The sequence below is a fragment of the Oncorhynchus nerka genome, linkage group LG13 (assembly GCF_034236695.1).
Source record: "Oncorhynchus nerka isolate Pitt River linkage group LG13, Oner_Uvic_2.0, whole genome shotgun sequence".
Classification (NCBI taxonomy): domain Eukaryota; kingdom Metazoa; phylum Chordata; class Actinopteri; order Salmoniformes; family Salmonidae; genus Oncorhynchus; species Oncorhynchus nerka.
Genome location: NC_088408.1, coordinates 64,370,777 through 64,425,050, shown reverse-complemented (window position 1 = coordinate 64,425,050; position 54,274 = coordinate 64,370,777). Strand labels below are relative to the sequence as shown.

Genomic DNA, 54,274 nt, shown 5'->3' with positions numbered 1-54,274 from the left:
CAGAGTGTTAATTCAACCTCATAGTGTGGAATTACATATTTTTTTAAAGAACTAGCATCACATTTTTGACTGCACTGCCCCTTTAAAACGAGGGACAGGGGTTTTTGGACCTTAAATTGATTACTAATCTCATCAAATAAATAATGATCTTCAGAAATTACCTTGTCAAAGCAACTAAATAATACAGTACCAATCAAAAGTTTGGACACACCTACTCATTCCTGGATTTTTCTTTATTTTTACTATTGTCCACAATGTAGAATAATAGTGAACACATCACAACTATGAAATAACACATTGAATCTTAAAAGTGTTAAACAAATTAAAATATATCTAATATTTGAGATTCTTCAAAGTAGCCACCCGTTGCCTTGATAACAGCTTTGCTTTTCCAACAGTCTTGAAGGAGTTCCCACATATGCTTGAATGCTTGTTGGCTCCTTTTCCTTCACTCTGCGGTTGAACTCATCCCAAACCATCTCAATTGGGCTGAGGTTGGGTGATTGTCGAGGCCAGGGGCCTCATTTATAAAAATGTTCTTAGATTTATACTTGAACTTAGTTGTGAGATCATTTCCGACGGTGTGCTTACATTCGATTTATAAATGATACTGAGCATAAAAAACCTTGCTTGCGCAGGTTCTAAGAAGCCCATTTGTAGCTTACGCACCTGTGATCTATACATCTCAAATTAACTTAAAAGTGACGGCACCTGAATGTGCCTTACAGTCAGCGATTTCCCCTTACAGAATGCTAGCACAAATGAGGATTTAGTCAGGAATAGCCATGGACCAAAAGAGAACAGCAAACGTTTTGGAAGACGAGACCACGGCGATGGTAGAGGAGATTGAAGACAGGCAACATGTATTATTCAGTGAACTAAATAGTGGGTTGACAAAGAAAGCCAAAACAGGTAGCTTGGGAGTGTGTCGCCGCGGCAGTGAACCAGGTGGGGCAGCAAGACAGAACTGTAGCTGATGTGAAAAAGAAATGGTCTGACCTTAAACTGCAAGGGAAAAAAAGAATAGCCATACATAAACAGCAGGAAAATCACTCACGTCAGGTCGAGACTTGGTATAGAGATAAGATCATTTCCACGTATTTGGGCTGCAATCTGAGGTGCAGTTAACTCTAATGAACTTATCCTCTGCAGCAGAGGTAACTCTGGGGCTTCCTTTCCTGTGGCGGTCCTCATGAGAGCCAGTTTCCTCATAGCGCTTGATGGTTTTTGCAACTGCGCTTTCAAAGTTCTTGAAATGTTCCAGATTGACTGACCTTCATGTCTTACTCTAATGATGGACTGTCATTTCTCTTTGCTTATTTGAGCTGTTCTCGCCATAATATGGACTTGGTCTATGGACCATAATATGGACTCAGAAGTACAAGATGGGGAGGGGGGCGGGGGTAGGTTGACCTCAGGTCTCCCCACTGGAAGCCCGAGGTAGGGCGAGCGGGGGAATCTATCAAATAGCACACCTCTAAATTTGTACAGTACTAATGCAATTAGTAAAATCAGTCACACTACGAAATACTACCAAATAAACCACAATTCATTCATAATACTGTGAATACAGTTGAAATCGGAAGTTTACATACACCTTAGCCAAATACATTTAAACTCAGTTTTGACACTTAATGCTAGTAAAAAATCCCCTGTCTTAGGTCAGTTAGGATCACCACGTTATTTTAAGAAGGGTGAAATGTCAGAATAATAGTAGAGAGAATGATTTATTTCAGCTTTACATAGACTCAATTAGTATTTGGTAGCATTACCTTTAAATTGTTTAACTTGGGTCAAACGTTTCGGGTAGCCTTCCACAAGCTACCCACAATAAGTTGGGTGAATTTTGGCCCATTCCTCCTGACAGAGCTGCTGTAACTGAGTCAGGTTTGTAGGCCTCCTTGCTCACAGACACTTTTTCAGTTCTGTCCACAACTTTTCTATAGGATTGAGGTCAGGGCTTTGTGATGGCCACTTCAATACCTTGACTTTGTTGTCCTTAAGCCATTTTGCCACAACTTTGGAAGTATGCTTGGGGTCATTGTCCATTTGGAAGACCCATTTGCGACCAAGCTATAACTTCCTGACTGATGTCTTGAGATGTTGCTTCAATATATCCACAGAATTTTCCTCCTCATGATGCCATCTATTTTGTGAAGTGCACCAGTCCCTCCTGCAGCAAAGCACCCCCACAACATGATGCTGCCACCCCCATGCTTCACAGTTGGGATGGTGTTCTTCGGCTTGCAAGCCTCCCCCTTTTTCCTCCAAACATAACGATGGTCATTATGGCCAAACAGTTCTATTGTTGTTTAATCAGACCAGAGGACATTTCTCCAAAAAGTATGATCTTTGTCCCCATATGCAGTTGCAAACCATAGTCTGCCTTTTTATGGTGGTTTTAAAGCAGTGGCTTCTTCCTTGCTGAGCAGCCTTTCAGGTTATGTCGATATAGGACTCGTTTTATTGTAGATATAGATACTTTTGTACCTGTTTCCTCCAGCATCTTCACAAGGTCCATTGCTGTTGTTCTGGGATTGATTTGCACTTTCCGCACCCAAGTACGTTGCGTGGTCCCATGGTGTTTATACTTGCGTACTATTGTTTGTACAGATGAATGTGGTACCGTCAGGCATTTGGAAATTGCTCCCAAGTATGAACCAGACTTGTGGAGGTCTACAATTGTTTTTCTGAGGTCTTGGCTGATGTCTTTTGATTTTCCCATGATGTCAAGCAAAGAAGCACTGAGTTTGAAGGTAGGCCTTGAAATACATCTACAGGTGCACCTCCATTTGGCTTAAATAATGTAAATTAGCCCACCAGAAGGTTCTAAAGCCATGATATCATTTTCTGGAATTTTTCAAGCTGTTTAAAGGCACAGTCAACTTAGTGTATGTAAACTTCTGACCCACTGGAATTGTGATACAGTGAATATTAAGTGAAATAATCTGTCTGTAAACAATTGTTGGAAAACTACTTGTGTCATGCACAAAGTAGATATCCTAACCGACTTGCCAAAACTATAGTTTGTTAACAAGAAATGTATGGAGTGGTTGAAAAACGTGTTTTAATGACTCCAACGTAAGTGTCACAGACATATAGTTGCATTTTATTCTGGTTTGTGCAAAAATGTTATGAATAATATAAAACCAGTCTGCACACCACCAAGGTGAATCGGTTTAGTCTTGACTCTTGGTTGACAGTGTTGGGGGATGGGTAATGTAGTCTTGACTCTTGGTTGACAGTGTTGGGGATGGGTAATGTCGTCTTGACTCTTGGTTGACAGTGTTTGGGGATGGGTAATGTAGTCTTGACTCTTGGTTGACAGTGTTCGGGGATGGGTAATATAGTCTTGACTCTTGGTTGACAGTGTTCGGGGATGGGTAATGTAGTCTTGACTCTTGGTTGACAGTGTTCGGGGATGGGTAATGTAGTCTTGACTCTTGGTTGACAGTGTTGGGGGATGGGTAATATAGTCTTGACTCTTGGTTGACAGTTTTGGGGGATGGGTAATATAGTCTTGACTCTTGGTTGACATTGTTGGGGGATGGGTAATATAGTCTTGACTCTTGGTTGACAGTGTTGGGGGATGGGTAATATAGTCTTGACTCTTGGTTGACAGTGTTGGGGGATGGTAATATAGTCTTGACTCTTGGTTGACAGTGTTGGGGATGGGTAATATAGTCTTGACTCTTGGTTGACAGTGTTGGGGGATGGTAATATAGTCTTGACTCTTGGTTGACAGTGTTGGGGGATGGGTAATATAGTCTTGACTCTTGGTTGACAGTGTTGGGGGATGGGTAATATAGTCTTGACTCTTGGTTGACAGTGTTCGGGGATGGGTAATATAGTCTTGACTCTTGGTTGACAGTGTTCGGGGATGGGATATAGTCTTGACTCTTGGTTGACAGTGTTCGGGGATGGGTAATGTAGTCTTGACTCTTGGTTGACAGTGTTGGGGGATGGGTAATGTAGTCTTGACTCTTGGTTGACAGTGTTTGGGGATGGGTAATGTAGTCTTGACTCTTGGTTGACAGTGTTGGGGATGGGTAATATAGTCTTGACTCTTGGTTGACAGTGTTCGGGGATGGGTAATGTAGTCTTGACTCTTGGTTGACAGTTTTGGGGGATGGGTAATATAGTCTTGACTCTTGGTTGACATTGTTGGGGGATGGGTAATATAGTCTTGACTCTTGGTTGACAGTGTTGGGGGATGGGTAATATAGTCTTGACTCTTGGTTGACAGTGTTGGGGGATGGTAATATAGTCTTGACTCTTGGTTGACAGTGTTGGGGGATGGGTAATATAGTCTTGACTCTTGGTTGACAGTGTTGGGGGATGGTAATATAGTCTTGACTCTTGGTTGACAGTGTTGGGGGATGGGTAATATAGTCTTGACTCTTGGTTGACAGTGTTCGGGGATGGGTAATATAGTCTTGACTCTTGGTTGACAGTGTTCGGGGATGGGTAATATAGTCTTGACTCTTGGTTGACAGTGTTCGGGGATGGGTAATATAGTCTTGACTCTTGGTTGACAGTGTTCGGGGATGGGTAATGTAGTCTTGACTCTTGGTTGACAGTGTTCGGGGATGGGTAATGTAGTCTTGACTCTTGGTTGACAGTGTTCGGGGATGGGTAATGTAGTCTTGACTCTTGGTTGACAGTGTTCGGGGATGGGTAATGTAGTCTTGACTCTTGGTTGACAGTGTTCGGGGATGGGTAATGTATTGATGCTCGAGTGCCAAATCAACATTAATTTGTTTCTATTTGTTTTTGTCTTATTTTTGTATATATTTTTTATATTTATATAGTTTATTTATTTTCGTGGTTCCAAATGTCTGAATAAAAATTATAGTTAGTGCAGAATGGTCCCAAATGTCTCCCTCGTTGCCAGTGTAGAGGAAGATGTGTCCATAGCTTCTCTTCCGGTACTCATCTAGAAGGACATAGAGCATGACAATAGTCAAAAGTGGGCATGCAGGTTGGACAGAATAAGATAGGCCAGTACAAAGTGTGCGAAATGTCAGTATTTGGGGAAAGTATTTATCTTTAAATTGGGGTTTTGGGTCAGTGCTGTGCTCAGGATTCTTGACCTAATAAGCATGAGATGTTCGGGGGAACAAACCCGATGTCTTACCTGAAAACGCCTGTACCTGAAAATGCCTGTACCTGAAAACGCCCCTTGCGTCTTGGAGTAGAGGGAGAGCAAAACTATAATGCTAATTAAACAGAGTTGGCATCTTGAAAGGCCTGTTGGTGAAAACCTCAGCAAATAACTGTTTTTATGAAATGTTCATTGTCTGAATCATACAACATAGAGGTCAATTAACAAACCTGAACCCAGGCAACATCTTGGACCCTATGCATAGAGGGAGTTGTAGTCCTTTCAATCGACTCAGGTGTGAAGTCCTAAAAGGCACTATCACAAGAGAGACACTACTAAATATTGCCCCACTAAGGTATCCCATTATGGCAGCTACAGCATCCGCCTCATGCGGGAATAAATTACTTTTCAATACCTGACTAATTTGTCCAGACACTGTCAATAGATATCAATGAGATGTGAATGTTGGTGGGAAAAAAAGTATAGTTTCTGAAGACAATGTGAAAATCTCTGTCAATGAATAAAAACCGCAATTCATTAAGAGATTACTGTTGAGTGTGAAAACTCTACTAATAACATTAAGTATCAATTTGGAGAGGCACACGCACTCTCGCTCACTGTCACTGTCACTTTCTCTGTATCAGTATTATCAATCGAGTTTGATTGTGCTTGCATGGTTGCCGAGTCCATATCGGTAAACTACAGCAGGCTGGGTTTAGTAGACCAACGTTTCTATATTGAGATGAACTGAAAGACTTGGTATACTTTACAAGGAGGATTTATTACCTCCAGTCAATTGATTTTCCGAACGCAAAGATCAAAGACGCAATGATGTCTTTTATCATACGATTTTTTTGTATTTATTTTATTTTTTAAAGTCAGTCAGAGGAAGAAAAATACTTTTTATGCAAATTACAACTTTGCAGGAAAGTAACATTTTATTGCAGATACTACAGCCTAGGATTTGAATGAATAAAATTGAGAACGTATACCATTCAGTGTCTCACAAATTATCAGGGAAGGACACACAATAGAAACAGGACACCTCAGTCTTCCTTTTTACATAGAGTAAAAATTCATCCAACATTCGTCCAAATAGTCATCTGTGAATTATTTTGTATCACAGAAACAATCAATAAATAACAATTTCATAAGTCCTCAATATTTCTGTTATTCTTTATCTGTAAGGGCTTAGAATATCTATATTTATGTTGTTTGCATACATCTTTCAGACCTCTTTTCCAAGGTGATACTGAGTAAAATATATGCTCTGTATGTATATATATATTTTAATTACTGTGGATCATTGTGAAACCTCTTATCCGAATGGCATGCTTAAGATTTTTGAAACAAAATCCTGCTTATAAGGGAAATGCATATTCATATTTACATTGAAACACCCGGCCACAGGCTCAAACAGTTGGAAGGCGATAAGGTAAGTTAATTTGCAAATGATCCCTCAGAATAACATCTGAAACATTTTGACAACCCGGCCATTTGTTGAACAACTTAAAGTAACAAGGGACATAGACTTACAGAGACTCGAGCCCAGTCTATTAACTGCCCATCTCAAAGCTTGGGTTGTGCTGTACATTACCCCACCCTACTCCCTAACCCCCAACACATACACGCTCCACACACCATACAAACAATCAAATCAAGAGGCTTAGCACCTAATTTAGCTGATTCTTGGTTTTGGTCAGATGACCTGTTTGAAATGTTAACATGGAAACCAGCTAATGTAGTATATATAATATTCATACATACAGCATCCCTGACCACAGATGGGAAAAATAAGCCTGACTTTTATGAATGTTGACAAATAAATGCAGTTCTTGAATTCGCTAGAGTATTTAACAAAACTCAAACACATTGAAATAACACTGGATTTAAGAATGTGCTCTATAGAATGACTTAAATCACGGTTTGTTTTTACAAGATTATACCATATTTTTTTTTAAATTCAACTATAAACAAGATTTTGACGAAAGACAATATGAAAATTAAAAAGGCAAAATTTCTACAAAAATAAATACCCAGTGTACGTCGGAATAACTTGGTATACTGCAGACATAAGCACTACATAAAGAAAATAAGCAAAGCTACAGTATGCCTATAAGTTTCACTTTCCCCTGACTATGGCCTGACACCTTGGATCCAACATTTCTGTAAGCACATGAAAACAAACGTATAAATAAGACAATAAATAAAAACAGAATGAATAAAACATAGGCAATTCTTACTGTTAGTATAAAAGCATTTAAAAAGATCCTTCGGTCAAATCAGTTCATAGCTCTGTCTTTTTGTTCTGTTTTCTCAAGAGTGCCTTTTCATACAAAAATATCAAAATCAGTCCATCTTGTCATAACTCTCTACTTGAACTGGTCAGGGATATGTCCGATCTGAGACTGCATGCTGCTGGTTGGTGGACTCGAGATGCCCTCTGACCAGTCGGACATGTTAGAATGCGGGGAGGAGCTAGACCATTGGTCGGGAGACCCGGGGGAGGGGGTTAGAAAGGGGTGGTCCGGGACCTGTAGCTGGTGGTTCGGGGTGTTGTCCATGGGGCCGGAGTAGCTGTGCTGGGAGGGAGGGGTGAGGTACTGGGTGCTGGGCAGGTTCTGGCTCATGATCTGGGTCTCCTGGGGTAGGATGGTGTGGATAGGCATGGAGCCCTGGTTCCCTGTGCCCTGCTGGAGCTCTGAGCCACTCAGCTCGCTGCTGATGAAGTTGTGGCTGATGGAATGGCCACTAGTGCCAGTGTTAGAGTTCTGGTGCTGCAGCTGGATGCTCTGTTGCTGCTGCTGCTGCTGGAGCTGCTGCTGCAGGTTCTGTTGGTGCTGCATCTGCTGCTGCATCTGCTGCTGGGCCTGCTGCAGAAGGTGGGGCTGCGAGGCCAGCCGGGTGTTCTGCAGGCCCTGGTAGCTCATCATCTGGGACAGGCTGGTGGTGGGGAGCCCGTTGTGGAGAGAGGTCATCATGCCTTGCTGCCCGCCCCCCTGGTGCAGACCGCCCTGCCCACCGACAGGACCAACCCTCATGGGATTGAACTGGCTGGGCTGGCCCATGCTGGCGTGCATCCTGGAGAGCCAATCACACTGGCCATTCATGCCCCCCGAGCCGTTGGAGCCTGACACAGGAAGGTGGGTGAGACGGGGCGGGAGTGGGTCGAACTGCATGTGTGCCAGCTCCTGCTTGTTGGGCATGCCCATGTGGTTGACCCCCATGTGGGGGTCGGACATCCCCTGGAGGTGGTTGAGCGACATGGACGGGGACTGCTGGAAGGGGGACGTCATCATGGGAGGAGACGCCACGTCAGAGATATAACCGTGTGGAGACTCCAGGGAGTCCACCGGGGACAGAACAGCTGAGCTATCCAGCACACTCCCTCCCTTCCCATCCTGGGAGGCTTTCTTCTTGTTCTTCATGTCCTTGCCGTCCTTGCAGCCGATGCCCTTGGCGCTGGGCTTGCGGGCCTTCTTGCCCTGGACCTTCATGCTGCCCAGGTAGCCATTGGGGGAGCAGAGGGGGGGGGACAAGGTCGTGCCCATGGAGCCTCCATGGCCATGGCTGTGCACGGGTGCACTGCGGACCAGGTTGTACTCATCCATGAGACGGACAATGTCGTGGTGCATCCTCTCTTGCGCAATGTCTCGGGGCAGCCGGTCCATGTGATCAGTTATCTCGCGGTTAGCAAAGTGCTCCAGCAGAACCTTGGCCGTCTCGTAGCTTCCTTCCCTGGCAGCAAGGAACAGCGGGGTCTCCTCCTGAGGAAGACACACAGTGAGAAACGTGTTTACAGTGGGCCACAGACAGACAGCTCTCGCTTGCAAAATTGATTGTATCTCAGTAACCATGTTTATAGCCTTAGTTTTTATGCGAGTAAAGTCACCATATTTTTAAGAAATCACGACAGCTGTGATGGAAGTTTCGGTACAATTTGATAAACGCTGACAGATCATTTATTTGTTCGACATGGTGGGATGTTTTTGTGTCGTTAAAAGTAATTATGCGATTAATATCCATCATATAGAAGTAAACACGGAGTCACGGGATGATATGGTTTATGGTCCTCCCACTACGACCCGGGAAAGCCTGCAGTTTATTAGGCTACAGATGAAATAAGTTCTGATGAACTTCACAGGGTGGTGAACGTGCACGGTGATGAGCTTGATGCTCCTTTCCAATAAATATCGAGGATCTTATTTTAGTGACATGATTATTGATGCTTGACTGCCGTTTGACAAATACAAATATTCTCGCTCTAATCCATAATAATGTCGTCATGTAGACTAGCCTACCCACACTGTATCTGTGAGCTGTTGGCTAAGAGCGCATGTGTCAAAACCAGATGAGGCACACTTGCTATTTAACGCAACAGTTTTTGTGACAGAACTATCGGTAGAGTTGAAAATGCGATGGAAACACACTGAACTTCCGATTTTTATTCGGTCGATGAAAAAGTACTGTACATTTGTGTGCACTACGTCATCACGCAATTGGATGGGAACCTAGCTACTGAGATGAACCTGCATGAATAAAGGTTCAATAAAAAAAGCTACGTAGCTTATGGAGGCAGCTTCTTCTATGGTGTCTTATCAGGCGGAAGAGATGCCTTACCTTGTTGTTCTGCATGTCCTTGTTGGCGCCGTTCTTCAGTAGTACGATAGCTGCTTCCACGTTGTTCACTGCTGCTGCCCAGTGCAGAGCAGATTTGCCTTTGTGAAAGAGAGCGGGAGAGACAAACGTTCAGTTCACATCAAGCCATGCCTGTCTAAACTGACCTAAAGAAACCTGACTATAATTTCTTTCTAAACCCCACATTATTTCAACATTTTGTAAAATAACATTATTTTATTTTATTCTGCCCATTTCTAATGACAAATGTAACGTTTGATGGATCGAAAGTGCTCCACTATAGCTCTGGTTGAAAGAGTACGATGAGGCCAAGGAGCCGATATGGACACAACAGTGACATAAGAGCCCTACCGAAGTCATCGATAGCGTTGACGTCAGCGTGGCAGTTAATGAGCTCCTCCACCATGCCCTCCACTGCCAGGCGGGCTGCCAGGATCAGAGGGGTGGTGCCATCGTGCATGCGGGCATCCAGGTCTGTGGCACGATTCCTGATCAAAATCTACAGGAAGACACGAGCTGGTTAACCTTGCATGAGATTATCTATAGAGATACTAAGGAAGAAAGGTCACATTGCCAATCCAATACAGTAGATCTCTTTGCTACTCAAAACCACAAATGAGTCTGCATTTGACCCTAACCTGGAAGACGCCCTGAGCGTCGGCAGCCACGGCAGCATGTAGCGGGGTCTTGCCCATGTTGTCCTGGATGTTGGCATCTGCACTGGCCTCCAGCAGACGCTTGGCAGCGTCGGAGCGGGCGTAGCGGGCAGCGAGATGGAGGGCGGTCTCCCCCGTGCGGTCTGTCTGACTGTGGAGTTTGGCACCCTGGTAGATGAAATCATTGATCACGTTGGCAGAGGCGTCTTCCTCCTCCTCGCTGTTGCCGGTTTCCAGACCTCCACCACTGCAGGAGGCGATCATCAGGGGGGTGAAGCCATCTGGGCAGAGGGAGGGAGAGACCATACTTTAGGACCAGGGGAGTTGACTATACCACAGCATTGGCAGTCAGTGCACTAGTGCAGGGTCAGCATGAGACGGAGCCAAGTTCCTGGTACAAACGGTAAGAGTCAGTACTTCAAAGCACAAGGAAGATCAAAACAAAGCAACAAACAAATCGAATGTGGATTTGATGCGTTTGCCTGTGTGTATCATCACCGCTCTTTTCGATAACGGATTCTGATCGAGCCCGACGTTGGGGAGCTTGGGGAAACGGGCCAGGCTATGTGAAACCCAGGCAGCTGGAAAACTGAGCATTATCATCTCTGAGGGGAGGCTCAGCCAGTCGACCTGGATGGGTTTCTCCTCTTCAAAAGAATAGCGAGCCCCAGATCTCACAGATTCAATTCGGGCTCATTGATCGGTTAGGGAGAGAAAACGTGTGTGTGGGGCTGTGCTTTAGTTCGAGGAGCATGTTACTGTTGATTTTCTTAAAATACTCTTCAGGGGGCTTGACACTTAATAAAAGGGTGTTCTTGTATTTTGGCCCGTTATTGGTTTTATTAATAAAGCATATGAAGAAATAGGCCTATTAGTGGTCCGATGATGAATGTAAGCAGGAAGGGAGTTTTCCCCTGGGCTCAGGGCTTCTAGCCGCATGCTTTGATCTGGATCCCCTTACCCCTGAGGACACAGGGATTTAGCTACTCCTACACACACACACACCTACACACACACACACACACACATACACAATCTTGCCATTGCTCACTCAGTCAGAGGTGTAAATCAATCAACTAATAACCGAGGCAGAAAAATACCTTAAAACATGACCATAAGTTTAGTTTGACGTCTATACAAAGCAAGATTTTAAGGTAATATAATTCAATTGAATAGGAATACATATTTTGTGTGTAATACAAATTATTAGAATGATCATATTTAAATACTTTAAACTTTTTTTTTCAATATTTGTATCCACATTTTTCCTGACACTTCTGATGACATAATTATGAAGACCTCTCATCTCTCCTTTTCTAACTCTACACCAGTACTGACAACTGAAATGTGACCCCCCAAAACATACTTGATATATGACCTCTGCACCGTAAATATAAAAGTAGCTGGGGCAAAATACAACAATTCCATACAACAGTATTACTGAAGTCCTACACACCGAATTAAATACATACATTCTATATTCCCCAAAAATACAATTTCATCAAATGTAATAATCAACTCAATCCTTGTCAGTAGACATTGAGGTTAAAAAATACAAATAATAATCTCCCCAAAATCAGTCAAATTCACAGCTAAAATCTGTCTTAATTTCCCTAACGATGAAACGAGTGGCTGTAAACACACCTGGTCCCCGTACGTTGACGTCCATGCAGTCGTTCTCGATCTCCCCCTGAGGTGGTGTGGGGGCGATGGAGGGGATTCGGAGATCAGCCGCGTCCAGGTGCTGCTGGGTCCACTGGCGGTGGTCCGTCTGGTCGTCCAGGTCCAGCATCGCCTGCTCCTCAAACTGCTGGAACCAGACCGAGGGGTGGACGGACAATCAATTAGCTCACACCGCATCCAAAGCCTTTCATCTCAAACCTAGTTGAAAACTAAGGTTTAATTAACCGACTTTTATATATTCAAATGCTGACATTCTGGACAATAAAACCAAAAACCAACACAAAGGAGACTCTACATTTTCAATATCTTAATATTAAATTAAAGCAAATTCAATTCAATAGCCTATGTAAATGTATACATCTTGAAACTAAACTGGAATCAAGTGATATTTGAAGGCTATTATCAGTGATGAAGAAGAGAAAATCCCTGACTGAAGATATTTTCTTCATATATTTCTTTAGGTATTTCTTATGAAGTCCATGTTCTACTCTTATTCCTGTCTTTCCCTCCAACAGTAGGTCCCAATGCCAGTATGTGGTGTCCTTCGACTCCTTACCCTAAAGCGCTTGGCGTCTGAAGGCTCCTCTTCTCCCCATTCATTCTGGTTGTTGTCCATCAGTGATATGTCCAAGGAATTTTTCAGTGGCCTGTGGTCAGACAGAAATCCCATTGAAAATCCGGATGCAGCACGTGAGCTAGCCAACTATCCCAGCTGAGCCCTCTTCCTCAGTGGCAGTGCACCAACACCGAAACAAAAGCATTGATTGAGCCCCCCCATCCTGTCTCGTCCCACCACTATCGCCCAGACAAGTCAATTAATGCACCCGTTACCTAAACCTGCTGCAACATTATCATTAATGATCCGAACCGTTCCCCCCTCTTTCTAATCGCCAACTACACCCCTCAGCCCCAAAAACTCTCGTTACCGCTCCACACCCTGCTACGACCAAATCCACGAAAAAACAAACTGTGACCCATGGTAGGAAAACAATGTGGTGCCGCATGGAAACCCGGGAAACTTACTTCAATCCCACCGAATCCTCCCCGACGGGCTCCCTCCTCTTCTTCTTGTTGGGCTCACTGGTCTTGAAGCCCTCCGGCAACCACAATTGGCCGTGCTCGCGACGACGCTTCCGTGAGGCGACCATCCCCACGCCTGCGAAGGCCAGGAGAGCCAGTCCGGCTAGGACCACGTAGATGGGATAGAGCTCCGACGGAAGCTGGGGGTCAACCTCACCTGGAGGGGAAAGGGACAACATGGTAAGGCGGACAGCAGCGGAGCCTGAGAACCCAGATAGGCAGGCAGGCAGGCAGGCAGGCGTTGGGTTGGTCGCAGGACTGCTAGTCCAGCTCCTCTAGTCTAGTGAAACCCCCTCCTGGAGCCTGGTCCTAGTTGTCCATGGCCAGAGCTATAACTGGAAGGAGGAGCGCCGTTTGTAAAACAAGGCTTGTCCTATTCTGTAATCATCAGAATTGCTAACCACTTCTCATCAAATAGAGCTAGAGATAAAATAAAATATACAAAAAAAAAACACCTCCTCTCCCCTCTCAGCCCAGGGTGCCAGGAGACAACTCTACCATTTCTTCTTTAAGGGGAAGAAAAGGGAGGGATTAATGAACTTCAAATTACTGCACGCGCTTTAAGCTGTAAAGACGAAGGATTTATTAGGATTTTCAAGATAACAAAGACTCCCAACTTCTAGCACACTCCCGATCAATTTTTCCCCTTCGCTTTTTTCCACTAACGATTTTGAAATGATAAACTCTCCCAACCCAAACCCTTAGAGATGCATTAAGTCCTGGTATTACATTCAGCGAGGTGAAGGTTGCAGCAGCCTCACACTGTGGGATGAAGTGTGTGTGTGTGTGTGTGTGTGTGTGTGTGTGTGTGTGTGTGCGCTAGAATGGTATGTGGATGGGGTAGGGGGGTGGATGAGTTGATTTACGGCAATTAACCATTTTGGAGCCTGAAGCCATTGGATTTAAACACAGACTGCTGCATTGATTGTTTAGTACATGTGATTCAAAAGTACATTTGTTTCATTGTTGAATATCAAATACACAATCAAAGAACACACCATCATCACAGTGTGGTGTTGGAGGGTTAAGACCTAGGGGAGAAAACCTTCACAGTGTGTGTGTGGTGTCTGTCTGTCTGTGTGTGTGTGTGTGTGTGTGTGTGTGTGGGGGGTGTATGAGTAAGGTGGCGTTAGGGGTACAGTCCCCGGCTGTTTCAGCAGTACTCTTGGCCTGGTGACTGTTAGAATGGAAGGAGATAGAAACTCACTGTGAACCGCCTCTATGATGTAGGGAACGTTGAGGTTCCCACTGGAGGCCAGGGCCCCTAGGAAGGCTGCTACGTCAGTGGCACTCTGGAAGCACTCCGTGGACTGCTGGACGCACTGGCGGTTGTCAATCTCCAGGTACACTATGGAGCTGTGGAGGACAGAGTCATGTGACACACGTTAGACCTGATCTAAAAACCTCAGAGAGACGAAAGGACAGCTCAGTGGTTCCTGTTCAGGGAACTAGCAGCAGTTCTTCAAAAGACAGACACCAGTTTTCCAATGGATGATTATACAACACATCGCTACCAAATACGTGGAAGGGCAGTTCACACAGAAACTAGCTCGACTTCCACGTAAATGGGAGGTTCGCATGAAAATTCCATTGAAATCCAGGTTCCAAATGACGATTGTTCCCGAACATTTGTCTCACCCTTTGATCTGCATGGGGTCCAGCTCCCTGCGTCTGCGTCTGCTTCCATTGGCTATAGTATACATGCTGTTCTTCATGGAGCTGAGAACGGTGTCGGGGATCTCTGTCCAGCCCACCGAGCGCTTCGTGTTGTGTTTCTTCAGCTCCTGCTCACTGCCGTAGTACGGGTAGATCATCGTCTGTCCCTTAGCGTCCTGCTGGAACACCACATTGGTGTGGATCACGCGGCTCAGCTCGCGCAGGAAGCCAAGTGAGTTGTTCCGGAGCTGGTCGGGCATGATGTGGACCACGATGACCAGGCGGCCCACCGCCAGCTTCTCTGGCATGTTGTTGGCACAGTCCAGACCGTCCCACTCACACTCTGCATTGTTGCAGCCCTGGTCACAGTGGCCGTCCGCATAGTGGTCTTTACAGTACTGGTCGTACAGAGGACTGGAGGGACAAGAGGAAATAATATTATTCAGTATGGCTTTTAATGGGATGCGTATTATTTCAAAAGAAAGCTCAGACTGTTGTTCAGGCCTTGAACTGCTACTCAGACTTGATGCATTATCTACAGCATTAGCTGAATCAGGTGAGTTATAGTAGGTCTGGAGCGGAACCCTGCATAGCCAGCAGGTCTCAAGGTGGATTGGCCTCCCCTTATCGAGTATTGTATTCAGCCCCGGGTGGCAAGCGTCTCACTCACTTGCACTGGCCCTCCAGGTTCTGACAGTCAAAGCCGTCGTAGAGACACCCGGCGTTGTTGCACTGCTCGTCACACTTCCCGTCGTTGAAGTAGCGCCAGCACTGCAGGGACGACGTGCAGTTCTTCCACGGGTCGTCGAAGTTGAGCGAGCAGTCGCCCCCGTCCCAGCCACACGCGTGGTTGTTACACAACATATCACAGAACTTGTTCCCCTTCGTTTCCTCACACTGGGGGATCTCACAGCTCACCTCCACCTCCGGCGGGGGGGTGATGTCACGGCCAAACCCGCCCAGGAAGCTGTAGTCCAGGATGTGACATAGCAGGCCGTTGAAGTTGGTGGGGCAGATGCAGTGGTAGTACGGAGCCTCTGGGCTGTACTCACAGGTTCCCCCGTTGTAGCAAAGGTTGGTGTTACAAGGGTTGTCTGTGGGGTATTCACACTCTGGCCCCGTGAACGAGGAGGTACAGAGACACTTTGGGTTCTTGTGTCCGGAGACGCAGGTGCCACCATTACGACAGTGAAGATTGCCACAGGAGTGGGCATCGTACTCACAGGTGGAGCCAGTGTAGCCCTGTAGAGGGGAAGGAGAGGAAACGTATCAATGTAGTAATACTATTTATTAAATGCGTTACAGCATGTTGAATTAATGAAAACGGTGCAACACATCTGCATGGATGTCTCTTATACGGTGTCTTTGGCAGAACTATGGCAGCAGCCGTGGTTGTGCGGAAACTTACAGGTGGACACTTGCAGATGAAGCCGTGAGGAGTGTTGCTGGCTACGGCACATGTCCCTCCGTTACGACAGGGTTTGCCCTTACAGCCGTCAAACACCGTGTCACAATGCTCTCCTGTAGGGTCACAGAGAGAGATGGTTACATCAAGGACATGAAACGTTCCTTTATCAATAAGCCAATCACAGGTTAACGTTTAATGCCATGGAGCAGGAGTCTCCAACCCTGTTCCTGGAGAGTTACCCTCCTGTAGGTTTTCACTCCAACCCTGTTCCTGGAGAGTTACCCTCCTGTAGGTTTTCACTCCAACCCCAGGTGTAACTAAGGCAATTCAGCTTATCAACCAGTTAATTATTGGAATCAGGTCTGCTAGAGTAGAGTTGGAGTGAAAACCGACAGGAAGGTAGCTCTCCAGGAACAGGGTTGGAGCGAAAACCTACAGGAAGGTAGCTCTCCAGGAACAGCGTTAGAGAGTCCTGCCATATGGGGTAAATACTTATCATTTGGGACTATATACCACAGAAAAAATGTCCAAGGTGATTCGTCTCGAAAAAGACTAGTCTTTGCTTTCCCATACTCAACCCCATGCAATAACTGTAATTAACATGAAACTAAACCCAACCCTGCGCTGCAGTCACTCTCCAGCCTGGTCCATCACATCACCCTCCTGCACGTTAAATGTTACCTGTGTATCCAGTACGGCAATCGCAGCGGTAGTTGTTGGTGAGCTGGACGCAGTTGTGTGTCCCGCGGGGGTCACATGGGTTGGACAGGCACTCGTTGACGTCCCCCTCACAGCGCTCCCCTACGTAGCCGGCGGGACAGATACAGTGGTAACCTCCCACCCTGTCAACACACTTCCCCTTGTTGAAGCACTTGGGCTCGTTGGTGACTTGGTCTGTGAAGGGGTTGCAGTCGTCTATGTTGATCTCACAGTGAACGCCTGAGAGGTAGAGGTCAGGAGGGAGGAAGAGGGGAGGAACAGTCAGCCTAAACACAACCTAAATCCTACGACCTGCAATGGTGTAATACACATTTCAATGTACAGTTTTGTGGTGTTTTCTCTTGTTTGCTCCCTATGTAACCACACTTTTTGGGGGGCAACATTCATTTCAACAGTACTTCAACCGACCAACAAGAAACACACCCTTTATGTCCAGGAGATAAATCAATCCTGCATTTGACAGGGAGGAGAGTTTCAGACATGTGCTGGACACTGTTAAGCCCTAATTAATGAAGTGTGGTGGATTTGAGAGAGGTAGGTAGAGAGAGAGAGAGAGACAAAGAGTGGGAGTACGGAGAGAAACAGAGGAGTGAGGGATAGAGAGTAAGAGAGAGTGGGAGGGTGGAGAAAAGCAGAGGAGAGGAGAGGGATAGAGAAAGAGGGAGAAGAGACCAGAGGAGAGGATGGAGGGAAGGAGGGAGATGGTGTGTGTGGAGGTGGGTGGCGGGGCTCTGACCTTGGGTTCCCCTGGGACAGGAGCATTTGTAGGTATTGATCAGGTCAATGCAGGTGCCCCCGTTCTGGCACGGCTGGGAGAAACACTCATTGATCTCGTTGGAGCAATTCGTCCCGACGTATCCTGCCACGCACTGAGAGAGGAGAGAAAAAGCCGAACGACTGACATGAAACAAGGCCGCTTCTGTTTACCTGGCTGTTTTTTGCCACACAGGTCAGCAAATTCTCCTTCCTCAGAGATCTCCACAAATGAGCAGTGTGTTGGTCTGTTAATAAACAGCCTTCACCCGTCTAGGTTTAATAGGGAGAATCACTTAGAAAGGACACCAACACACTTATTTACACGACCCAAAAACGTGACGATCATTTCAAAAAGTGAGAATGTCTGACAATGTTTCAGACCGGGAAACACTTTAAAATAAACATTTCTGGAGGCGTAGAATCCCTGTTCAGCCTAGGTATGGGTTCACCATTAGGTCACATTTGTTATGCGTTTCACCCAGGGCCTGAGAAATAAGTGGAGAGTGCTGTGTTCCTCGTGAGCAGCCTACCTTGCAGGAGTACCCTCCTAGGAAGTCAGTGCAGGTGGCTCCGTTCTGACAGGGGTTGGGGGTGCACTCATCCACCTGCTCCTCACAGTAGCTGCCTGTGTAACCCGCCTGGCAGTGGCAGTAGTGGGTGTTCCCCGCGTCCAGACACTGGCCTGAGTTACGACACAGAGCAACTACCTCCACACCTGGAGGCGGGCGGGCAAGAGAGAGGGAGAACATGTAGCCAAGTGTTTATGTTACAGGTGTGAGATTGATACTATCACAACAACAACAAAAACACATCCAACCTCATACATGCAGGCGTTCACACACACACACACACACACACACACACACACACACACACACACACACACACACACCCTCCTTCACACTCCCAGTGTTACCTCTTTGTTTGGCAGCCACCTCGCAGGAGACGCTTGGCACATCACAGTAGAGCCCTGTCCAGCCGGTCTGGCACTCACAGCTGTAAGTGGTGCCAGTCTGCCAACAGGTGCCCCCGTTCTTACAGGGAGACGAGTCACACCAGCGTACCAGATTCTGCGGAGAAACAGACACACCATAGACACAGTTAGTCACTAGGTGAGTAGACAGGTGGAAGTGACTGGAAATGTACACGGTTGTTTCACAGCTACAAACATCATTATAGCTGACGTTTGTAGTGCGCGTTAACTTAAACGTATTCATACCACCTTTGTTCAGCCAAGTATTTGATTCCTAAAAGCACATTTTATTTAACAATAGCAAAATGGTATATTGCCTACAGCCAGTATAAAGTCAAATTTTTACTGGGCCTACACTGTACCTGGCAGTTGAGTCCAATGTAGCCCTGGGGACATGTACACTTGTAGGTGCCATAGCTGTCCTGGCAGGTGCCTCCGTTCAGGCAGGGTCTGGAGTCACACTCGTTGATGTCGTGTTGGCAGTAGCTGCCAGTGAAGCCAGGTGGGCACAGGCAGGTGTAGGTGTTGATGCCGTCCACACACGTCCCACCGTTGAAACAAGAGCTGGGGATAAAAGACCGGCAAAACATCAATCGAGCAATACCAGGCGTATCATGTGAAAGCAATTCGTAAAGTGACTTAGTAAAGTGTGAACTTCTTGGGCTATAACAGGATAGTCATTTAGTGTTATTAAACTTTTCGCCACAGGGGGCAGAAGTGGACAGGAGAAAAAAAAAGAGGTAGGTCAAAGCCATCTTCATCGTTTGTGACAGAGACGCAACAGGCCATGTGACGAAGATAAGACAGAAAGAAATAGGAGTCCGAGCTCTCTTCACCTCTCAGTGCAGTCAGGTGTGTTGTTCTCACAGTGTATCCCACTGAAGCCAGAGGGACAGGTGCAGGTGTAGCTGTTGACACAGTCTGTACAGTTGGCTCCATTCTTACATGGGTTACTGTCGCACTCATTGATGTCCTCCTCACACTTAGTGCCACGGAAACCAGGCAGGCAGGTGCACACAAAGTTGTCCACTTCGTCCCGGCAGAAACCTCCATTGCTGCAGGGGTCTAAGGACGAGAGCAAGGAGGGAGAAAAGTTAGCTGATAGCTTAGCACACTGGCTGCGGCTCAATAGTCTCCATTAGCTTCCTTTCTTGTATTTTTTATTCTCCCCCCCACTGATCACAAGGCAGATGTTATAGAGATATTTTAGAGGCCTATCTAGTTTTTTAACTTATCAGTCATAAATAAAAGAGCCAAGGAGAGGGAACAACTTTTCGAGTATTGAGACATGGCCACTGTCTCATATCCACCTGTTTTCATGAGGAAGTCATGAAGATGAGAGGAAAGGAGACTTACTGGGCTTGCAGTCGTCAATGTTGGTCTCGCAGTTGCGGCCAGCGTAGCCGGCCTTGCAGCCACAGCGGTAGTTGCCTTTGGTGTTCTCGCAGGTGGCCCCATTGAGACAGGGGTTCTTCACACACTCGTTAATGTCCACCTCACAGGTCTGGCCTATAGAGGGTAGGGAAGAGGAGGGAGGGGCGAGGCTTACTACACATACATCACTGAGATCGTTTGTCCATTTAAAAAATATATATTTTGTCTATTTTCATATGTGTATATAAATGCATAAGAATGACACCATCTACTATCAAGATATTGCTCCCACACCTTGCCAGCCCTCTGGACACACACAGGAGAAGTTCTCGTAGTCCTCAGACTCCTGACACACACCTGCGTTCTTGCAGGGTTTGGTGCTGCAGGGTGCCAGCAGGGTCTCACAGTTCTCACCTATCACACACACACACACACACACACACACACACACACACACACACACACACACACACACACACACACACACACACACACACACACACACACACACACACACACACACACACACACACACACACACACACACAAACTTTTAGATAATGGACATTAACTATGCTCAATATTAAAATTCTCATATTATTATAATGTCTAATACTATTGTTTGTCGGAACCAGAGTATCATGACAAGAAGTAGTGGGTGTCTGGATAGACCGCCCTACGTAGATAATGCTTTCATTGGACATTTAAACACTTCATTCAGGAGGATATCAGGAGGCTTCTTGCCCACAGTGTAAAGCTCTGTGAGTGTTCGAGAGCAGAGCTGTTTGGGCCTGCGGAGACAATTCCCTTTCTGTTTTCACGGTACCCGGCGCGGACAGGAAGCAGGCTGACGTTTCCTGCTATTGTCAAGGCATTTGCTGTTCTGTGAGACAGGAAGTCTGCAAACAGGAAATGTGTCAAGCAGTTGGGTCGTTCGTTCCCAACCCCTATTATTTCAGGTCCCAACGCTGTGTGAATTTTTCCAAAAAGACGGGGAATAAATAACAAATGTGCCCAAAGGCAGTCCATCATTATCTGTTTTTTCAAATAATAGAACAAGGGAGGAAAGGAAAGGACTGCTGAAAAATATTGTGTTGTTATCAGGGACACTTGCAAAGTTGTCATGGCGGGCCAACGTCAACACACCAGACGCTGGAGTCTTTTAGCCAAGAGGAAGGATTGCTGCTGAACTCATCGACAGCTTGGTCTTCCAGAGCATGTTTTTCCTGTATGTCCAATGCCGTAGAGAAGCAACAACGTAGCGCCCCACAGCAAGGGAATAGAAAACAGCACACTTAGACAGACAGACACTCAGACAAATATTTCACAATAGATAAATATGTTCATACCGGTATATGGGAGTAGGCAGTTGCACTTGTAGCCAGCGACATCATCGATGCAGGTCCCTTGGTTCAGACAGGGATTGGAGGCACATTCGTTGATGTTCGTCTGACAACTTGGACCTGGAATCAAAAGGTATGTAGCACATGAGTTGGAGTTTGAGTCAGGGTCAAATAGATAAAAACAGTACAATGTATTGATGGTGGGAGTGTGATCTAGACGACCACACACACAAAGACACACACACACACACACTAACTCACCAGTGAAGCCCACTCTACATGAGCAGACGTATCCGCTGGTCATATCCTTGCAGGTGCCTCCGTTCATGCAGGGGTTGGACTCGCACTCGTTGTTGTTGATGTCACAGTTCTTGCCACTCCAGCCATTGTCACACAGACAGTTGTAACTAAGGATAAGATGGAAACGCTCAGTATTAGAGAAACATACATTATTTCACTTTGATACCGTATATTCATTCCATACCTTACATGTAGGGAAGATTTCTAGATGTAAATTAAACACAACTATGTAATTTCCTTCGGAGGAGGAGCCATGGAGACAGATGAAAGAGGCAGACTCACCCGTTGACCTTGTCTTGACAGTGGCCATGGATACAGGGGTTGCTAAGGCACTCGTTGACCTGGTAGAAGCAGGTGGTGTCATGGTAACCCTCCGGGCACAAACAGGTGAAGCTGTTGATGCCATCGATGCAGGTGCCACCATTGTGACACGGGTTGAGGTCACACTCATCAATGTTGATGTTGCACATGGTCCCTGTGAAGCAGAACCCATGAACATGTTTACTTCTCCGACCCCTCGTATGGTAGCGTCTCAACTTTATACCACTAGGAACGTTTATGGTTTACAAGCGCATGAAATTGGTTTAACAAAAATGATACAAATGAATAATGCTTTATGGTTAGACCTAACATAATATTATTTTGTAGTCTTTGGAGTTTGGTTAGATTTTTATGAAGATATCATTTTGAAGTAAAACACAAGGCACAACCCATACTACACCAGACAATGGACCACACAATGGGCTCTATGTCCCCAAAGTAAATGCATCCATCTCGAGAAACATGGGGTTTTTAAGTCTGCTTTTGTCGGCCAATTGAAGCACCGCAGCCATTCAGCATAGACCAACTTCTCCCCCTTTTAAAAGATCAACTTTCAGGAATCTTTCAGGGGATCTTTTCTCCTGTGAAATCCCCGGTGGGTGTTGGTCCTTTCGGGCCTGGCGAGAGAGGCCAGCTTGTGTGTCTAGGCAGCAGGTTGGGGACAGGGAGGGGCTGGAAAGTGACACCGCCACGGAAGGCCTCAAAAGGAGTGCGTTCGCTCACCATCTGTTACCCCTCCCTCTCTTCCATCCCTTCATGCTGCCCCCAACGCCCTTGTTGTCCTCCCCTCGCCTGAGGTCTGAATAGGAGACGAAAACACGCACGGCGGTAGGAGTACCCCCTTCAAGTCTCCACCTGGGTTGCCACAGTCGGACAAACTGGTCCCCTACAGTATCTACTCACCACTGTAGCCGGGCTCACAGGCACACTCGTAGCCGTTGATCTTGTCGAGGCATGTCCCGTAGTCACATGGCTTGCTCTTGCAGTCGTCCAGGTTGACTTCACAGTTTATACCTAAGGGGCAAAGAAATTAGCATCAAAGTTTCTATAATTACATTTTCACAGATGAAAGTACATTTGGATGATTTTATTGTGATGGCCAATTTTGAGTTAAGAGGAGAAGTATTTTAGTGTGTGTGTGTGTGTGTGTCTGACCTGTGGTGCCCTTGGGGCAGGTGCAGATATAGGAGTTCTCGCGGTCCTGGCAGATGCCTCCGTTCCGACAGGGCTGACTCAGACACTCATTAATGTTGGTCTCGCACAACCGGCCCATGTAACCAGGGCGACAGTAACAGGTGAAGGAGGCCAGGCCGTCTTTACAGGTACCATAGTGACAGGGGGCTGAGAAACACTCATTGATGTCAGTCTCACAGTGTTGCCCCGTGTAACCTGGTGGAAAGAGAAGAAGTTGGTCACTGTCTCATTTCTCCCCATTTTATTCAGGATGCATAAAATATTCAATCAGTGTTGGTAGATTTAAAAAAAAATCTTTATTGTTGCTTTGTTGCTGCTTTGTATACCTTCAGTGCAATCACAGGTGTACTTGTTGGGGCCGTCCGTGCACTTGGCGCCATTCTTGCAAGGCGTGCTGGCGCACTCGTCAATATCTATCTGGCAGAGATTCCCAGCAAAGCCTAGAAAAACAAGAAGGGGTGGGGGTGAGTTTGTGTGCACGTATGTGTGTGTGTGGGGGGGGTTGGAGTGATCTCACCAAGCCCAAACTATTCCCACTCTTGCCCTATGAGAGCCCGCAACAACAGAGGTGGCTGCATATTAATCAACATCTCCACCGTACTACAAGCTTTCTGTTTTCTTTTATTTCTACTCCTTTTCACCACTTCTCCCCCCAAAAAACTGCATCTGAGAAAGGGGGGGTATAAAAAGAAGGGGCGAAAAACTTCCAAGGCCTCATGACCAGGGGTGAGAGACAAAGGGGGGACTGTCTGCTCAATGCAACGCGAAGCCGAGCCGGTTGCCTCTTTTGTCCCCCAAAACTTTTCCATCACAATGTGCATTCTCCCGTCTTGCCCCGCTCCCCGCCCGCCGCGCCCAAAAGGGCCAGCTTGACCTCTGAACTCAGCTATTCAAATCCATCGTCATTCAAAAAAATCAACCAGCAGGCTCCCATTTTTCTCTAGTTATTCTAATCTGTTTTGGTTTGTTTCTTCTTACAACTTCTGTTGCTGGAGCACATTTACATTCTAAGCGGAAAGAAGATGGATTCTGTTTGATAAAGAGATTAATAGACCCCCCCCCTATTGGAACACAGGGGGGGTCTAAGCCAAGCAGCCAGCCAGACATCCCAGTGGTCACTAACCCAGATAGGAAGTGGCTACATGTCTAGCTGTTTGCTCTGCTCCCAGTGGATTTTCCCATTCACAACACAGAGTCCCTTTCGCTTTAGACTGCCCATGCTAACGTTACCTCACACACATCCCAGAGAGGAGATTTAGCCCAGGCTCCAGGAATCAGACATTTCAAACCGCCCCAGTGGGGTTTCCATGGAGATGGTGTGTACAGAAATGAAAGGAGAGGACCCTACCCTACCCCAGCCTGGGCTTACACAGGAACAAATTTACATCTCAAGAAGGCAATTCCCTCTCCCCCCTTAGAGCATAACCGTCTATGTGTCTCAGTCCCCTCCAGTACCCCAACACCGCCTCCTACCCCTTCCACTTTCACCACTGTCTCATTCAGGCCTCTCTCCTGCCCTGTCCCATATACATGGGGGGGGCTTTTCAGAAGCTAAGCTCTTGTGTTCTCTGCTGTACCTCCCTACAATTAATTCCTCAGCTTCCTAACTGCACTTTCTCAACACAAGGAGCCTCCTGCCTTTCTCTCTGAACGGTCTTTGATCCGAACCGACTGAGAACTGCACTATTTTGTTCCAGAAATACTTCTAGTCCAGTAGCTCTGGTGAAAGAATGAAAAGAAAAACGCATTTTAGAGGGTGAGAAACCTTCCTCTGTGTCGGTTGGCCTCGCGTTTATCCATCAGAGCATTCCTCTACTCACAAAACCCTCAATGTCTCTTGTCACATAGTCTAACCCCACTGGAACCCCTGGAGAAATACCTCATAAAATTATCTAAATTCAAAACTTTCTACACACAAAACTAAAAGCTCACAACAGCTTCTCCAACTATACAGAAATTCAAGACGTGGAAACACAACACTATTTCAGCTGCTATTCTTAGTCCTTCTTTCCTTAGTTCTCAATTAACGTTCTTGTAGCTAGCTACATCCAAACCAAGTTGAACTGCACACTCATCAGAGTTGAGAGTAAAAACTTGTTCAAAGTGTCAACTTCCTCATGGATTTTCCTCCTCGTCGGGAGCTGGCCTGGTAAAGCCTGCCTGAGGCAAGGATTAGAGTCTGCCTCCCGCGCCCGTCCTGTCCGGGGGAGGGGGGGGGTGATCGACCCCCCTCCTCCCGCTACGACGCACCGGGGCTCACCTGTGGGGCACTGGCAGTGGAAGGTGTTGATCTTGTCGATACACTTCCCATTGTTTAGGCAGGGGTTGTTGGCGCACTCGTCCGTATTGATCTGGCAGAACAGTCCCTCGTAGCCTTTAACCAATTAGCAAGGGAAACAAGGCCTGGTTAGTTAGTCAGTGTACAGTAACATTGCCAAATTTCCTGACTTTACAGCTATTATGTTTAGAGTGTGGTCACCCTTTTGATTAAAAAGGTGTCTTTAAACTTGCTAGCAAGAATAACTTATACTGATGTTGGTAATTAACTGTGTGTGTGTGTGTGTGTGTGTGTGTGTGTGTGTGTGTGTGTGTGTGTGTGTGTGTGTGTGTGTGTGTGTGTGTGTTACCTGGCATACAGATGCAGTGGAAGCCTCCTATCTGGTCGAGGCAGGTGGCTTCGTTCTGGCAGGGGTTGGAGAGGCACTCGTTGATGTCGTGTTCACAGCGAGCCCCAGAGAAGCCGGGCTGACACTTACACTGGAACGATCCCTTGGTGTTCAGGCACTTCCCTCCGTGCTCACAGGGGTTACCACCTAGAGACAGAGCGAGAGAGAGAGACATGGAGTGTACCTTAACAAACACATTGCAGGGCGTGCTGCTCTGTGGTGGTTGCTACCTGTCTGTGTCTCTGCCCTCTCTGGTGTTGAGCGATTCACATTTCCAGTTCAAACTAACCAAACCTATTCCTGTTTTGATCTAATGTGTGTTCAGATCAAATCACATTTTATTGGTCACATACACATGGCTAGCAGATGTTAATGCGAGTGTAGCGAAATGCTTGTGCTTCTAGTTCCGACCGTTCATCAATATCTAACAAGTAATCTAACAGTTTCACAACAACAACCTAATACACACAAATGTAAATAGATGGTGTAAGATACAGTATATACATATGAGATGAGTGATGTAAGATATACGTAAACATTATTAAAGTAGCATTTTTTTTTAAAGTGACTACAGATCCATGTATTAACATGGCCAATGATTTGAGTCTGTGTGTAGGCAGCAGCCTCTCTGCGTTACTGATGGCTATTTAACAGTCTGATGGCCTTGAGATAGAAGCTGTTAATGAAAAGCATCCGGCACTGGTCTGAGTCTACTTACCCAGCGAGCACTCGTCCACATCCTGGTCACAGGCTGCGCCAAAGTAGCCCAGGGGACAGGTGCAGATGGCCTTGCCGTTGACGGGGTTGGTGTCACAGTTGGAGCCTTTCTGACAGGGGTTACTGATACAGGCGTCATCCAGGTGACACAGCAGACCTGGCACGGCACAAGAACAACAGGAGACGCTGATTGGTTTAGTCGTTGCAGTTATTTACTTCGTTAAAAGTTATTTATGTAGCTGTTGCTTTTCAACCATGTAGTAACTATCTATGCTGTCGGCACTGGACGAGGAAACACTACCTATTCAGTATCACTAGTGACCACAAGAGATTTTGCATTAAGTAGTAGATATACAAGTGTGCAAAGCTCAGGGTCAGATAAATGGAACATCTATGAGAAATGAAGAAGACCAAAGTCCATCGGCTCACCGGTGCGACCATGGGGACACTCGCAAAAGAAGGACGCCACACGGTCGTGGCAGACGGCCCCCTGATAGCAGGCCGCATTGGCGCAGTCGTCAATATTCTCTCCACAGTCATCCCCCGTCCACCCGTTGACACACACACACTGGTAGGCACCGTAGATGTTGTGGCACGTTCCACCGTTCTGGCACGCGTTGGGCATCAGTTGGCACTCGTCAACGTCCTCTGTACAGAACTGGCCTACAGGAGAGAACATGGGGTAAGTGCACTTATCAACAAGCCACAGTGCACACACACAAGTCAAAAGAGTCAGAGAGAGACAAAGATGAGTACTAATCATAAGAGTCAAAAGAAAGGAGGCTTCCATTATAGAGATCGGAGTAGGGTAAAAGTTACACCATAATCACTGATGCAAGGTCAGATATGTTTTTATTAGCCCAATGGTCTTGGTTAGGATTGAGGGTTAGTAATCTGATCCTAGATCTGTATTTATGACAAACTCCTACCGTGAGTGTAGAAATTAGGGGGGTCTGTATAGTTACCTGTGAATTCAGGTTTGCATTGGCAGTTATAGGTGTTAACTCCGTCCACACAGGTTCCTCCATTCTGACACTCGTGTCTTGGACAGTCATCAATGTTGGTGTCACAGTTCTGACCAGAAAAGCCTAGAGAGCACAGGACATTATGTTAAGTACACACATATTACACACTGTAGTTTTTAAATAAGTCCCATCTCAACAGGAGGGGTCATGTTACATTTCCTTGGCTTTAAGTTCCTTGGTGTCCTCATCACTAAGGACCTATCATGGTCCAAACACACCAACACAGTCACGAAGAGGACACAACAACTCCTCTCATGAGGGTGAACAGATTTGGCATGGGCCCTCAGATCCTCAAAAAGTTCTATAGGTGCACCATTGAGAGCATCTTGACTGGTTGCATCACCGCTCGGTACGAAACTGCTCGGCATCAGACCGCAAGGCACTACAGAGGGTAGTATGTACAGCCCAGAACATCACTGGGGCCAGGAAAGCCCTAAAAATTGTCAAAGACTCCAGCTACCCAAGTCATAGACCGTTCTCTCTGCTACCGCACGGCAAGCGGTACCAGAGCACCAAGTCTGGGACCAAAGGGTTCTTTAACAGCTTCTACCCAAAAGCCATAAGACTGCTGAACAGTTCATCAAATGGCTACCCGGACTATTTCAATTGACCCCCTTATTTTATTCTTATTTTTTGCTCGATGTACACTCACTGGACTCTTACCACACACACACACAAAGACACACACACACACACACACACACGGACACACGCATATTGACGCCACACACACATTCCTTTGGAATTGCCTGGATTTCCGCATAAATTGGTCATCAAAGTCACAACAATAGACAAACATAGTGTGCTTAAACTAATGACACACAAATTATTGTATTATTTATTTATTGTATATTGAATACATAATTTAAACATTCACAGTGTAGGTTGGGAAAAGTATGTGAACCCCTAGGCTAATGGATTCTCCAACACCTTATTGGAGTCAGGAGTCAGCTAACCTGGAGTTCAATCAATGAGACGAGATTGGAGATGTTGGTTAGAGCTGCCCTGCCCCATAAAAAAACACTCACAAAATTTGAGTTTGCTCTTCACAAGAAGCATTGCCTGATGTGAACCATGCCTCGAACAAAAGAGATCTCAGAAGACCTAAGATGAAGAATTGTTGACTTGCATAAAGCTGGAAAGGGTTACAAAAGTATCTCTAAAAGCCTTGATGTTCATCAGTCCACAGTAAGACAAATTGTCTATAAATGCAGAAAGTTCAGCACTGTTTCTACTCTCCCTAGGAGTCGCTGTCCTGCAAAGATGACTGCAAGAGCACAGCAAAGAATGCCTAGTGAGGTTAAGAAGAATCCTAGAGTGTCAGCTAAAACCTCTGGAACATGCTAACATCTCTGTTGACGAGTCTACGATGCATAAAACACTAAACCAGAATGGTGTTCATGGGAGGACACCACGGAACAAGCCACTGTTGTCCAAAAAAAACATTGCTGCACATCTGAAGTTTGCAAAAGTGCACCTGGATGTTCCACAGCGCAACTGGCTAAATATTCTGTAGACAGATGAAACTACAGTTGAGTTGTTTGGAAGGAACACACAACACTATGTGTGGAGATAAAAAGGCACAGCACACCAAGATCAAAAACTCATCCCAACTGTAAACTATGGTGGAGGGAGGGAGCATCATGGTTTGGGGCTGCTTTGCTGCCTCAGGGCCTGGACAGCCTGTTATCATCAACAGAAAAATGAATTCCCAAGTTTATCAAGACATTTTGCAGGAGAATGTAAGGCTATCTGTCCACCAACTGAAGCTCAGCAGAAATTGGGTGATGCAACAGGACAACGACCCAAAACACAGAAGTGAATCAACAACAGAATGGCTTCAACAGAAGAAAATACGCCTTCTGGAGTGGCCTGACCTCAACCCGAATGAGATGCTGTGGCATGACCTCAACCCGAATGAGATGCTGTGGCATGACCTCAATCCGATTGGGATGCTGTGGCATGACCTCAATCCGATTGGGATGCTGTGGCCTGACCTCAACCCGAATGAGATGCTGTGGCATGACCTCAACCCGAATGAGATGCTGTGGCATGACCTCAATCCGATTGGGATGCTGTGGCATGACCTCAATCCGATTGGGATGCTGTGGCATGACCTCAACCCGAATGAGATGCTGTGGCCTGACCTCAACCCGAATGAGATGCTGTGGCATGACCTCAACCCGAATGAGATGCTGTGGCATGACCTCAACCCGAATGAGATGCTGTGGCATGACCTCAACCCGATTGAGATGCTGTGGCATGACCTCGAGAGAACAGTTCACACCAGACATCCCAAGAATATTACTGAACTGAAACAGTTTTGTAAAGATGAATGGTCCAAAATTCCTCCTGACCGTTGTGCAGGTCTGATCCGCAACTACAGAAAACATTTGGTTGAGGTTATTGCTGCCAAAGGAGGGTCAACCAGTTATTAAATCCAAGGGTTCACATACTTTTTCCACTCTGCACTGTGAATGTTTACACATTGTGTGAATAAAGACATGAACATGTAGAATTGTCTGTGTGTTATTAGTTTAATCAGACTGTTTGTCTATTGTTGTGACCTAGATGAAGATCAGATCAAATGTTATGACCAATTTATGCAGAAATCCAGGTCATTCCAAAGGGTTCACATACTTTCTCTTGCCACTGTATCTCAATTACCTCGACTAACCCATACCCCTGCACATTGACTCGGTACCGGTACCCCTGCACATTGACTCGGTACCGGTACCCCTGCACATTGACTCGGTACCGGTACCCCTGCACATTGACTCGGTACCGGCACCCCTGCACATTGACTCGGTACCGGTACCCCTGCACATTGACTCGGTACCGGTACCCCTGCACATTGACTCGGTACCGGTACCCCTTGTATATAGCCTCGTTATTGCTATTATATTGTATTATTATTTTTCCTTTAGTTCATTTAGCAAATTTTTCGTACTTAAAAAAAACCCACTGCATTGTTGGTTAAGGGCTTGTTAGTAAGTATTTCATGGTAAGGTACCTGTTGTATTCGGCGCATGTGACAAATACAATTTGATTTGATATCAAGGAAGCGTATTGTATATCTGAGTATATTTGTCCCTTTGCATCCCTCTCTCACACAGCCCCGCCAAAATTGCTTGGTTTCAAAATTGCCTGGTTGGTTCCTTTCAAAACAAGGGGAAACTCTTTTACAGTTGCAGCAGTCAACGGCCTCCTTTTTCAGAGGGGAATGAATGGCAGCGGTGGCAGCCCTCCTTTGGTCTGTGTCAGTCAGAACAAACAGCCAGCCAGACCACAGCTTCCCTTCATATAACAGAAACCATCGTGCTCTGGCATTACACAACACACCACCACAGTATTGTCTGGCACCCTGGCTGCATAAGAAAAGAAGAGGGACATTTAGGAGGTTATGCTGCCAATTTCACGTAGGTAGAATCTGAGCACCATTGGGATTGTTGACAATTCTAGTACTTCTCTTGATTCACAATTATTTCTCTTTGGCAGTGGCGTTTCGGTGAGAGCCATGTTTCACGGCCAAAACAGTGTTAGAGGCACAAGGAAAGTGGCGTGGTGCTTACTGGGAGCTCAGTGGAAGTCTAGCTCAGCCTGGCTTAGGAGCAGGGCAGGGTGGAAGTGGTGACCTGTGGGGAGTAGGGAGAGGACGCCCAGTCGCGGTAACCCTGTCTACAGGACTAGCAGGCTCTGTTCCGAGGGTGTTATCATTCAGCCATTTCCTCACTATAAGGCCCAATGCTATCCTGCTCCTCTCTGTTCACACAACACACACATAATGCACTGTGGAGCCACTACACACAGGTCACTAGGGCTGGGCGATATAACAAATCAATTTGAATATTTTTTTGGTGCGATATTCCGAATGCCTGTATCGCAACAAAATATGTTTTATGGGCGTTTATGTCCACTTGCTCTCCTGTTGTCTTTTTGGTCTTGTCTCCTTCGCTCATTCTGTACCGTGTGCAATGACTGTAGGCTGTGTTCACCTTCCTATTTACACACGCACACCAAGCCCCTACGCCTGCCACTCAACACAACAAAGATGATCCCTTCTTCCTCTCTGGCAAGCAGATTCAACTCGCTATTTCCATTTGAGGTTTGGTTCAACAGAATGGGACCGAAACACATCAAAACATTATTTTGCTGTCATAAAGGAGACGTTAACCCTTCTAACGACACCTTTTTGTGTTTCAACTCTTCAAATTGCGCGCAGAGCAGACACTACTAAAACAGGATAATCAATGAACGTTGATTCTGGAAAATGGATCCTCAGTTTGTTGCGTGTGGCATTGCGGTACCACGTACCGCTAGCAGTATTTTAGCCAAGGACTGTTACACAAGCTGTCTAGTCTGTGTTTTATAAATGTGCAATAAGCCTAAAACACAATTACATAAGGAATTTGCAACCCATTCCTATTCTGAGAAATAAGGTAGGCCACTTGATTTCAGCATCATAACAAAGTGGACAGGCTAGCATGCTGTTCAAACAGCTGGAGATGGACAGAAGGGTGTGTTCCTAACAATTCAACTGTTCTACCTTTGCCAATAGATCCAAGTTGGCTAAACTTGAAATATAAAGATTAGCTGGCTAGTCACTAACATGTGGGCTTGTACTTGAGAGAGAGTTTATGAGACCTGTGTTCATCTTCTATAATACCCATTATAAGAAGTTGGTCATTATTAGTGAATGTGCATTAAGCTTCTGGTTCCCCCGAGGCAACACAAGGTCAACTCCCAACAAAGAGCACACACACACACACACACACACACACACAGAGCACTGTGGAGCCACTACGCACAGCTTCCTCCACAAGTCATCCTGACCAGCCACTTGACAACAGTACCGCTAGTTCATTTCACAGCTGTTTTAGATATTTGACTTAAGAGGATAGACTGGTGGACAAAACACTTAAGCAGCCCCTAAGTGGAAATGGATTCTACAACTTGAAAGTTCATACTGGGTCAAATCCTAACTTAAAATATAAAATATCACACATGGCCTGATGGTTAATCATTCTGGACACAATCTTCAGCTTAATGACTAAAACTTCATGTACAGGTGCCGTCAGAAATGATCCTTGACTTATTCCAAATATTGTTGTGTTACAACCTGAATTCAAAATGTATTAAATATATGTGTTTTCTCACCCATCTACACACAATACCCCATCATGACTATGTGAAAACATGTTGACAATTATATACAGAAATATCTCATTTGCACAAGTATTCACACCCCTAAGTCAATACTTTGTAGAAGCACCTTAGGCAGCGATTACAGCTGTGAGTCTTTCTGGGTAAGTCTTTCCACATCTGGATTGTGCAACATTTGCCCATTATTCTTTTCAACATCCTCAAGCTGTTGTTGATCATCTGTCAAATTGGGTGTTGATCATCGCTAGACAACTAGTTTCAGGTCTTTGCCATAGATTTTCAAGTAGATTTAAGTCGAGAAAAAAGAAGAAACCCACACACTGCTCTTGCTACTATGACTGTTCTTTAATTATCTTTACGTATCGGCCTCAAGGCCTTCCTCAAGCTCTGACGAAGGCCTTGAGGTCGATACGTAAAGCTAATTAAAGAACAGTGATACTAGCAAGAGCAGCGTGTGGTATCTTCTTTTTTCTCATCTTATTTAACTGTTACCATGCACCTGCAACAAAGATAGCTCAGATGTGCGAGTGCCTTTTGAATTTTGAAGTAAATTTAAGTCAAAACTGTAACTCTGCCACTCAGGAACATTCACTGTCTTCTTGGTAAGCAACTTCAGTGTAGATTTGGTCTTGTGTTTTAGGTTATTGTCCTGCTGAAAGGTGAATTAATCTCCCAGGATCTGGTGGAAAGCAGAACCAGGTTTTCCTCTAGGATTTTGCCTGTGCTCCATTCAGTTTCTTTTTTATTCTGAAAAACTCCTCAGTCCTTAACGATTACAAGCAAACACATAACATGATGCAGCCACCACTATGCTTGAACATATGGAGAGTGCTACTCAGTAATGTGTTGTATTGTATTTGCCCCAAACATAACACTGTATTCAGGACAAAAAGTCAATTGTTTTGCCACATGTTTTGCAGCATTACTTTAGTGCCTTGTTGCAAACAGGGTGTTTGTCATTTAGGTTAGTACTGTGGAGTAACTACAATGTTGTCAATCCATCCTTATTTTTCTGCTATCACAGCCATTCAACCCTGTAACTGTTTTAAAGTCACCATTGGTGAAATCCCTAGGTGGTTTCCTTCCTCTCCGGCAACTGTGTTAGGAGGGACAACTGCATCTTTGTAGTGACTGGGTATATTGATACACCATCCAAAGTGTAATTAATAACTTCACCATGCTCAAAGTGATATTCAATGTCTGTTTTTTTATTGGTACCCATCTACCAATAGGTGCCCTTCTTTGTGAGGCATTGGAAAACCTCCCTGGTCTTTGTGGTTCAATGTGTGGGGTAGCCATTCAAAAATCATGTTAAATACTATTATTGCACACAGAGTGAGTCCATACAACTTATGTGACTTGAACGTATTTAGGCTTGCCATAACAAAGGGATTGAATACTTATCGACTCAAAAAAAAACGTCAGCTTTTCATTTTTAATTCAATGTAAATCCACTTTGACATTATGGGGTATTGTGTTTAGGCCAGTGACCAAAAATCTCAATTTAATCCATTTTAAATTCAGGCTGTAAAATAACATTTTGAAAAGGGGTATAAATACTTTCTGAAGTAAATGTAGGCTTGGGCCCATAGGGGATCAGATGGGACCACATTAACAGAGCAGTACCTGGCACACAGGAGCATTCGTAGGTGGTGTCTCCCTTCTGGACGCAGGTGGCCCCGTTGTGGCAGGGGGAGGGGTTGCACGGTAGGTAGCGGGTATCGCAGTGCTTGCCCGTATACTCCTGGGGACACTGGCAGCGGTAGGTGCCCACCTCGTTCACACACACGCCTCCATTCTTGCAGGGTGAGGGGTTTTGGGCACACTCATTGACGTCCTGCTTGCAGGTCTGGCCGTAGAAGAAGGGGGTGCAGGAGCAGATGTAGTGGGACTCGAAGGGGGTGCACTGCCCGCCATTGGCACAGGGGTTAGAGGCACAGGGGTCTGCCTGCTGGCACTGCTTACCTGAAAGAGACAGACACACATCTTGTAAATGAAATCAGGATTTTGATCTTTATTTACATACATAGCACCTTGTTTCTTTTCATGTGCTACAATTAGTTGTAACCAGGGTCCGTTTGAATATTTGAAAGAACATAAGACCGGTTAGTAATGTTATTTATTACTACTACACTGTGCAGCTTTCCCCTCCAGTATTCTGACGACAGTGTGAGTAGTAAATATGACCGTGTTTACCAGACCAGCCAGGAGGACATCTGCACTTGTACTCTTTGAGGTTGACCAGGTCGCAAGTGCCACCGTTCCGGCAGGGTAAACTGAGACAGGCGTTGTCGATGGGCGTCAGACATAGGCGGTCCGTGAAGCCTGGCCGGCAGAAACACGTGAATTCCACTGAATTCCCACGGGGCACCATGCGACACGAGCCGCCATTTTTACATGAAGAGTAGGTGCAGGGGTCCTGATGCTGACACCTGTTCCCCACGTATCCATCCCGACATCTGGAAAGAGAGCGAGAGAGAGAGGCGGGTTGAGTCAGAAAGATAATAATAAGCACTTAAGGGTTGAGGAAAAGTTGTATTCAACAGGTGTGGACTGGCAACAAAAGCCACGGCACTGCATTTGTTTGTTTTTGAAGTTAACGAGTCAAGCATGTGTGTGGCCAGTACAATGCAACCTGTCTTTGTCTTGTTTTAATAGACAGACGATATGGGAACACAGCAAGAGTGAAAGCAAACACCCACTAGTTGTCATCCACTTTCTTACTTTCACCTCTGATGTTTTCAGAGGTCAGTGCAAACAAGGAGAGGAAGCCACTGAGATGTTCCTATTGTGTGCTCATCAATATAGACCTTCAGCAGCCTGGGAAACAGGCTCAGCCTGACACTAACTAAGTAACTAACTAGTCCTTGCTCTCAGTGAAAGACGCTCTGAGGGCTCAGTCAGGATGTTCTCTCTGTACTGCCCACTGTTTTAACTACACGGCAACGCAGCCATGAGAAACTATGCAGCTAAACAGCACATTTTCCTTGTCACTGTTGTCCTTTCAGACAACGTGTTTAAGGCCATGAAACCCTTATTGCAGGATATGGGGGGAAAGGGGGTGGGACAGGGGGCATCATCCACCCCTGTGATGTTTCTCACAGGTCCTCTTAGAGTCATTAAGTGGCCCCCAGCAAACGGTTCCCAGAGATAATGAGAGAAGTGAAATTCCACAGTGTGCCATCACAGCAGCAAGATTTGTGACCTGTTGCCACAAGAAAAAGGGCAACCAGTGAAGAACAAACACCATTGTAAACACAACCAATATTTATGTTTATTTATTTCCCCTTTTGTACTATTTGCACACTGGTTACAACACTGTACATAACCATAATATAACATTTGAAATGTCTATTCTTTTCAAACTTTTGTGAGTGTAATGTTTACTGTTCCTTTCTGATTGTTTATATAACTTTTGTTTCTTATCTATTTAACTTGCTTTGGGAATGTAAACATACGTTTCCTACGCCAATGAAGCCCTTCGAATCGAAATTGAATTGAGAGGGAACGAGAGAAGGAGAGAAGGAGAGAGGAAGAGAGCGGGGGTCGGCGGGGATGGATTCGCACATTTACTATTACAATGACAGGGCTTGGAGAGTCCCCCGAGGCAACACAAGGTCAACTCCCAACAAAGAGCCCCACACACACACACACACACACACACACACACACATTTACATTTACATTTAAGTCATTTAGCAGACGCTCTTATCCAGAGCGACTTACAACACACACACACACACACACACACACACACACACACACACACACAGAGAGAGAGAGAGGTGGTCAGGGTCCGTGGATAGCGATAACCCACCACTCTGTCTAGGACCTCACTGCTACCAAATGCTCCCATTTGTCATCCAGGGGGTTTCTGTACTGTTTTTCCACATGTTTGGATGGTGAGTGTTGTTGGTCATTGTGGATAGACTGACTCCATTCATCAACACTACACAACAACATTGAGCTGAACTCTGATGAGCTGACTGAATTCTTGTACATAATCCGGTCTCATGTTTGACAAAGGTAGCCCCATGGCCCACATCAACAGCTCTTAGCAAGAAATATGCTCCACTCCACTCCTTTTTTTCTCCAGCGCTCATTCATTCAAAGGACAAGGCCGTGTCTATGCCCGTCTTTGAACTCAGAGCTAACATTATGGAGAGTTCAAAGCAGTGTTCCTCCACCTCAATGCCCTGTATTCTTCTACTGTATAGAGTCTTTCTCTCTCTCGCTCTCTGACAGACAGAGACAAGGGATATAGAGAGATAGCAAACTCTAGAGCCACACAGACACTTTTGGTATCCGTTATCCTTCTAGTGAAACAATGTTTTAAGTGAGAAGTAGGGATTGGTCTGAAGCCGAACAATGAAGGGAATTCACATGAAAGACAATACAGAGTCCCCAAAAAGCTGATTCCTTTCCATTGGAGGCTGTTGTTGTTTTTTTTGTTCTCCAGTTGCAACTAGTATTGTATTCATTTACATCGTTAATAGTTGTTGATTATAGCTACTGTGTCTCATTCTGGGGGATTCCATAATGTCCGTTAAATACCGTTAAAGGTTCTGTCACTCCAAAATACTATCACATAGTTGTCTATAAGTCTATTACTATTGGCCCTAAGGGGGCTAACTAAATCACCTCCCCAAACATTCCCAGGGGGCCGTTGGTTGTGTGAGCAGGGCTGGGGGCCCGGGGCCAAGCAGAGGCCCCCTGTGGGGACAGACGTGTGTTTAGACAGGGTCTCTCTCTCACGGGATTAGGGTGGCCAGGGAAAGAAAACATCACATGCTAGGCTGGGCACTAGCTACACAAACATGAAGGGCCTGATGGCATGTCACGCTGCTTTAATGCTAGGCTAGGCTACCTCTGGTTTCCAATCACTGGGAAATACTAGAGAATCATCCATCTTGGGTTACAGGGAGCATGCTTGTCAGGATGTTTTTTTCTAGAGAGATATAGAGTGCGAAGGAGGAGAAAAGGCCATCTACCAAAATCCCAACATTGCCATATGCTATTTGAGGACTATTCTAAATCTAAACATGATCAAATGTATTTTCCTGTGGTGAGAAGAACACATGCTCAGTTCATCCTTTTTCTCCAGAGTTTCACTACAAGCCCTTCAATTGTTCAGATAATTCGCTATCTTTTTTAGAAGCATTCTGCCAGCTAGCATTCATAGCAATGCAGTTCTGAAATAGTGGGGGTCTATAGCCAACCCAGGTCTCCCAGAGAGGGACACAGAGCAGACATAGCGGGAGCCTGGTGCTGGGGTCGTGAGGCGGGGCATGCGTCACACTCTGAGCCATCGTTCCCAAAAGGCTGCAGCGACGGAGCAGGTGCGCATGTAAATGAGGGGACGGCAGCTGCTGCCTGGCCAGCGATCCCCCCCTCCACCCTTCAGCAGTGGAGGGGGTAGGATGAGTGGCTCCATTGTTTCTCCTACCCATTCAGATCTAACCACAGGCAGGCCAGGCCGGGAGCCTCCAAGCTGAGAGTGTGCATTCAGCTGGTAAACCTTCTCCTCTCTGTTCCTTCTCTGTCCACAAACAAGTTTTTCCTCTCTCTCCATCGGGCTCATCCCTGGCCTCTCTCTCTCTCTCTCTCTCTCTCTCTCTCCATCAGGCTCATCCCTGGCCTCTCTCTCTCCATCGGGCTCATCCCTGGCCTCTCTCTCTCTCTCTCTCTCTCCATCGGGCTCATCCCTGGCCTCTCTCTCTCTCTCTCCATCGGGCTCATCCCTGGCCTCTCTCTCTCTCTCTCCATCGGGCTCATCCCTGGCCTCTCTCTCTCTCCATCGGGCTCATCCCTGGCCTCTCTCTCTCTCTCTCTCCATCGGGCTCATCCCTGGCCTCTCTCTCTCTCTCTCCATCGGGCTCATCCCTGGCCTCTCTCTCTCTCTTTCTCTCTCTCTCCATCGGGCTCATCCCTGGCCTCTCTCTCTCTCCATCGGGCTCATCCCTGGCCTCTCTCTCTCTCCATCGGGCTCATCCCTGGCCTCTCTCTCTCTCTCCATCAGGCTCATCCCTGGCCTCTCTCTCTCTCTCCATCGGGCTCATCCCTGGTCTCTCTCTCTCTCCATCGGGCTCATCCCTGGCCTCTCTCTCTCCATCGGGCTCATCCCTGGCCTCTCTCTCTCTCCATCAGACTCATCCCTGGTCTCTCTCTCTCTCTCCATTGGGCTCATCCCTGGCCTCTCTCTCTCTCTCTCTCTCTCCATCAGGCTCATCCCTGGCCTCTCTCTCTCTTTTTGGTCCTTCATTCGTTCTTCTTTTCACTTCCTCCTTATGGAGCCTTCGTACGGCTGACCGTCCTTTTACTCCCCCCTCCTCAATATACCTTCTTTCGCTCTAGTTTCCGCTAATTGTTTTCCCCCACTCTCTCTTTTCATGGCGTCCATAGGGTTGTCTGCTTTTGTAAGCTACCATATTAGGATTTATGACTCTCTCTCGACTGGGCCTTGGCTCCAAAAACCTCAAAGTCTGGGCCTGGGTGTTACTTTTCACTGGTCAACCCAAGCATACTTAAACGATGCAGAGAGAGACAAACAAAAGCTGTCTGAAAGCAAGGAAATTGAACTGGTTTTGGAGGAGGGGGTGGGATGGAGAGTTAGTGGGAAGCCAGTGAACAGAGGAGGTTGCTGGTTTGGAAGGAATGTTGGTGTTTACTCTAACCCCCCCCAGTCTCCTGTCCCTATTCCTGAACCACAGTCCTCAATGGAGGCTCTTGGCAGCCTCACTTTACAGGGCTATGCAAAAACTCACACCAGCTTTTTAAACCATGCCCAGACCTGCCTGTTCATCACAAACAGCCCAATGTCTCACACTGGGGCCTCAAAGACAAATACATAAAGCACCCACTACTCTGCCTCGGTCCACGTGGCCCCGCTGCTCAAACACACTCTGGCCCTGGCGTTTGAACAGAGTCAACCTCAGCACGCGCTAGCCAAGAATGCTAACCGTTTGCTCTTTAACTTGGCGAGAGGGCGACGAATAGGCCGTCAGCACAAAATACGTTTTACAGGACACACACGGCTAACCGTCTTAAATGGCTCACACAGACTATAAAAGGGAAAAACCAAAAAGACACACAACTACTCTTGTAATTTGAACCGTTCAAAACAAACAGTGAAAGGCAGCTGCTACAACAGACTCCTGGCCACGTCATCCAGAGTAAGCTAATCTTGGCAGCAGGTAAACTATCTGCTAGAAAGTTAAATAAAGAACAGCTGAAAAGAGGAGAAGAATCAGAAGCTGTTCAAATATCAGGTGTGCAGCAGGCCCGGAGTAATGTTGTATAACAGGGGAACCTCTTTAATCAGGCTGCTACTGTTGTTGTTATCCTGTGACTGTCGTCCCTCCCTGCCTGCCCCAGTAGCCCCCACTGTCCTGCTGAGATTGCTTTTCTTCCTGGCCACCAGTAGCCCGTGGCAAAGGGTCTGTGTGTGTGTTTGTGTGCGTCTGTGCTGCAGTGTTGCAGCGGGCGGCTGAGGATCAGCCCAGGCGGAGAGCAGATGTTGTCATGACACCTGACCTCGGGAGCAGACACCACTCTGGGGGGTTTCTCCACTGTTGGGCCAATCTGCCATCTGTCACTCTCGGAGGTCACCATGCACAGAAAGGCACTGTGCTTTGAAGACACACCGGCACGCAGGCGTACACATGAACACACACACACGCATATATAGACACACACACACACACACACACACACACACACACACACACACACACAGGCTCCACTCTTCAATACCAGCCTACGACAGCCATGCAGCCTACCTATGTTCACCATTTACCTACTGTATTGTAGTGTAGTTTCTCTAAAAGGGTCAAACACACAGTGCTGAATAACTGCAATTAGCACAGTGGCCGTCCTATCGCATCTGACCACTGAACATCAGCCGTCATTTTCTGTTCATTTCCTGACGATTCGGGGAATGTTGAATCGCAAAACTCAGCAGATGATTAACTGCAGACGGGGGATGTTTAGGTTGGTCTGTCTGCGCTATAAGACAAAAAGAACACTTGACTGTTCCAATGAAACGTTCACCACGACACCGTGAACATTTTGAGAATTGAACCTCAACACAGAATCAAGAAAGTGACAAACCTGACCATTTTGGGCCTGGAGCTAATTCAGTTTTTGTTTTTTTCACAGTCCATCTCTCTTTCACATGCCTCCTACCACCTCTCTCTAAACTGCCTCCAGCCTGGAGTCAAACTCTTCTAGGAACACTTTTCTCCCCTGCCTTGTTTTTCTCCACTCTCATTTCCTGGCTGTTTGGTGTCTGTGTCTCTGCTAAGTATCCTTTAGTCTGTCTGATCTGTCTGAAAGCACTCCCCCGGGGCTGTGGTGCTGTGCCTCAGCCCCCCTCTCTCTCTCTAATCGTAGCTTCCCAGCCCACATCTGGTAGTGTTCATTAGAGGCCTGTTTATTTGGCCCTATTACTGACAGAGCCCATGGGAAAGGAACCGCTCCCCCAGGGACACAACACAGAACAAGGGGCAGGAGGAGAGGCAGGGGATGCAGGCAGAGGCAGAAGGGAGATAGGAGGTGCAGGGGAGATATGGCGAGACAGGAACAGGGACAGGGAAGGAGGCTGCCTGGGGGATTTCTGACTCATGCTGCCTTCTCCTAATGACTGGTGGTGGTGTTGCTACTGCCTAGCCTGCTGCTTTACGAGACTGGGAACCTCTTAAGTGATTAAATGTGGCTGAAGGTGTGTGACACGGAAGCAGACCCTGACGGAGTAGTTACTGTACAGAGCTCAGTGTTGTGTTTGGTTGAGGTCTACCTATGAGAACATTTTATGAAGTTTAGGTGATTCAAACAGATGATATTGGCTTTAGTTTAGACCTCATTTCAGACCAATTTAAAAACGTTTTTTTAAAGGACCTCCTTATCACTCCATCCAGAAGAAAGCCAGTAACTTATGTTTTGTGTTGTCTTTGTGAGGAGTATCCTGTGTGAATTTGTGTGTGTGAAAGTTCATAGAACACCTGCCGCTGTGAGGCAGTCTTCTGTTGGGAGTTGAATGCGAAAACCACAAGTAATCATGGGTATTATGGAGTGTGCTGCCTTGTGGGTAATGCAAGCCCCTTTTAGTTGTTCAGTTATGATCCACAGACAGACAGGTGGTCGGTCGGGCACAAATTCATCAAATGAGGAAATGCTACTCTATTGTTGTTTTCTCTCCTGCCTCGCTGCACACACACAGATGGCCTCGCTGTCAATCATATTAGCCGGTGATCAAAATGTATGTGATTTTTCTTTGTTACGTGTCACCCCTCAGACTCAAATATCTCTAATCCACAGCGTTGAAGTTCCCCAACGTCAAGTCGCTTCAATCCGTCAGAACAGAACAGTCAGCGGCTCAGTTCAGCCCCTCCTTTGCTCCACTGAGGTTTGTGCCAAAGGGAAGCCGACCCGGGCCCAGCGGCCCATGAAAGCCCAGGGCCCTGTGTGATGATATGATCACATACAATACAGCACCTTTTCTTCCCCCGGTCCTTCGAGGCTGTTTCCTGCGTCTGAATGAAAGGATGGGAGTGGGGGGGCAGAGTGGTGGACTAAAATGCAGGGATTCATCTGCCTCGTAGCAAACAGAGGTTGCATTGAAGCATCACTGGCCAGGACAAGGGCTGGCTTTCATTCATGAGTTTCAAGTTCTTTTGGTGTCCACATCACCAACAAACTATCATGGTCCAAACACACCAAGACAGTTGTGAAGAGGGCACGACAACACCTTTTCCCCCTCAGGAGACTGAAAAGATTTTGCATGGATCCCCTGATCCCCAAAAAGTTCTACAGCTGCCCCCATCAAGAGCATTCTGAACGGTTTCATCACCGCCTGGTATAGAAACTGCTCGGCATCTGACCGTAAGGCGCTACAGAGAGTAGTGTGTGCGGCCCAGTACACCACTGGGGCCAAGCTTCCTGCCATCCAGGACCTCTATAATAAGCTGTGTCGAAGGAAGGCCCAAAAAACTGTCAAAGACTCCAGACTGTTCTCTCTGTTACTGCACGGCAAGCGGTATCGTAGCGCCAAGTCTAGGACCAAAAGGCTCCTTAACAGCTTCTACCCCCAAGCCATAAGACTGCTGAACAATGAATCAAATGGCCACCCGGACTACCGACTACCGGTCACTACCGGACCACACATGCCAGGGAATGAATGGGCCTTATTTCACTTCAGTCAGAGAGTTTTAACACACACGTAGCTAGGCCATCTAGCTAGCTATCCAAAGGGGAATTCGTTAAAGCCTGGACAAACACTTGAGAGAATGATTATCCGAGGTGATATCAGTTCCGGCTCTTTGAATACAGTGCCTGCAGATTAGAACCTGTCATGGAAACCTTCGTCTCAGGTGCTAACTGGGCTATTTATGTCTTTCTGAAGGAGGGGAGACTGGCTGTTACTGCAGAAGACTTATTTCTCCAGGCAAGCAGGCTCACAGACAGGCAGCACAGGGGACATCTACGCTAAGGTGTGACTCCCCAAATACTGAGGCCTCAACTCAGCATGCATCATCACATCAAAGACTTCTCATCAGGCAAAATGTATGCACTGCATAGGGAATAGGGCCCCATTTTGGACACAACCTGAGTACAGGACAGGTTGATGAGTGACAGACAGACAGCAATATTGCTCAAAATACCCTGGCTCAGTCTCATCCATACCACATCACTTCCAAATCTCCCTTCTCCAGTGGGGGACTAAGCCCTCCTCTGAAGCACAAGAGGTCACGTGACTCACTGTATCAATTGCCGGTCCAAAAAAATACAGATATTTTGAGGAGGCTCTTCTGTTTTCCTGCCGACTGAGGCACAGTATGTGAAGACCTCTCCAGACAGTGCATCTCTCATCTCCCTGGCTGAGGATCTGAAGCTAAGCCCCTTGATTCTAGCCATCCTAGAGTGTGGATCATATCTCTCTCTCTTGGGTTCTTATTGGCCCTACACTGCACTGCTTTCTGTTACTGTCATGTCAGCTTGCTAGATGAGAGGCCTCCTTCAGATAAACTACCCTGGCCTGCCCTGATCCCAGTAGCTCTCATTCACCAGTCCAGATATGAGGGAGGACGTCAGTATTCATGGCTTGGAATGTAAAGTAGGCAACCTACAGTACTACACTGGGCAAAAATATAACCGCAACATGCAACCATTTCAACGATTTTACTGAGTTACAGTTCATATAAGAAAATCTGTCAATTGAAATAAATGAATTAGGCCCTAATCTATGGATTTCACATGACTGGGAATACAGATATGCATCTGTTGGTCACAGATACCTTTAAAAAAAGGTAGGGGTGTGGATCAGAAAACCAGTCAGTATCTGGTGTGACCACCATTTGCCTCATGCAGCGCGACACATGTCCTTCACATAGAGTTGATCAGGCTGTTGATTGTGCCCATGTGGAATGTTGTCCCACTCCTGTGTAATGATCATGTTGGTCAATCATCTTCTTGATATGCCACAACTGTCCGGTAGATGGATGATCTTGTCAAATGAGAAATGCTCACTAACAGAGTTGTATATGTGCACAAAAGTTCCAGAGAAATAAGCTTGTTTTTATTTCAGCTCATGAAACATGGGACCAACACTTCACATGTTGTGTTTATAGTTTTGTTCAGTGGAAATAAAACTGAAGCATTGGATGGCACTTTACCTGGGAATACCACTTGTCTTGACTTCAGAGCGGCATTGTTTTAATTGAGGTGAAGGAAGGCGGTGATCCTGTCAGGAATGGGAACATGGCCGTGGAAATACACTTCCTGTATGCTCAGGGAAGGAATTTCATGGAGACCATCAAAACATATAACGTAAGCTTCCCGGGTGGCGCAGTGGTTAAGGGCGCTGTACTGCAGCGCCAGCTGTGCCATCAGAGTCCCTGGGTTCGCGCCCAGGCTCTGTCATAACCGGCCGCGACCGGGAGGTCCGTGGGGCGATGCACAATTGGCCTAGCGTCGCCCGGGTTAGGGAGGGCTTGGTCGGTAGGGGTGTCCTTGTCTCATCGCGCACCAGCGACTCCTGTGGCGGGCTGGGCACAGTGTGCGCTAGCCAAGGTGGCCAGGTGCACAGTGTTTCCTCTGACACATTGGTGTGGTTGGCTTCCGGGTTGGATGCGCACTGTGTTAAGAAGCAGTGCAGCTTGGTTGGGTTGTGTATCGGAGGACGCATGACTTTCAACCTTCGTCTCTCCCGAGCCCGTACGGGAGTTGTAGCGATGAGACAAGATAGTAGCTACTAGTAGCTACAATTGGATACCACGAAATTGGGGAGAAGAAGGGGTAAAATTAAAAAAAAAAAAAAAAACATATAACGTAGCCTATATTATTCAGACAGGCTGCCACACAGACCGACGCCACCAGACCTCACCAACCCGCTCTCTCTCTCTCAATCTAAAGGGATTTATTGGCAAGGGAAACATATTTTTACATTGCCAAAGCAAGTTAAATAGATATTAAACAAAAGTGAAATAAACTATCCAAAACTAAACAGTAAACATTACACTCACAAAAGTTCCAAAGGAATAGAGACATTTCAAATGTCTTAATATGGCTATATACAGTGCTGTAACAATGTGCAAATACTTCAAGTACAAAAGGGAAAATAAACATAAATATGGGCTGTATTTACAGTGTTGTTTGTTCTTCACTTGTTGCCCTTTTCTTGTTGCAACAGGTCACAAATCTTGCTGCTGTGATTGCACACTGTGCTTTTTCACCCAATAGATATGGGAGTTTATCAAAATTGGATGTGTTCTAGAATATTTTGTGGGTCTGTGTAATCTAAAGTAAATATGTGTCTCTAATATGGTCATACACTTGGTAGGAGGTTAGGAAGTGCAGCTCAGTTTCCACTAGAGGTCGACCGATTAATCGGAATGGCCGATTAATTAGGGCCAATTTCAAGTTTTCATAACAATCGGAAATCTGTATTTTTGGACACCGATTTGGCCCCCCAAAAATATCTATATTTTTACACCTTTATTTAACTAGGCAAGTCAGTTAAGAACACATTCTTATTTTAAATGGCGGCCTAGGAACAGTGGGTTAACTGCCTTGTTCAGGGGCAGAACGACAGATTTTTATCTTGTCAGCTCGGGGATTCAATCTTGCAACCTTACGGTTAACTAGTCCAACACTCTAACCACCTGCCTTACATTGCACTCCACGAGGAGCCTGCCTATTACGCGAAGGCAGTAAGAAGCCAAGGTAAGTTGCTAGCTAGCATTAAACTTATCTTATAAAAAACAAAATCAATCAATCAATCATAATCACTAGTTAACTACACATGGTTGCATATAATCGATGCGGTGCGCATTCGCGAAAAAGGACTGTCGTTGCTCCAACGTGTACCTAACCATAAACATCAATGCCTTTCTTAAAATCAATACACAAGTATATATTTTTAAACCTGCAAATTTAGCTAAAAGAAATCCAGGTTAGCAGGAAATATTAACCAGGTGAAATTGTGTCACTTCTCTTGCGTTCATTGCAAGCAGAGTCAGGGTATATGCAACAGTTTGGGCCGCCTGGCTCGTTGCGAACTAATTTGCCAGAATTTTACGTAATTATGACATAACATTGAAGGTTGTGCAATGTAACAGGAATATTTAGACTTAGGGATGCCACCCATTAGATAAAATACAGAACGGTTCCGTATTTCACTGAAAGAATAAACGTTTTGTTTTCGAGGTGATAGTTTCCGGATTCGACCATATTAATGACCTAAGGCTCGTATTTCTGTGTGTTATTATGTTCTAATTAAGTCTATGATTTGATAGAGCAGTCTGACTGAGCGATGGTAGGCACCAGCAGGCTCGTAATCATTCATTCAAACAGCACTTTCGTGCGTTTTGCCAGCAGCTCTTTGCAATGCTTCAAGCATTGTGCTGTTTATGACTTCAAGCCTATCAACTCTCAAGTTTAGGCTGGTGTAACCGATTTGAAATGGCTAGCTAGTTAGCACTAATAGCGTTTCAAATGTCACTCACTCTGAGACTTGGAGTAGTTGTTCCCCTTGCTCTGCATGGGTAACGCTGCTTCGAGGGTGGCTGTTGTCGATGTGTTCCTGGTTCGAGCCCAGGTAGGAGCGAGGAGAGGGACGGAAGCTATACTGTTACACTGGCAATACTAAGGTGCCTATAAGAAAATCCAATAGTCAAAGGTATATGAAATACAAATCGTATAGAGAGAAATAGTCTTATAATTCCTATTCCTATTCCTAACTACAACCTAAAACTTCTTACCTGGGAATATTGAAGACTCATGTTAAAAGGAACCACCAGCTTTCATAAGTTCTCATGTTCTGAGCAAGGAACTTAAACGTTAGCTTTCTTACATGGCACATATTGCACTTCTCCGACACTTCTCCGACACTTTGTTTTTGCATTATTTAAACCAAATTGAACATGTTTCATTATTTATTTGAGGCTAAATTCATTTTATTGATGCATTATATTAAGTTAAAATAAGTGTTCATTCAATATTGTTGTAATTGTCATTATTACAAATAAATAAATTAAATAAATCAGCCGATTAATCGGTATCGGCGTTGAAAAATCATAATCGGTCGACATCTAGTTTCCACCTCATTTTGTGGCGGTGTGCACATAGCCTGTCTTCTCTTGAGAGTTAGGTCTGCCTCTCTCAGTAGCAATGCTCACTGAGTCTGTATCTCTCTCATCAAACCTCCAATATGAGGCCTTGGGTCTACTGTATCTTATGGGTTCATGGGTCTTCATTAGACCTAACTTATAACCTGAAATGACTGAAGGTTATCATGCCAATTAACCCACCTGGATGTGGTTAGTCCTCCAGGCATTAACTTATGTTGTCAACAATTCAGTAGGACCTGCCACACAATTCTTTGATTTTGAAAAGACAAAGCAAGGCAGTTTAGCCTACATGGTGAGAAACGCTTGAACATTCAGTGGAAGATTGTGGAAAGAAACTAGCAGCGTTGTTGACATTAAGCCACGGTATTCGAATTGGATGCATCTGATAGGGTGCACTTAGCTTGCTCCGCTGAATGTTCCCATTTTAGTCATCATTTTTCACATCACAGCACTGTTTAAAGTTTGTCCAAACATACTGTATACCCGTAAACAAACATTTCCAGCATTGAGCACTAGAGAAGACACAACACAACCTCTGACCTCTGCCTGTACATTCCAGACACATTGTGGGATTGTTAACTCTCGTTACCGTGGGATAATACAAAAAAATGAAGGCGTAGTAAAAGACACACAAAAGGAAGGCGTAGTAAAACAAAAAAAATGTCAGCTCTCTCCAAAAAATGTGGTGCTCCAGTCTAGCAGGCCACTAATCACAATCTCCATTTTTAATTAGGAGAGTCTGAGGACAGTGGCAGGCACAATGATGGCTTTGTGGCCCAACAAGGGGGCCGAAACACTGCCAGACACAATTAAGATGTGGCCCATAGCCAAAATGGCTGCCTGGGCCTGCAGGAGCCAAGAGCCCGACCTGCCCTGATTGAACCTCTGCGCTAGTCCAGTTTCATCCCACTCCACTACAGCTCAGTAAGGCAACACTGGCACTCAAATAACAGGCTGGAAACAGAGCCAATGTTCAGGTAGCCTTTGTGCAACAGGGGTAAGAGGGGTCAGGGGACAATAGAAGTTCTACATGTCGTTGAACGCTTTGTATTGACCTGCTCATTTCACTTTAAAAATGGAGAACAACAACAACCTCAGATATGCATTACAACTTGTTTACTCATTTACAGTCTCTTTATGTATCTGTTCACAATTATGAAACCATCCAGTCTAATTACCCTCTACTTCCATCTGTCCTTCAGATGAAAATCTCTCAAGAGAGAGAAAGCCCATTCAACAATCAACAGGGGGACAAAAACCCTTGAGCAGGGGGAGCGGGGGGAAGGACAGGGGCTGCAGCCAGAACTCACTGGGAAGCATCACCCAGATTAGTCACACAGAATTCATCTGACTGGAGAACAATGGCCGCCGAGCTTCTGGCAAAGCCCAGCTGTCGCTCCGTGAAAGAAAAGAGAAACAAGATTTAGGACTAAGAGCGAGTGTCTCCAACAGAGACTTCTGCTGGAGAGAGGGGAGAGGGAACCTGCATTCAGTAGCAGTGGGCTGGGCTGAGCAGGCTGCGAGACACACAGACACAGCGACCCCCCCCCCCCCCCCCGGTGCAGTCCTCTTCGAAACCCACACATCTCATTCATTCGCTGGCCCAGGCCTAGGTTGTAATTGTCTTCCAAGAATAGGCTTGTGCTACTCTCTTAGACGACTGAAAATGCCTTCAGAGGCCCAAGCTAGGCCTCAACTCAACATGATCAAATGAAACAACTTCATGTTCTTGGATATGTCATTTACTAAATGCTCTCTGGAATGTAGAATATGTATTTTATGCAGGAGTTTGCTGGGCATATTTACCTCATGTAAAGGGATTTGAAACTTACTTGCACTCTCCATTTCCGTCAGCCGTGGCCTCACACCTCCCCAGGTTCAAACACGACTCGGTGGACATAGAGCATCTTAGGCCTGCAAACAGAACGAGTCAATACAACACACACACAACCTCTTCATTCTTTTCACAATTGAAGAGAAGATTTTGATATACAGCCATCAAACGGATGGTTTTGGAAAAGCAACAAGACGTGAACAAAATAACATCCAAATGCTTGAGTATTAAACAACAGAAATATCCTTCATGGTGACGATTGTAAGGACTAGGTGTGACTACTGCCACCTTGAAGTGCAGTTTGTGGTGAATGGGACTTGACACACTGGTAGGCGCATTCTTCCTTTTGCAGCTGTCCCAAAGAATGTACAATATTTGGGGAGTAACATAGCGCTGCAAAATGATTCTGTGTAACTCGACTCAAACCTGCCTCAATGGTTAAGGCTTGAATTGTCATATTCCTAGGCTGAACAGTGAACTTTCTTGCAAACGCAGAGCGAATGGCGCAAGCCGCATCTGTGAGCCGAGAGCACAACGGTTAGTGTTATCCAGGATCCTATGATGACAATACAATGTCCTGCCTGGCTATCTGAAAATACAAAATAAATGTGAAGGTGCAATATGCAGAAATCACTCCACCATTTCCTGGTAGCAAAAATTCTAATTGTTTGCCTAATTTCAGTTTATGTGACAAGACAAGAATGTATAGTGTAGAAAATCATTGTACCATCTAAAGCGCTGTGAAATATATTTTCAATAACCAAAAATATTTTATTTTCAGCTGTTTGAAGCTGGTGTACAAAACCGAAAGTAAAACGCAAAAACGGAAATTAAGAACTGTAAGCATAGAATAGATCTACTGCTTCTTAGACTTGATTTCAATGAGAATGACAGATCTATAACTCACATTTCTATGTCAATTTGGTGGGGTCACCCACAAAGTTACATATCCTCCTGAGATCCATAATTTTTGTCCTCCAGTGGATATCAGATCTTGGTCCGTACCTGAGGCCATACAAGCCACTTTATTGAGTCCTGTTGTCCCCTTGAGAGGACATCCTTGCCAACTTTATCTTCCTGGTTCTAAAAATAATGTCTGCTTCACATTTTATGGAAATGTAAAAAGTGTGTGTAATTATAAATTATAATTTTTGTGAGTTTGATATTTAAATTGTTTCTAGTAAGTGAACATCTTAGGAATAATTCAGTGACTAGTCAGGACTGTGTCACGTTAAATAATAGTCAAATAAGAGCAGGACATGTCATCTGTAGTGGACACCTGGATACCGCAACTATGTTTTTCACCTACTCTACCCATTGACTGTAATGTAAATGTTATCATATTTACGTCCTAATGACCACTAAAGAGGACAATTTTGCACTTCAAATAACTGATAAACAACATTTAAAAATAATAATAATCTTGGTAACATGTTTTCGTTCTTCATCCCAAACACTTATTTTATGTAAAAAAAATATTTACATGTATATACAGTACCAGTCAAAAGTTTGGACACACCTACTTATTCATGGGTTTTTCTTTATTAAAACCATGAAATAACACATAGGGAATCATGTTGTATCCAAAAAAACAAATCAAAATATATTTTAGATTCTTCAAAGTTGCCGCCCATTGCCTTGATGACAGCTTTGCACGCTCTTGGTATTCTCTCAACCAGCTTCATGAGGAATGCTTTTCCAACTGTCTTGAATGAGTTCCCACATATGCTGAGCACTTCTTGGCTGCTTTTCCTTCACTCCGCGGTCAAACTCATCCCTAATCATCTCAATTGGGTTGAAGTCGGGTGATTGTGGAGGCCAGGTCATCTGATGCACCACTCCATCACTCTCCTTCTTGGTCAAATAGCTCTTACACAACCTGGAGGTGTGTTGGGTCATTGTCCTGTTGAAAAACAAATTATAGTCCCACTAAGCACAAACCAGATGGGTTGGCGAATCAATGCAAAATGCTGTGGTAGCCATGCTGGTTAAGTGTGCCTTGAATTATAAATAAATCACTGACAGTGTCACCAGCAAAAGCACCCTCACACCTCCTCCTCCATGCTTCACGGTGGGAACCACACATGCGCAGATCATCCGTTCACCTACTCTGCGTTCACAAAGACACGGCGGTTGGAACCAAAAATCTTACATTTGGACTCATTTCCACCGGTCTAATGTCCATTGCTCGTGTTTCTTAGCCCAAGCAAGTCTCTTCTTATTATTGGTGTCCTTTAGTAGTGTTTTTTTTAAACCAATTAAACCATGAAGGTCTGATTCATTCAGTCTCTGAGTCGCTGATGTTGAGATGTGTCTGTTATTTATTTGGGCTGCAATCTGAGGTGCAGTTAACTCTAATAAACGTATTCCCTGCAGCAGAGGTAACTCTGGGTCTTCCTTTCCTGTGGCGGTCCTCATGAGAGCCAGTTTCATCATAGCACTTGATGGTTTTTACGAATGCATTTGAAGAAACTTCAAAGTTCTCGAAATTTTCAGGATTGACTGACCTTCATGTCTTAAAGTAATGACAGACTGTCATTTCTCTTTGCTTATTTGAGCTGTTCTTGCCATAATATAACCACCCCTACCTTGTCACAACACAACTGATTGGCTCAAACGCATTACGAAGGAAAGAAATTCCACAAATGAACTTATAACATGGCACAATTGTCAATTGAAACGCATTCCAGGTGACTACCTCATGAAGCTGGTTGAGAGAAGGCCAAGAGTGTGCAAAGCTGTCATCAAGGCAAAGGGTGGCTACTTTGAAGAATCTCAAATATAAAACACTTTTTTGGTTACTACTTGATTCCATGTGTTATTTCATAGTTTAGTGTTGATGTCTTCACTATTATTCTACAATGTAGAAAATAGCAAATATGAAGAAAAACCCTTGAATGAGTAGTTGTGTCCAAACTTTTGACTGGTACTGATATATATATCAGTACCATACAGTTGAAGTCGGAAGTTTACATACACTTAGGTTGGAGTCATTAAAACTTGTTTTTCAACCAATTCACACATTTCTTGTTAAACAAACTATAGATTTTGCAAGTCGGTTGGGACATCTGCTTTGTGCATGACACAAGTCATTTTTCCAACAATTGTTTACAGACAGATTATTTCACTTATAATTCACTGTATCACAATTCCAGTGGATCAGAAGTTTACATACACTAAGTTGACTGTGCTTTTAAACAGAGATTAATGTATTTGGTGCAGAGATTAATGTATTTGGTGCAGAGATTAATTAATTTGGTGCGAAATGTGCAGATCAATCTCAGAACAACAGAAAAAGGACCTTGTGAAGATGCTGGAGGAAACAGGTAGAAAAGTATCTATATCCACAGTAAAACGAGTTCTATATCGACATAACCTGAAAGGCTGCTCAGCAAGGAAGAAGCCACTGCTCCAAAACCACCATAAAAAAAGCCAGACTACAGTTTGCAACTGCACATGGGGACAAAGATCGTACTTGTTGGAGAAATGTCCTCTGGTCTGATGAAAAAAAAAATAGAACTGTTTGGCCATAATGATCATCGTTATGTTTGGAGGAAAAAGGGGGAAGTTTGCAAGTCGAAGAACACCATCCCAACTGTGAAGCACGGGGTGCTTTGCTGCAGGAGAGACTGGTGCACTTCACAAAATAGATGGCTTCATGAGGCAGGAAAATTGTGTGGATATATTGAAGCAACATCTCAAGATGTTAAAGCTTGGTCACAAAGGGGTCTTCCAAATGGACAATGACCCCAAGCATACTTCCAAAGTTGTGGCAAAATGGCTTAAGGACAACAAAGTCAAGGTATTGGAGTGGCCATCACAAAGCCCTGACCTCAATCCTATAGAAAATGTGTGGGCAGAAGGCTGACTCAAGTTAAACAATTTAAAGTCAATGCTACCAAATACGAATTGAGTGTATGTAATCATTTTCTCTACTATTATTCTGACATTTCACATTCCTAAAATGAAGTGGTGATCCTAACTGACCTAAAACAGGGATTTTTACTAGGATTAAATGTCAGGAATTGTGAAAAACTGAGTTGAAATGTTTTTGTCTAAGGTGTATGTAAACTTCCGACTTCAGCTGTGATATATATATATTAGTGCACAGTAAATGCTGATATATATATAAATAATCGGGTCTCGTGAGCATATTGCAAAGAAAGAAAACTGATGCTGGAATATATTCTTAACTGTCACATTTTAAAACGTAATTTTAAGTAATGCCCTCAAAAATAAGATGCCTTTGAAGTTCGAATGCAACAAGTGCAACATTCTGACATCGTTCTACAATCAATGTCACTTCTTCCCATTTGTTCTTCCCTGCACATCAGTATTTACTGTGCACTAATACGATTTTATGAGTGAACTCATGGAAAACATCTATGTAATAAATGTACAATTTCACTTATTTTATGAATTTTTATCCACTGTGTATCAAACAAAACACGGTTGACTATTGTTATTGCACTTACCTCGTGTTAGAGCAATAAGCGACAACAGGAAAGTTAGTTTCACAAAGAAATGATGCATTCCTTCTTTTCTGATTTAAAATTGATGTATAATTCCAATTGGAGTTATCATAGATCCTGTTAATTTTCCTCTTCGACAGTTTAAAAAAACGTCCAATTCATCATTTCATAGATCCAAAAAAGTAAACGTTTGCGGCGTGTCTCTAAACTTCGTACATGCGATGTTTTCACTCCAGCTTCGGAGTTGTAAATGACTCAATTCCCGTAACCACATATAGGGGCGTTATGGTTCCGCGCCACTATGTCTACTTCGCCCACGACAGCTATTCATTATTTTATTTAATCTATAAATGTTCTGAGGAGCAGTGGGAAAATACGCACACCCTGTAAAGCTATAAAAGTAGCACCTTTAAAAAAATATATATATACATATATATATTTATATCCCAGGCGTTTCCTGTTTGTAGATTTAGCGATCACTGATGAAACAGATACTTTAAAGCGACAGTTAGTAGAATTTCCAGTAAATCTAGGCTAATTTCTATTAATAAAAACATAAATATAACA

General features: G+C 45.2%; 1 protein-coding gene across 2 annotated transcripts; it reads right to left on the bottom strand.

Moving 5' to 3' along the window:
- Positions 1-5,938: 5,938 nt before the first annotated feature.
- Positions 5,939-53,962, bottom strand: LOC115139859 (neurogenic locus notch homolog protein 1-like). 2 transcript variants are annotated; one of them, XM_029677692.2, is made up of 34 exons: positions 53,711-53,962; positions 49,234-49,315; positions 34,974-35,236; positions 34,404-34,742; positions 27,555-27,677; positions 27,019-27,252; positions 26,591-26,746; positions 25,834-26,019; positions 25,467-25,580; positions 23,533-23,646; positions 23,168-23,401; positions 22,916-23,026; positions 21,974-22,166; positions 21,653-21,798; positions 21,398-21,511; positions 20,343-20,462; positions 20,031-20,183; positions 19,511-19,739; positions 19,037-19,238; positions 18,618-18,771; positions 18,232-18,416; positions 17,682-17,814; positions 16,907-17,164; positions 16,226-16,338; positions 15,488-16,059; positions 14,800-15,231; positions 14,369-14,517; positions 13,105-13,318; positions 12,638-12,728; positions 12,043-12,208; positions 10,381-10,679; positions 10,094-10,241; positions 9,725-9,822; positions 5,939-8,871 (listed from the first exon to the last, which is right to left on the bottom strand). In XM_029677692.2, the coding sequence occupies exons 1-34, from the start codon at positions 53,766-53,768 to the stop codon at positions 7,477-7,479; spliced, it is 7,578 nt and encodes a 2,525-aa protein (XP_029533552.1). In that variant the 5' UTR covers positions 53,769-53,962; the 3' UTR covers positions 5,939-7,476. The 2 variants fall into 2 exon arrangements, with proteins under 2 accessions (XP_029533552.1, XP_029533553.1); XM_029677693.2 differs by having other exon boundaries at positions 12,043-12,205.
- Positions 53,963-54,274: the final 312 nt, after the last annotated feature.

What these genes read in the sequence shown, in the direction of transcription:
- LOC115139859 (XM_029677692.2), bottom strand. Translation starts at nt 53,768, where the DNA reads ATGCATCATTTCTTTGTGAAACTAACTTTCCTGTTGTCGCTTATTGCT. An exon ending in GTGTCCCCATGGTCGCACCG is followed by an intron (nt 26,747 to 27,018) that starts GTGAGCCGATGG and finishes GTGCCGTGCCAG; the next exon opens with GTCTGCTGTGTCACCTGGAT. An exon ending in TGTGGACGAGTGCTCGCTGG is followed by an intron (nt 26,020 to 26,590) that starts GTAAGTAGACTC and finishes CTCTGTCTCTAG; the next exon opens with GTGGTAACCCCTGTGAGCAC.